General features: G+C 60.3%; 1 protein-coding gene across 1 annotated transcript; it reads right to left on the reverse strand.

Moving 5' to 3' along the window:
* Positions 1 to 540: 540 nt before the first annotated feature.
* ZFPM1 (zinc finger protein, FOG family member 1) lies at positions 541 to 48,341 on the reverse strand. The gene is made up of 10 exons (XM_063110091.1): positions 48,138 to 48,341; positions 47,143 to 47,323; positions 44,305 to 44,433; positions 21,180 to 21,313; positions 9,722 to 9,824; positions 7,177 to 7,386; positions 3,183 to 3,416; positions 2,690 to 2,785; positions 2,463 to 2,609; positions 541 to 2,261 (listed from the first exon to the last, which is right to left on the reverse strand). Exons 1-10 carry the CDS (start codon positions 48,339 to 48,341, stop codon positions 541 to 543), a joined length of 3,159 nt encoding a protein of 1,052 aa, XP_062966161.1.
* Between the last annotated feature and the right edge of the window lie 21,066 nt (positions 48,342 to 69,407).

The following is a 69,407-nucleotide window of genomic DNA, read 5'->3' on the forward strand; positions in this document are numbered from 1 at the left end:
CAGCCCGCACAGGGCCCGAGCGCAGGGAAGGGTAGGGCGGGACGCCCCCGCCCCTCGCACCCACTCAGCCAGCACAGGTGCCCGGCCCAGACTCCGGGCGGGGACGCCTCGGGCCTTATCTCCCTCCTCCCCCTACTGGCCTCGCAACCACAAGGCTTCAACTTCTCCGGGACGCGCCCGGCCAGGCTCCCTGATGGTCTGTGACCGAACGGGGTGGGAGGGCTGCGGCCGGCGAGGACGGAGCCTTTCCCTTCGGCATCCCGTGGCCGTGGCCGAGCCAGAGCTGCGGGCCGGATCTCGGAGGGAGGCGCCGTGGGGCGCCCGCCCCCTAAGTGGCACACACGGCCGGGCAGGGTCACCAGCGCCTGCGTGGCGTCAGGCTGGCCAGCGCTCACGCCCGCGGGCCGCGGCGGGAGTGGGGACAGGGCTGGCGGTGCTCGCTGGCCCGGGGCCCTTCCACTCAGAGAACCAGGCCGGCCCACCGGTGTACGCATCAAACCGCGCTCTTTATTAAGTGCCACGGTCCCGGGCGGGCGTGCCTCACTTCACGTGCTCGGCCGCGTGCGAAGAGCAGTAGTACTTCTTGTGCGCGATGAAGGTGGACAGGCTGCTGAAGCGGATGTTGCACAGTCGGCAGAACCGCGGGTTGCTGCTGGGCGCGGGCGCGGGCGCCGGCGCACCCTTGTCCGGGAGGGGCGCGACGGCCGGCGACGCGGGCGGGCCGGGCCGGGGGCTGGTGCGGTTCGGGCCGGGCGGCGGCTCCCGCGGCTCGGCGCCGTCCAGGCCGTCCCGGGGCGCGGGCGGGGGCGAGGCGGCGGGCGTCCGGGCCTCGGCGGCACGCAGGCCGTGCGCCCGGCGCAGGTGCTCGATGAGGTCGCCGCGGACCGGGCCGTTGGGCGGGCAATAGGGGCAGGCGGCGGCAGACAGGCGCAGGGCGGCGGGCGGCGGCGCGGCGGGGCACGAGAACTTCTTGTGCGCCAGGTAGGCCTCGAGGCTGTGGAAGCTCACGCGGCAGGCCGTGCACTCGTGGTAATCGGCCAGCGCGGGCGCGGCCGGCGTGGCGGGCACCAGTCGCCGCGGTTTCTTGCTCAGGTCGATGGGGCCGTCAGCTGCGGGGCCGGGCGAGCACGCGGGCGCGGGGCCGGGGCCGCCGCCGCCGCCGCTCCCGGGTGGCGGCGACGCGGGGGACTCCGACGCGGGGGCGGGCGGCGCGGGGGGCGGGGCGCCGGCTGCGTGCAGCTCGTAGAGCTTGCGGCGTCTGCGCGTGCGCGCGTGCGGTGCGGCGGGTCCTTGGGGTCCCGTGGGCGCCGCGGCGGCAGTGACTGGCGCAGGGGGCGCGGGAGGCCTGCGCGGCGGCGGGTCGTGGCGCGAGGCGCAGTAGTAGCGCTTGTGCACCGTGTAGGTCTCGTGGCGGCTGAAGCGGATGTTGCAGGCCTCGCACAGCGTGCGGCTGGGGTCGTCCTCCGCGTCGTCCACCGAGCTGCCCGGGCTCTGGCTGCCCTCGCTGCCCCGGCCACCCACCTCCGCCTCGGGAGTGGCCGCGCCGCCCACCTCGTCCTCGCGCGCCACGGGGCCCGGCGGGGAGCGCGGCGCGTCGGGCTCGGCAGAAGAGCTGGGGGGCGCCTTGGGCCGGCGCGCGGCGGGCGCGTCCTCGGGCGCGCGGCGGCCCGAGCAGTAAAGTCGTTTGTGCACGTAGTAGTTGTTGACGTTGTTGAAGGTGATCTCGCACTCGAAGCACGTGGCACCCTTGGGGGCCCCGGCGAAGAGGCCGGCCGGCGCGCCCCCCGCGCCCTGCTGCAGCCGGCTGTGCACCAGCTCGGACATCTTGGCCAGGATCTCCGAGGCGGGGGGCGCCGCATCCGGCGCGAACACGTACTGCGGCAGGAAGAGGGCCCCGGCCAGGCCCAGCTCTCCAGGCCCCGGGCTGGAACCCGGTGTGGGGCTGGACAGCTCGGCCTTCACCCTGGCCGGAGCCGGGCTGGGCGGCGACGGTGTCCGCGAAGGGGCCTGGGGCCCTGGCTCTCTGGGGCCCGGTGCGCGGGCCGCCTCGGGCTCCTCCGCCACCTCCACCTTGATGCTTCTGGGGGCCGCCGGGGACTCGCTGCTGCCTCCATTCTGGGGAGCCACTCTGGCCTCTCCGTTGGTGGCCTCGGCCTGGGCCTTCCTGTCTCGTCCTGGAGATGGGGTGGGCGCCAGGCTCAGATCTGCTGAGGCCAGAGGGCTGTGCAGGGCCGTGTGCTGCTGGAAGGTGGCCAGATTCTCTGCAAGGAGACCGCAGGGCCCTCGCTTCAGGCCTGGGGCGGGACCTGGCTGGGCCACAGCTGGAGTGCTGGGCTGGGCAGAGGTGGTTCAGGGCTAAGGCTGAAGTTGACCAGCCACCTGCTTTGTTGATAAGCCCCCCTCCCACCTCCCATTCCTCAGTGGGCCCCATGGGCAGTGGTAGCCTTGCTCAGGCTGCTCACCTGGGGGGAGCTTGGCAGCTGGGTGTCCAGCCCCTGGCGAGTAGATCTCACCCTTGGACCCTGGCTGGCAGACCATGTGGTTGGTTACCAGGTGGCTGTAGAGGATGTCCCTTGTGGTGGAGATGAAGCCGCAACTGTGACAGACACCTGCGGGCCATGCTGTGGTGGTCAGGGCCCTGAGGCCTCGGCCCTGACCCCACAGACCCCAGCCCCGCCTGCCTACGTACCGCTCAGCGTATCCGTGTGCACCTTGAGGTGCCGCTCGCAGTTGGCCTTGGTGGTGAAGGCCGACAGGCAGATCAGGCACACAAAGGGACGCTCTCCTGGAACACAGGGCAGTTGAGGGCCAGCCCCCGGAGCCCAGCCTGGCCTTGGATTCCAGTGACCAGGATGGTGGGCACTGGGCCCAGGGCTCGGTCTGTGACACGGTCTGAGGGAGAAGGGTTCTTTAAACTCCTTCTTGGACCCTTGTCTCCCAGGACTCCAGCAAGGGCCCATCCCTAAGCTGACCATCCAGACAGCTGCAGGTGGGCCCCCTGCTCTGGGAGCCCTGTGGGGGGCCTTGAGGTGTGATAAGAAGAGGACACAGGCCACCACGCTGGTTTTCCTGGTACTGTGCTGTTCTGAGAGCTCGTCTGGTCTGTGGTATGGCGCTGAGGGCGCGCTGCGCTGATGAGAGGAAGCGAGGGGCATTTTAAGAAGGGGGGAGGGGGCGCTCACCGCTGTGGCTGCGCATGTGGATCTCCAGGGAGCTGGCGCTGGGGCAGCTTTTGCGGCACTGGGGGAAGGGGCAGATGCGTTCGTTGGGGTAAGTCTCCTTGGGCTTCTCGTCTGCAGCAGCCGTGGTAGGGGAGCTGGCGCTCTGGCGGCTGGCGCAGTAGTAGAGGAGGTGGGCTTGCAGGTTGCGCTCGCTGCGGTACCAGATGCCGCAGTCCTTGCAGGGGAAGACGTCTTCTGTGAGGGTGAGGGGAGGACACAGGCTGAGGGTGGGCATGCGGAGGCAGGGGGCATGAGGGCCTTGCTCCACTGACCCCAATGTCCTTGTAGCCTAGAGGAAATGAGGTTCCAACCCCTCCAGGTAACATCCCTCCTTGACTGTCCTTTGATAACTCCGGCCCTTTCCTATAGATTTCCAGGATGCTTTGGGACCCATGAGGAATTGCCCTGTGCCTGCCTCCTCAGAGCCCCCCTTCCAGTGGTGAGCCCCATATGGAGACATTGGGGCCTCATGGGGGAGCCCAAGGAAGCAGTGTGGACACACACTAATGGGCACCACGGAGGGAGGCTGGTCGCGTATGATGTGGCTGGGGTGAGCACAGGTGTGTGGGTGGCTGCACAGGGAACCCACATGCACGGTCCCCTAGCACTCAGGCGCTAGGATGGCAGTCAAGTGTGGCTCTGGGCGGCTTTGGGGAGTGAGGCAGGAGCTGCAGAAGCTGAGAGCCCTCCTTGTCTGTCGCTTCCCCTCACCTGGATGGCTCCATGGCAGTTACTGATGGAATGCTCAGATTTGCTGAGTTCACCAACTACCCCAAATGAACTGTGTGTAATTTTTCAGAGTTTGTGGGGGTTTGGACTGCCCAGTGCGGCTTCACCAGCTGGTGAGGATTCCTCTAACAGGTACTCAGCCAGTTCTCTGTTCCCAGTTTGTCTTTTTAGCAGGACTTTAAGGAATATTCTGTTTGTTTCTGTCCCAGATCCCTGTTCCATCTGCGCGCGGCCCCTTGGCTGAAGACAGGGAAGGGGGAGGCTTGTTCTGCTTGGCCATGACCTTGATGTGAAACTGAGGGGCCCTGGGTTCCTTAGCTGGCTCTTAAGCCCGTTCCATTTAGAGGCTGATGTGATACCTACTTTCTGCTTCTGCAAGTTAGTACTTGTTTCTCACCTGGCTTCTCCAATATTTATCCTGAGCCCACAGTCATCACAGAGGGGGTGGTCCCCCCCTCCCCAGGAGGCTGCCAGGTTTCCACTTTTGCCTCTTCTAAGGAATTTATGCGCCCATGTGTTTGGGTAAGGTGGCCTCTTTCTCCCATCTACCTGTAGTTTTTCTGGTAACTTCTGGCTCAAATCTCCTTCCTATTATGTTATTTCTGTTTTTCAAGTCCCCTTTTATTTGGGAGCCTCAGCTCTGTTCTCTCTCAGCTGAGGCCTTGAGCTGGGATCCGAGAGGCACCAGGTCGTTTGTTTCTGCATCTGCAAGGTCATTGCTGGGAACTGTGCTACTGGCTGGGGTGTGGGGACAGGGGCCATGGCCCAGAAACTTAGCTAGGATGGTCACAGACCACTGGCCACAGGCCAGGCTCGTGTGACCTGCACCAAAGCCATGAGGCTGATACTGCCCTTATCCCCAGGATGGTGGAGTTTCAAGATTGAACCCAGATCTGACTGACTCTTCCAGACTACTAGCTTAGCGGAAGCCCATGCCCCATCACCTGCGGAAAAGCAGGATTTGGAAATGTAGCAAGATGTCCAGCCAGCCCATTGTGGTGTCTCTCAAGTGAAACGTTCCCATGAGGATGGACCCCAGGGCCTCAAATCTGAGAGGAGGAAACCGAGGCCCAGCGGGGCTGAGCTGGGGCTCCCTGCACCCGCCCATCAGTGCAGCCAGACAAGGGGAGGAGGCAGGGAGGCGGCCTCTGCAGGCTGTGGGGAAGGAGACTGCCAGAAGGCTTGGGACCCTCTCTTACCCTGTGAGGCCTGCCGCTGGCCCACTTCCCCTGCCCTAGCGAGGTGGCCGCCCTGGCCCGAGCGGCCGTTACAGCCTCCCATCTCCCTCAAACCTTGGCACCCCCCACCCCGGTAGGAGACAAAGCCAGCGGACCCTGTTTGCCCACTGCTTCCTCTTAACCCTCCGTGTTCTCGCCCCCCCATCCACCTGGGGCCTTGCCTGACCAGCCCCCCACTCTGGCACGGACCCCATATCTGCCATGCATCCTCTCTGACGTCACCAGTTTCTCTTTCTCCCCTGGTCAGTTCCATGGGCACATGAGCTTGTGCTGGAATTGCCCTGGTACCAGCCACGTAGGCCCAGAACCCTGACCAGCTCATCTCTGTCCCCACCACATGCCTCCCCTCTGCTGACTTGCTCAGTTGGAGTAGCTTTGGCCAGGGTCACAGTGACCTCTGTGCTGCCAGGTCCAGTCCTCACTTCCTTGCTCTCAGTCTTGCCACAGGCTGAACACAGCAGACCCTCCCCCCCGTCACTCTCATGGCAGCTCACTCTGTCCCCTGGCAGATGCCCCTCTCCCCTGACTTTGGTGTTCGGAGTGCTGTGGCTCTCTCTTTGCGGCTCTGTCTGGTTTTGACCTTGGCCCTGAGCCCCAGCTGTGACTATCAGCAGGCTCCGAGGTTCCCTTTTAGTGTCCGGCAGGCGTCTTGAGGTCAGGATGCTCAGAGCGGGGGTCTTCTCTGTCAGACTGGGTGTACTGACTGATGTCCACCCGCACGGCTGCACCAGAGCCCCGCGGCCTCACGCCTGGCTTGCGTCCTTCCCCCACCTGTGGGCCCTGCTGGCCTCAGCGCCGGAGCTACCTGCTGCCTGCACCTACTTCAAGCCGTCTTTGTGTTTGACTTGCTCAAAAAGGTCACACTTGTGGCAGTTTTGTAGCCCTGGAGTCTCCACCTAGCAGCCAGGGTGACTGAAACTAAACCCGGTCTTCACTTCCTTGAGTAAAAGCGCTCTGGTGCACTCCTTGCTCCGAGAAGAAATCCAGGCCCCTTGCTGGAGCGTCCCGTGGAGGAGCCCCCTGCACACTTCTGCCACCCCCATAGGGCTGCCCATGTGGCCGCTGTGTCCCATGCGGCTGCTGTGTCCCAGCCTGACATGGTGACATTGAGTCTCAGCTTAACCAATATCTCTTGAGAGTGGTGTTCTGAGGACCCCATAAGGGCAGCCCCCAGCCGGTCTTACCACGTCATCCCACCGCTCATGGGATGTGTGACGTCTGAGGTCGTCTTCCTTCTCAATAAAGCCACTGTTTGCCTCTCTCGAGTGGTGGCTCCCCCAGGGCAGACCAGTGCCGCCACCTCAGTGACCCCAATGCCTTGAACACTGCTTGGCTCACAGTGGATGTAAAGTGATTATCTGTGAGACGAGGGAATCCTGATTCTCACAGCCACTCTCCAAGGTTCAGAGAGCCACTGGCAAGAAGTCACAGTCTTTCTCCTCCAGGGGTGGCTTTGTCCCCTAGGAACATCTGGCCACATCTAGAGATATTTGCATTGTGGCAACTGGGAGGTGGGTGGTTGTAGCATCTAGGGGGCTGAGGCCAGGGATGCTGCTTAATAGCCCACAGGGCACAGGACCGTGGAACTGTCCCCACCATGGAACTGTCTGGTCCCTGATGTTAGATGCTGAGGCTGAGGAACCTGCCCTGTTTCAAGGCCAGTGCTGCTGCTGCTATCAAAACTGGCCTTGCTGCCCACCTTCTGGGGGGTGGCACAAGCCTGGTTTGGCATGGAGGGAAGGGTCAGAGCCAGGTTTGTGCCTCAAGCCTGCCTGCCTGCTGAGACTCTTCCCACTATGTGACCCTGACCTTGGGGACCCACATCCCTGTGTCAAAGCTTGGCTCACACTGCTGCCCCATCTCCATGATACCGACACCTGCAGCCTGGGTGGGGCTTCCCCCTCAGGAGGCTTAGGGTGACCACATTGACCTCCCTTCCTGTCTCTGTTCTGCCTGCAGCCAGGAGCCCCGTGCCCAGGCACACTCACTGTTGATGACTGCCGTGGCGAGAATGGATGCCATCCCGGCCTGCTGGGGTAGCAGATGGATGTCACTGTGCATGGGGGCTGGGCTCGTGGGCTCCACTGGCTCCTTCTTCATGGGGTGGCTGGGGATGCTGCAGTGCTCGGCCACCAGGAGCATGCTCAGGAGTCCACCTGCTGGCACCGGCCTGGTGACCCTGCACCAGAGGGCTTCATCTGGAGGGATACAGGCATCTGTGATGCTAGGGGCTGCAGCCCTGGGCACCCGCCGCTACCTGCCCCTTGATCCTCCTGTGCCTCTCTGCACTGCCTCATCTTCACTTGGGCTTTCAAGTCTGGGGTGGGGGGTGGGGTTGGTGCCTGGCCAGGTGGCTGTGGCTGCTGGTTTCGATGCATGCCATCCTGCCTCTAGGGGCGAGGCGAAGTGTGGGAGGTGGCACAAGCCTGGTTTGGCATGGAGGGAAGGGTCAGAGCCAGGTTTGTGCCTCATGCCTGCCAGCTCCTTCGGCCTCCCTGTCCTGTGCCTATCCTAGTGGGAGGGCCCTGAGAGCCAGCACATTGCCCTGTTCTCCAGGAAGGGGATGATGTGTAGGACAGGTGGTGGAACAACAGGGGGGGGAGGACCCTGAGTGGCAACTCAGGCCCCCCAACCCCCCGGGAAAGTGGCTGGAGGTGTGGGTCCTGGAATGGCCCCCCTACCCTCTGTTGGAATCAGCCAGGTGTGGCTGTTCCTGCAGCAGCCTGTAGGGGGCAGCCTCGGCCAATAAAACCCAGACAGAGGGGCGGCCCGTCCGCCTACAGCGGGTGGCCCCAGACTGCGCTTCCGTGTGAGGAGTGGGCTGGAGAGGGGCTGCCGCCCACCAGTACATGTGCTGCCGCGGTGGGTCCCGTCTGAGCCTGGACAGCTTTAGGGATCATGGTGTCCTAGACTGCCCCCAGGAAACAACCAGAGGTGCAGGCCTCCCCCCTGCCCATGAGGTCACCCTCATCCGCATGGAAACTGCAAGGACCCTTGTCCCGCCCCGTGACCACACTGGGCTGGAGCCCTGCTGAACAGGCTGGGCAGTGCTAACCGGCCCTTGTCTGGGCTGGGTGCGCAAACACGTGGCTGGCTGCTCGCAGCCAACGCCAGCCCCACTGTGTCGAGTACGTTTCTTCCTGTCTGACTGCTCTCTCTGGGTCTGTAGAGCACCCTTTGGCAGGAACGAGGGCAGGGGTCCTCTGCCTTACAAATGGAGAAACTGAGCAAACAGGGGTGAAGTGCTGGCCCGGGCCCCCCTCTGCACAGGCCATCATCCCCTGGCGTGGGAAACTCTTTAGAGGGACGGCCCCGCCCGCATGGCCTCAGGATGGAGCTGCACCTCCACTGAGGACGTGCAGCTGAGTGTGCCATGTGCTCAAGGAGGTGGCTCCATGGGTGGCAGCCCCAGAACATTCTACAAACGAACCCTCATAGGAGAATGAGGTGGATTTCTGGTGTCAGTGGGTGCACAGCCATCACTGGCCTGTAGAAGTCACAAGCATGTGTCCCCACATCCTCCCCTTGGACCTTAGCCTCCCTCCACGTCTTTAACCAGGGGGCCTCCCATGGCCCTGACCCCTGAGAGCCTCACATGCTGGGAAGACTGTGCCTTGATTTCCGCAGGAATGACCCCCCCCCAGGGCAGGACGGGGGGCTGTCACTACAGCCCAGTCTCTGAAGAACAAAGTGTGGGTGGGTGATTCCCGAGAGCTGTGCCCCCCCCACCACCCAGCCATGTGTCCATGTCCTGGACTTTCTTCCTGTACTGAGAGGACTGGCTGTGAGGGGACTCCTTCCTGCTCTACCTCCTTCCTCCCAGGCCTCCCCCCATCCTACCTCTGCCACTTCTTCTAGAAGGTACGGGAGATAAGAGGGAGGCCGCGAGGCCAGGCAAGTACAGGGAGCGAGCCCCAGGGGTCTGAGTAAACTTTTCCCTCAGCCCCCTACCCATCTTCCAGATAGAGAAACAGGCCACAGAAGATGAAGGGACTTCCCAAGGTCTCACAGCTAGTAAGGGGCACAGCTGGGTTTGAGCACAGTCCTGACTGCCCTGGAGCCAGTGAGACTGTATGGGGCCCTGGTCTAATGGGCACCTGCAGCCTGGTCCACTGCTTAGCCAGCCTGGGCTTCGGGGTCCCTGTCGCTGCCCCTCAGTGGTCTCCCAGAGGCCCCAACAGCAGTCATCGTCCGAGCCGGGGAGAAGCAGAGAAACCCCACCCCCAGCGGCGGACATCTTACTGGGTCCAAACTGCCTGGGTGGCTTCTTCCTAAATGATTTGACTGGGTCCTGGTTTATCTGAGTTGAGCATCTGCCTCAGACTGCAATTCCAGGGGCCAGGACGGGATGGGGCCCTGGTCACTCAGCGTGGGGTGCAGGGGTGGCCTGGCCGTACCAGGGAGCAGCTCGCCTCCCCTCACCCTTGGCCCAAACAGGCTGGTTTCCCTTTAAGGGCCCAGCCCAGGGAGAGCCAAGTGACCCCACCTTCCAGAAGGCCACAGGCCGGGAGGGCAGTGCTGCAGGATACCAACCCTTCCTGTAGATCTCTGCGTTGGCTTCAGCCTCAGTCATAGCTCTGGGCAGCATTCTCAGCCAGCAGGCCTTGTCCACCAGCAGCAGGCTCAGGGCCGGGCTCTGGGGAGAGCGAAGTGGAAGGCAGTCAACAGATGAAGGTTGCAGCAGGGTGGCTGCTGCGGGGCACATGGGGGATGCCTGTGAGACTGGGTCTCTGTTGCCGCCCGGTGGGAACTGCCAGGCTGGGCTGTGGACACTCGCGGTGTGCATGGTCATGGGCCCAGCAGCTGACAGGGAGTGTGGCATGTGCTGTCCTGTGCCACAGCACCGGCCAGCGGGACTGAGAGGGTGGCCAGTTCCCTGTCACACACTGTGCCGGAACACAGAGGTCTGTGGCTGGGCACTGGGCTCTCTTGGCAACTAAGCCCCAGAAAGGTCAAGCAACATGCCCAAGGTCACACAGCCAGCAAGTGGCAGAGACTGAGCTGCACCCAGTTCTATATTCTCCCCGGTGCCCTGCCCCAGCCTTGGTGGGGCTGCTGGTTGGGATGGCACATTCCACGTGGACACCTCCAAAATGAGCTCTGTGGGCTGAGGCCGAGATCACCCAGAGTAGATGGCATCTCCCTAGAGGTGGACTTCTGTGTCCTCTCGGGCCTTGGTGTTCTCTCCTGACAGTGGGGTTCCCCTCCCTGCTGCAGGGCATGGCAAGGCCCCCTTGACCCCTGTCAACTTCCTGGACCAGCACATGCAGACCTGGGCCCAGCAGCACTCTGTCCCCACTCTGAGGCTGGCTAGGCACCAGCCCCCTCCCCGAGGGCCCCAGAGACAGATGGTGTTGTGTTGGGTCAGCCCCTGGCCCCTCCAGCCCCACTGTCCCCCCATCTCACAGATGAGGAAACTGAGGCACGGGAAGGTGAGTGAAAGAGCTTGTGCCAGCACCGCCTTGGCCATACCATGCTCTCCCTTTGCAGCTCGGCCTGAGAGCCGGGCCCTCGCAGTGCCTGGAAGGAAGGAGCACTCAGCCCAGCCCTTAAGGCTGCTGCCTCATTTCCTGCGCCCCTGCACCCTGGCCCCCAGCCCGGCAGCAGAGGAAACGCATGTGGCCCCTGTCTCAGGGCAGCCTGGTGCTGGGAGAGGGCTGGGGTGGGACAGCCTGAGAGGTGTGGCCCACAGTGGTGGGGCAGAAGCCTGCCTTACTCTGTGTCGGGAGGTTGGGGTGATGGCTGCTGCCCCCATGGGCCTCAGCCCCCTCCCACAATGCTGAGTCCGCCCCAGCCCCTGCCCAGTTCTGTGCTCGCTCCTCCGCGTGGTGGTCCCAAGCTCAGCCAACCGGGTACCCTATGGACAAGCACAGGGCAGGTTCGTGCTTGAATGATTTCCTGTAAACATACTTGTTTTATGTTTTACACAAATAAGTGACTTTTAACCAGAAACTGTGCATCAAGATCTTTAACTGAAAACCCAGCGTCACCTGGAGGTGCTGCTGCCTGCATAGGACGGTTTTGTGTATTTGTGGTGAGTATGGCCGTCAGGCTGGCACTCCCCTGGTAGGAAGGCCGTGTGTTTGGCTGGGGTGGTAGGAGAAACTAGGTTGGCAAAAGTGTGTAGAGGTGTCCCTGGTGGGGTTCTGGGGCACCTCCCTGCACCAAGGCCATGTACTTTCCTGGGTTTTGCCTGTCATGCCTGGGGACTGCCTTAGCTTCCGAGCGAGGCCTCCCCTCCATAACCTCAGGCTGGGCACCACCTGGACCCCTTCTGCATCCTGGCCCCATTCACGTGGCACGTGCAGGGATCCAGCGAGTTAAGGCCTGCTGGCTGGGAACTCACGGTGACAACTCATGGCAAGGGCAGGGCAGCCTGGCCAGGGGAGCCAGTGACTTCTGCATCACTTGCCTGCAGCCACGTGGCTCAGTCACGGAACAGGTGAGTGGAGATAAGCCCTGGCCCCGGGAAGGGAGGTGTGCAGTCCCTGCCCCCAGCTTGGTTTCTCACCTGCAAACAGGTGATGCCCCCCCATCCCCCACAGACCTGTTGCCAGGTGGCGGGGAGGCCTGAGCCTCTGCCCGCTCTGGCCCGTCCTTGTCCTGCCACCAGCTTTCTGGGGAACCTCAGGAGAGTCACTTCCATCTCTCTATGAATGAGCTTCCTGCCAGGGCGCTGGGAAGTAGTGATCCGTGGGAAGCTCTTTGAAAGTGCCTGCCTGGCGCGCACCCTGCACACGACACAGATGGGCTCCAGCACCCTGCTTTTGCTTTCCCTTCGGCTGCAGGAGAAGCCGGGCAGGGTGGGTCCACAGGGGCTAAGGCCAGCCTTAGCCAAATGTCAATTCTGGGTCAGTTTCTCCTCCAAAGAGCCTGCACCAGGCAGGCTGGTGGCAGGTGGGCACCCCACTTATGATAGATGCCCTGGAGGTTCCCAGGGCTGCAGTGCAGGGGACAGGAGCTGCCCGCCCGCTGTGGGTCCCTGTTGGTTGGGACAGAGGCTTCCACTGAGGCCACAGCTAGGGCAGGTTGGGAGCAAACTCTGGGAGCAAGGCAGAGGGCAGGCCTGGCACAAAGGGGGATGGTGGCGGCTCCCGCATCCTAGCTTCGCCCGGCCTGGTCCTGGCCCTCCCTGCAAGGCCTTCCTGAGTCTCTAATGAATATTAATGAGCGGAGGAGGGTGAAAAAAATTAATCCGCCTGGTCCTCCGACGGGCGCTGCAGTAACGATATGAAATCTAATTATTCGTCCCAATATTTCTAAACCCTCAAACTGAGACTGACAGCCTCCTGGTCGGTTTAGTGCTTATCGCTCTCGGAAGCAGCGTGCTCCCAGCATGATAAAAACACACGCGTGCGCCCGCAACTTTGCTGACGCTGCACAGCCCCTAATTTCTCTGTGGAGGTTCTGGGTGGAGAGAGAGGACCACCGCCATGTCCCCAGCCCTGGTGCCAAGCGTGGCCTGTGCCTCCCCTGACGTCACCCATCACAGTCACCCCACAGTGCTGGAGCACCCACTTGGTGCCACCTGGGTGGGGTTGGGTGCACAGTCCTATCCGTGCAGGGCAAGATGAGGAAGAAGAGGGGTTGGGGCCAGGAGGTCCAGGCTGTAAGACAGGCTGACTTGGAAGGGGCCTGACACCCCCACTTAGGTGAGGAAAGGCTGGAGAGGGGTGGGGGTCTGCCCTTGGGGTGCAGGGCCCCCACCGTGCCAGCTCCCAGGGCAGAGAGAGCACAGCCCCTCGCCCCGTGTGACCCACCCGCCCCCAACCCTGGGAGCTGCTGCTGGCGCTGGGGCCAGTGGACGTTGAGTCAGGAAGCGAATTTCAGCTCCTGCTTCCCCTGGGGGGTGACACAGCCTGGGGCTGCTCGTTTATTCTCTTTCCTCTGTAGTTGTCTTTTTTCCCCCATTTCCGAACAGCCCTGGAACAGAAGCCTTTTACTCCGGGGCTGAAGGTGCCCCTCTGACCCTGCCCTGCCTATTGGCAGCAGGGGCAAGTTGGGGAGGGGCCCATTTTTAACTTCCCAGCCTGGGCCCTCTGCCAAGACTGTCAGAGATGAGCATGGAGACCGCCTTCCCTCTCTGGGCGACCCAAGCCCCACCTAGGACCTGGCTTGGCCTGGACAGGCGTGTCCAGGTCCACAGAGAGCCGCGGCCCATGCCCTGCTCATTGCCCCTCGCGGTCGCGGCCCCTGCCCTGCTCATTGCCCCTCGCGGTCGCCCGACCCTCCCTCCTGGCTCCCTGGCGGCCCCACCCAGCCCTGGGATAGCAGGCGGCCACTTTAAATTCTCTGGGCGGATCTGAGAACGCTCCTTGTTTCCCCCAACAAAGAGGTCAGTGTCTGGACTCTGAGTGGCGATAACCATCAGAAACCCTATCTGCACCGCATCCGCTGCCACAGCTTCATCTGAGGCTGCTCGCAGACCTCGCTGCGCATCTCACCAGGCTGCGAGAGGGACGCAGGCCCATCTTGGGGTGTGGGGGCCCACTCTGGGAGGGATACAGCCCTTCAGAAGCCCAGCAGGGCCATCTGGGCCTCCCCCGGGTCACTGTTGGCTTGAAGTACCAGCAGCAGGTTCACGGTGGGGTCAGGGCTGTGTCTGTGGCAGCTGGTGGCTCTGATGTCCCTCCCTTCGTCCTTCAGCCCCTCCCGAGCCACCCCCACTGCGTTCTGCTCCCCTTCACAAAAGGCCACATCAGCCGTGTGAAGGCCACTCAGCTCCTGTGGTCTCCACAGGCCCCACGAGGGGCCCATTTCACAGAGAAGGCTAGACACGCAGGACTGGAACCAGGGCTGTGAGATGGTCACTGCGTCCCCGCAGCCATTCCGCCGCTCACTCACTCATTCACTCGCCCACTCAGGCACCTATCCGACAGTCCCTGAGGGCCAGCTGTGTGCTGGGGCTGGGGTGCAGTAAACAGAATGTGCAGTCCCTGACCTCCCAGGGTGGACACTGCAGTGAGCGGCCAGCGGATACCACCAGCAGAGGCTGGAGGGGGACACAACAGAGAAATGGGGACCGGCTGAGGAGGGCTGGAGGCCTGGTGGGAGCAGCGGTTGGCAGCTGAAGCCAGGGCAGGCAGCCAGGCCTGGGTTGAGGAAGGAAACTGTGTGGATATCAGGGACAGAGGACAGCAGGGGACAGGGGATGGCAAGGGCAAAGGTCAGGTAGTGTGACTTGAGAGAATAGCCAGGTGTCATCCTGAGCCCCCCAAAGACAGTGAATTGCAGGAGCCGGCCCCGTGAGGGTGGTGAGCGCCTAGAGGGAAGGTCAAAAGTTGAAGATGGTGTGTGTGTATCACGACCCCCTCGCCAGCCATCCTTTATGCTGGCTAGTCTCAGCTGCCACCTTCATGGCCCCAGCCCTTCATCTTGGAGTGGCTCCTGGGCCCAGGGAGGGAACCCACCACAGGGTGGGCCTGTGCCCATGGCAGCCTTGGCTCATGGGGTGGGGTGGGCCAGGGCCTAAGATGGAGAGGCTGCTCCCAGCCCTTAGCTTTGGTCTTTTGAGGTGTCTGGAGGGGACCCAGAGCCCCCTTGAGCCCTAGGTGCCTCCCAGGCCCTGGGGTACTATTTAAGCTCCTCCCACTGCAGGCAGGGAAACTGAGGCATGGAGAAACACAGTTCCCAGGGACCCAGCAAGGCCAGGGGCAGGCCTGGACTGACGGGTCTCCTGTCTCCCCGCCTCCCCATAGCCGCAGGGCACCTCATGCCATCCTCCCCCTCAGCCCAGTGCCCAGTCAAGGCTAGACCTGACAGTTGCCTCCAGGGCCCAACCTGGGCTGAGCCCCAGCTGGGTGCTCACTAGCCCTGTGCAGTGGGCTAAGTGGTGGCCTCCAAAGATGTCCACCGCAGCCTGTTAATTTGACTTTATTTGCAGATCTGATTAAGGTAAAGATCAGGGATGAGATCATTCTGGACTGGGTTGAGCCCTAAATCTAATGACCCATGTCCCTAAAAGAGAACAGAGAGAACCCACGTGAAGACAGAGGCAGAGGCTGCAGCAACACGTCTAGAAGCCACTGAACACAGGATGGCTGGAGATGCCAGAAGCTAAGCGGCCTGGAGCAAAGTCTCCCTCAGAGACCCCAGAGGGGGCCAGCCCTTCTCACACAGAACTGTGGGAGAATAAAATTGTGCGAGACACCCAGGTTGTGGTGCTCAGGAGACCTTAGTGGTCAGGAGCCTCCCACTGCCAGGGCATGTTCATAGTGTGACTTGTGTCTCAGGTGGGAATGCTGAGGCTAGACAGCCAAGGGCCCTGCATAAAGCACGGGTCACATGGCTGGCGCCAGGCCAAGTTTCCCCAACTCCAAGCTTGATGCCCTCAGGCTGGGGCTCAAGGCCGAGGAGGGACAGGCGGGAAGCAAGATGCTGAGGCTGTCCCCTGCTGTCCCCTCTCAGCACTGGATGGCCCCAGCTGGCACTAAGGTGGGCTAGGTCTGCAGTGGTGCTCCCCAGACCCCCGCACAGTGGGGAAGAGGACAGGGATGACGCAGATCACTCAGAAAGGTTTCAGAAGTTGGTCAAAGCAATACAGAGTGGCATGCAGTTTGTCCCATCTGCCAAGAAGTAGTGTGCACAGCTGGGCTGGGGTGTGCTGGAAGTCACCAGAAAGTGGGCACAGGGACTGCTTGGGGGCTGGGTGGGGAGAGGCTTTCCCTGGGTATCCCCTGTCCCTTTTGAATTTATTACCTATTACAGATGTCAGTGAAAACCAAAGTGGGGAGGAACCTGGCTCAGCTCCCCCAGCCTTGCCAAGAGGCCCCTGATGCCTGCCTTCGGCCCTGTGCAGCTGTGGTGCCTCCAGAAGTGATGGCCCCATCCTCAGATGAGGGAGCCTCAGGACATCATGGGTCATAGACTGGGGAGGCTGACCCAAAGTCCCCTCCCCACCGATCCCCGGGAGAAGACTCAACCAAAGCCACATGGCAGGTTGGGGCCTGGGTGGTTCCACTTCAGCCTCTAGGGTGGGGGCTTTTCCTACTGGACCTACTGTCCTGCTTGGCAACCATGGGCTGATCTCACTGATGCCTTTGTGGCCTCATGGCTGAAGTGGGTGACAACTGGACAGGCAGATGGACAGAGTCAGCATGGGCCAGGCTGGGGTGAAAGAGTTGGTCATTTTCTCATCCATCCATCTTTCTATCCACCCACCCACCCATCCACTCACCCATCCATCCATCCACCCATCCATCCATCTATCCATCCATCCACCATCCACCAACCCACCCATCCACTCACCCATCCATCCATCCACCCACCCACATACCCACCCATCCATCCATCCATCCATCTATCCACCCATCCACACACGCATCCATCCATCCATCCATACACCCACCCACCGACCCATCCATCCATCTATTGATCCACCCACCCACCCATCCACCCACCCACCCATCCACCCACCACCCCATCCATCCATCCATCCATCTATCCATCCATCCGCCTATCCATCCATTTATTCACCCATCCATCATCCATCTATTCATCCACCCATCCACCTATCCAGTCATCTGTCCACTCACCCACCCACCACCCATCCATCATCAGCATTTCTTCTGTATCTGACTGTAAATTTTGACTTTTTTTTTTTTCTTGGGCAGCTGGCTGGTATGGGATCTGAGCCAGTGACCTTGGGGTTATAAGGCTGCACTCTAACCCACTGAGCTAACCAGTCAGCCCATGACTGTAAATTTTGGAGCTGGCTGGGCCCTGAGGAACCTCTCCTCCAACCCTTGGTTTGGCAGCAGTGGAAGCTGCAGCTGGATCAGGGAAGGGACCTGCCCTAGGTCACACAGCAAGTCAGTGCCAGAACCAAGACTCTCAATGCCTGGCTAGGGCTCTGTGTGCTCAGTTTCCCTTCTGGGTGCTCACTTGCAATGTGTGGTGCACAGGAGACTGTGGGGTAGCCACCCTGTCCCCCACTCTCCCCTGCCTGTGAGCAGCCCCCAGCCCTGAGGAGGACAGCGGGAAAGGGTGACCGCATCTGATCCGCACCCCCTCCCTCCTCCCTCTGCAAAGAGAGAAGACAGACTGCCTGGTGGCTGACAGGACAATCTGGGGCAGGAGGCGATGTCTTCCTCAGGAAAGCACGGGGGAGAGAGCTGGGACCCATCAACCGAGCTCGATAAGGGGCCCGCTGAAATGTTAGCAAAAATATTTAGACAATAAATGAAGTATCAGAAAGGCGTGCGTATCTTTAAGAAATCAATCATCTTGTACGGTGTCTGGACACTTGGCGCCGAGGCGGAGATAGCGCCTAGCTGGGGAGATAAGGGTTAATCACGGATTTAATTCTGCAGGAGATAAAGCCTGGGCCAGGGAAGAGCAGGGGAGGCTCTTCCTCCCGGGCTGCTCTGCAACAGCCTCAAAGTCTCCTCTGGCCCTCGCTCCCCCACTCCCCTTGGACATTATCTGGCCGCGTGGGGAGGGTTCCTACTCTGGTGCCAGTCTCCTCAGGCTGACCTGAGCCACTGGACAGGACAAAACCCCTGGAGAGGAGGGAGGTGGAAAGGGAGGGGATATTGGTGGCTGGGCGAGGCTGGGGCAAGGAGTGGCAGGTGGGGCCAAGGCCAGGCTTCCAGTGGCACCCCCCTCAACGCTGTTGTTGAAGAGCCTGTGGGGGTCTCTGGTGGATGGGCAGAGGTGGCTTCCAATTCTTACTCTGCTATTTGATCCTGGTGATTTGGGCAAGTCACTTAACCTCTCAGAGCCTCAGTTTTTTCATCTGTAAAATGGGACAGTGGTACTGCCTCATAGGGTTGGGGGGAGGAAATGAAGGGCCCTGTGTAAGGAGGGTGTGCGGAGCATGTCTGCAATGTACATGTGGCTATCCTGGATGGGGCTGACCGACCCCAGCAGGGAGCAGAGACAGGTGCAGAACACACCAAGACCCCCAGTCCTGGCTCTCAGACACTCTTGCTTGTGTTCCTGGTCACTACGTATGGGTTTTCTTGGCGCTTTCAGAGTTCAGAGATGACAGCCTTGGAGCTCCCAGCCCACCCATTCATTTCTCCTTCCAACCATTAAATGCCTCCCAGTGCCCCTACATCCCAGAAGAGTCAACTGCCCTTTGCACGCTTCCAGCGACGGGGAGCTCACTCTCTGTAGTACCCACTCTAAACACCACTGCTTCCTTCCCACAGTGGAGCTGAAATCTGGCTCCTTGCATGGAGCCCAAACCTGCCACCCTGGAGCTTCCACTGTTAACCATGGCGCAAGACTGTTGTCCCTCCTATGCCACGCCCTGTGTCAAGCACCACTGGCAGATTATCATGAAATTGCCCAGCTGCACTGGCAGGCTGGTGTGCCGTCTGCTTCCCCCTTCACAGACAAGCTTGCAGCTCTGCCCACCCTCTCCTTTGCAGGGAGGTTGGCAGGTCTGCAGGCTCAGGTCTAAAGGAAGCTTCAGCTCCCACCCCGTGTCCTGCCAAGGTCCCCAGAGCTGAGGAAATAGTAGCTCAGAGTGGGCGGGGGCCTGCCTAGGGATACACAGTGAGGAAATGGCCTGATGGCAGGAGACCCCAGGATCTGGACCCTGTACAATGGGGATGGCCTGGCCATTGGCCTGGACCAGTCTCCTGCTGACTTGCTGGGCAGCCTGGGACAAGCGTCTGCCCCTCTCAGCTGACCCCTCATCTGTGAAAGACCATGTGGGGGGCCCGGCAGGGGTACAACCCCAAGAGGCTTTTCCAACATCCAGAGGCCTGGCCCCAACACAGAGATTCTGACCCAACACAACCATACAGCCCAGATTTTATTGCATATGCAGGATGGAGCGGGGCTGTGAGCGCTGGGTCCCAGGGTCTGCAGCTGAGGTTCTGCCTGCTGTGTGCCACCAGTCCCATGCATGCTGCTGTGGGTTAAGCTCCTGCTGCTGTGTGTTCAAGGTTGAGAAATGGGGGCTCTAACTGCCAGGTGTGCTGGCCTGTAGCCCTGTCCTCGCCTGTTTAGGCTGTGGATATGGAGACCCAGCATTGTGTGGTACCAGCCAGCCAGTGCATACCCTGGATCAAACCACGCCTGAATGCCATGTCAGGAAACAAAAGGCCCAGGCCATGGCTACGCCTGCACACTGGGGGCACCTGAGCCTGGGCTTGAGGGGACTGACCTGGGTGCTGCTTAGCCTCCTAGGTATGTGCCACCAGGGCTGGGGGGCACCTGCAGGACGCTTGTGTGCATGAACCCCTCCCGCTCCCGTCATGCCGTGTGCTGCCCCGCTGCTGCCTGAGGCTGCTCATTAGTTTTCTGTACCTCCACGCCCTTTCGTAACTAAAATGTATTGAAAAAAAAGCCTGTGTATCTGCTGCGAGAGGAAACCAGACCGACTTGCCATAAATAGAAGGTAGCCTCAGAAAGAAATCCAAGACAAACACCAGAGCGGGGTCGGTGTCCGCAGAAGGGTCTGCCCTCGGAAGGCTGTGCCCAGGCAGGGACTGAACTGCTCTGTGACAAAGGAGATCAACAAGTGTGGGGAGCTGTGAAGACCGTGGCACCAATGATGCTCTGTTCTGTCATCAGAAGGACCCACAGAGATAGAAATGGGATGACTCTTTCACCCTCTGCTGCAGCCATATTGAGCACTTGAAAAACCTGTCTCCCTAGCCACAGGCCTCCCCAGCAATGGGTCTCCCCAGCCATGGGCCAACCCAGCCATTGGCCAACCCAGTCACGGGCCAATCCAGTCACGGGCCAACTTAGCCATTGGCCTCCCCAGCCATGGGCCAACCCAGCCATTGGCCAACCCAGCCACGGGCCAACCCAGTCACGGGCCAACTTAGCCATTGGCCTCCCCAGCCATGGGCCAACCCAGCCATTGGCCTCCCCAGCCATGGGCCAACCTAGCCATTGGCCTCCCCAGTTATGGGCCAACCCAGCCACTGGCCTCGCCAGCCATGGGCCAACCCAGCCATTGGCCTCCCCAGTTATGGGCCAACCCAGCCACTGGCCTCGCCAGCCATGGGCCAACCCAGGTATAGTGGACTGAATTATGTCTCCCTAAAACTCACTGAAGCTTGAATTGTGTCCCCCAAGTTTATGTATTAGAATCTCAGCCCCCACTGTGACTGTTAAGAGGGTGGGAAATCCTATTATGGTAATTGAAAGGTAGAGCCTTAAATAGGTGATTGGATTGTAGGACCATGCCATAGTGAATGGATTAAAAACGGTGGTCAAGTGTATGGTCCTTAGGGCTTTAAAAGAAGAAGAGAGTCTGTCTTTCTCGCTCTCCCTGCTTCCACCATCTTGCAATGTGAGATCCCTGGGTTACTGTCACCATCACCAGATGGACTTTGGACTTCCTAGCCTCACAAACTATAAGCAATAAATTTCATTTTCTTTATAAATCACTCAATTCCAAGTATTTTGTTATAAGCAACCCAAAATGGCCTAACACACCAGCCATTGTCCTTCCCAGTCATGGGCCAACCCAGCTGTTGGCCTCCCCAGTCACAGGCCAATCCAGCCACAGTCCAATCTAGCCATTAGCCTCCCCAGCCGTGGGCCAACCCAGCCATGGGCCAACCCAGCTAAAGTCCAACACAGCCACGGTCCAACCTGGCCGTTGGCCTCCCCAGTCACAGGCCAACCCAGCCATTGGCCTCCCCACTGTCCCCAACACCACAAGGGCCAGCCCCTCACTCTGCTCTATGTTGCTTCCACCCTGTGAACACCTTCCCTTTTCTGCCCCAACTCTGACTCATCCGTTAAGGTCCGACTTAAAGAACCCCTTCTCCAGGAAGCCCTCCCTGAGGTGCCAAAGGCCCCACATCACCTCCTCCAGGAAGCTGTCCTGGGGCCTCAGTTAATTACTCCCTATCCTCTGGGTCCCAACATCTCAGCCTGTGTCTCCTAACAGGTTCCATGCAAAATGGCCAGAGCATCTGGGCTGACCCAGGTCTAGCTCAGGGGGCTGAAGTGGCCTGTGTCCTGGACTGGATGCTACCCTGTGTCTGGTGGGCGGGTTGAGGTTGGGGCTCCTTACCAGCTCTGCCTGCCCGGGGGATGCGGCTCTGGTCTGGATATTCCCGTGGAATGGGCCCCAGGACAGGCCCTCGGCGAGGCTGAGCCGGGCCCGTACGCGCCTCTGCCCATCCTGCAGCACCAGCTCCAGCTCGTCTGCAGAGAGAGACATTGTAGGTGGGGGGCATGCCCGGCCGGGCACCGCCCAGCCCACCTCCTGAGGGGTCAAGTCCACCTCCAGCAGCACCCCCGTCCCCTAGTGGGGCAGAGGAGGGAGGGCGGCCCTGTGAGATGATGACCGGCTCTTGGGCTCTGGGGGCCAAGTCAGCCCCTATAGCAAGAGCTTCTCTGGGGCTTGGTGGGCCTCAGAGAGACAATGCCAACAGCGCCTGTGGCCAGGCCTGAGCGGTGGCTGTGAGCCCCTGTGAATCCTTCTCACCGGGCTGGGCTGCAGGGCTGGATGGGGTTGGAACCCGGCCACACTGCACGTGACCTGTGTGATCCCGTGCAGTGGGCCAAATGGTGGCTCCAAAAGAAATGTCCAACTGCAATCTGTAAATGTGCCTTATTTGGAAAAAGGGTCTTTTGCAAATGAAATTAAGGATCTTGAGATGATACCTGGATTATCAGGCGGTCCCTAGATCCAAGTGTCTTAATAACAGTAAAGAGAAATAACAGTAAAGAGAGATTCACAGGAGAAGCTACATGAAGTTGGAGGCAAAGACTGGAGTGATGCAGCCACTGGGAGCTGAAGACGCAGGAGGGAGCCTTCCAGAGCCTTTCGGGGGAGCATGGCCCTTGCAGCCTGGGCCTTACCTGCCCTGCTTGATTGAGCCTCAGCCTCTTCCATGAGGGCAGCGGCCCCTCCCCCAAGGGTGGGCCCCCCTGGCCACACACCCTCTGCCTGGGAAGGCTGGGCCACCTGTGCCTTGCCTGCTGCCAAGGCTGCCAGACCACCAGGGCCTCACGTGGCCTGGCCTGGTCCCCTGGCTGGAGCCCTATGGCGGCCCCACTTCCTGGAGCCCGATGGGCCAGGCTGTGGCCTTAATGGGCCTGATTATCAGATAACTGAGTGCCTAATGGTAGCGATAGCACGTAAATACGCCAGGAAACCCTGCTAAAACGTTTTCACTGGGTCTTTGTCTTCCCCGGGGCAGATAAGATGGCAATGAACCAGGACTGAGAGGCCGAGGAGGCCCTGGCCCTTATCAGCCCCAAGGAGGGGAAGAGCCAGGGCTGGGGGCACCACAGAAAGAGGCCCCGTCACTCCATGGCTGCCCACGAGGGCCACATCCTCTGCCAGCACACCCAGATGCAGGGTCCTGCTCCTTCCCTGCCCCTGCAGGGCTTGGCACTGAGCAGGTGACCAGCAAGCTGGGTCCCATCATCAAGGACAGGGATGGGGCAGGCCAGCACCACATGGCCCTAGGGGGACATGCAGTCACCTGTTCCTAAGAAGTTTATCCCTTGTGAACATGAGGAAACAGGGACCCCGAGAGGCCACATAGCAGGCAGCGGGTGCCAGGATCTAACCTGGGTGCTGCTCCAGAGCCCCTCCCCCATCACTATCATGGTGACCAGGGTCCTGGTCCCTCGCGTCCTGGGTGTGTCTGCGTCTCTGGTCACCCGGCTGGCCCTCAGGGGTGGGTGTGGTTGAAGAGGCTTCCCAAAGGGAGCTTGCTGCGTGCTCCCTGGTCTATCTGTTTGTCCGGCCATCTGATGGTCCTAGCTCCCTATGGACTGAGCCTGAGAACTGCGCACCTCCCCCATCCCCACCACCCAGGCAGTCAGGCCAAGGGGAAGCATCCAGAATATCACCTGGACTGTCAGAGATGCTCTGAGCTACTTGGGATGGGGGCCTGCACTTGGGCCTCTGTCCTCCTGCCGGGGCTGTGGCGGGGGGGGCAGAGGACCCCTCCTTGAGCAGCCCCTGTGGGCATACCTGGACCCACAGGTGGAAAAGACAGGTCACGTTAAGTGGCCATGACCCCTGCTTTCCTGTCCGTGTCCAGCACGTGCACTCTTGGGCCCACTCCCAGGCCCTGTGGCACAAGCCCTCATCAGGAGCCCCTGCTGTAACCGAGAAGATGCCTTTCTCCTGAGGCTGGTACCCACCCTTCCACAGGGAGGAGGGACTCAGGCTCTGAGTTTCCCCACCTGTGGACTGAATGCCCCCCAGACTTGGGGACACAGTGGGAAGGAGGTTGCTGGCCCGGGTCACCCCGCATGCTAGAAGAGGAGTCATGGGCAGTCCCAGGTTGCCCCACACACAGACCTGTGGCATCCACACTTGTCCTGCCTGCCATACCTGTGCGGTGCTGAGGCCCCTCTCCCAGCAGCCCGAGCTCTAGCTTGTCTCAACCCTCCCGGGGAAGGGAAGGGGGCTGTGCTTGCACCCCACCTGGCCCACTCATGCACTACAGGCAAGCGGCCCTGCTCCCTAATCGGAGCTGGTGTGCTGTGGGCCGAACCTCCCAGATAAGAGCGTGGCTGCCGCTTCCCACGGCAGCTGCTCCATCTTCTGGGTATCACGCGTCACCAGAGAGGGCTGGCTCCTGATAAAGGCAGCTGGGGGCAGAACCCACCACTCAGGGCTTGCCAGGGGCTGGTGGAGGCCTGGGAAAGGTGAGAGGACAGGGGTCTCCTGGGAGCCCAGGGAGTGGAAGAGCATGGGGCTGGGGACAAGGCAGTGGTCACCACGACAATCCATCTCCCTGGTCCAGGGTCCAGGTCAGCCATCTCTGAGGCCTGTGCATTAGAAAGGGCGCCTCCTGGGAGTGGATGAGGGCTATGGCAGGTGCTTGGATTGGAAAAAGGAGCATGTCTAAACCAGCCCAGCTCACCCCAGGGCCCTTGTGCAGGGCACAACCTTTGCAACTGTCTGCAGCAGCCCAGGTGATGTTCAGCCTCCACAATAGGTTCAAACAATCTATTTCCAGCTCACGATTCTGCCCCCAGCCCCTCGCCAGGCAAAAACAGGGTGAAACAGGTGTTATAGTCCAGTTAGCAGCTAACAGAGACCCTCTCCCAACCAGAAGTGAAATTGCACTGGAAAAGTGGGTGTGGGTGAGGCCACCAACTCCTGATACACTGGGTGCCTCATGAGGGCTCAGTTCAAAGCTGACAATGAATGAAAGTATCAATGAGCGAGGGCAACGGGCCCCAGAGGATAGAGTGACACCGAGCTGGCATGGGAGCCAGTAGAGAGAGCACTGGGCAGGAAGACACAGTTATTTTTCCAAACAGCCTCTAAGATAGCTGGAGAACGCAGACAGTGGTGGCTGTGGACACAGTCAGCCCCCAACCCCACTGACAGGAGATCTGGGGCCTAGTGAGGCTAAGGAGTGCCCACACCACTCTGGGAACTCGGGCTGGAGGATGGACTGGGACCCAGACCTCTGGACTCAGTGCTTGCACCCGGGCCAGGGACGATGGAGGCACAGCCTGTGCCCTGGGTGTTCCGGGAAACTCAGGAGGAGGTGGCCAGGCACCCATGGGCACAGACAGTTCCAATGGTGGGCCAGGCAGGGTGGGCTTCCAGGTGGAGGTATCCTCCTTCCCTAGCAGTCTCCTGTGACCGGTCTCTGCTTCCTCCTCCCCAGCTCCAGAGCAGAGCAGAGCTGGAATAGCCCAGCAGAGACACGTCACCTCCAGCCAGGTCCTGGCCAAATGTCCCCTCAGCTGGAAAATGGGGATAATGCCTCATCTCCAAGAACTCCAGTTCACTGAGCCTTAGCTAAGCCTGGCACAATTTGCAGGGATTCCTCCTAATGTACACAGGGAGAGAGGAGATTGAGGCTCAGAGAGGTTCAGCAACCAGCCCAGGGGTACACAGCGGGTAGGTGGGATTTGAACCAGAGCCCCTAGCCATGCTCACAGCCTGAGCCTTGGCGCCCTTTTCTAGGCTGAGGTGGGAGGGAGTGGCTGGCCTGTTTGGTGGCTGACTCTTCCTGCTGTCACCTCAGTTTCCCATCTGCAGCCTGGTCCTCTCTGAAGGAGGGGGCAGGCCCCATGCTGCCTAAATGGGCCCCCCACCGGGATCGGGGCTATCACTACAAGCTCAGCACTGGGACAAGGACTAATTTATTCAGGCAAATAACACTGCAAACGTTATTTCCAGAACAAATACGCAGTGCCAGGATTCAATTTCTCCCCCCAAGCATTTGCGAGAAACCAAATGAGAAATTTCAGGTTTTGCATATTTATATGATTTAAATGTCTACTTAGGTCTCAAAACCCTCCAACAATATCCTGTGGGGACTGGTGGGGTGGGGGGAGGCAGAAAAAGGAGGCAGAGCTGAGTGTTGCCAGCCCCAGGCCAGGCTCAGGACCCAACTGAGGGGTGGCTGGTGGATTGGGCTGGAGTCCAGGGCCCTCTGGGGTGCCTTGGGCAGGATACCCGGGAATGGAATCAACAGGCCTGAGGCCAAGTCCTGCCTCTGCCTTGCTTGCCAGTGGTTGTGTGCATGCCCTCTCTGAGCCTCAGTTTACCCATCTCTCAAAGGGGATGCTAGCATGACATGCCCCGTGATGGGCTCATGGCTGTGAGGTTAAAGTGGGGGGTGTCCACCTGTGTGGCCAGCACTGTTCTCTCTCCCCTTGCTAGCCGGGTGGGCCAAGGAGCTGCACCTGGTGGGCGTCCGAGGACTGGGGCCCCATCCAGGGCTGCCCTGAGCTGCTGGGTCCTCACACTTGGCTTCAATCTCGTGGGCTCCAGGTCCACTCCCAAGGCCCTGGAGGCCTCCCTCAACACGTGGACGAAAGTCCCCAGCCCTGGCAACAAGCCTGTGAGGCAGGGTCTACTCTCACCAGCTCATGCTGTAGGCCAAGAAAGCTCAAGCAACTTGCTTGAGGTCACACAGGAGGGAGGACAGCCACTCGGCCAAGACCAGACCTGAGCTCCTTTCTGACTGAGGATCCAGGGCTCTAACCTGGGCTGTCAGGCTCCTGAGTCCACTATGCTCAGCCACCCGGCCTCCGCAGGCCTCAGTTTCCCTGCCTGAGCAATGGCCCCAGCAGGCTGGCTGGCAGCTCAGTCTTGGGGAGGCAGGTGAAGGGGGCATCCTGAGGGTGGCTCCTCCACAAACGGGTCAGACTCCATTTGTGTTAATGACCGGTGGCCTCCTTGGCACAAAGCGGGGTCAGCACCAGCGCCCACTTATCTCATTAGCCCTATCCCTCCACTGGCCCCGCCCTGGGGCTCCCTCACAGCTGGGCCTGGCCCTATCTAAGGGATCACGCTGTTCGCCTTTGATAAAAGTCACAAAAAGGGGGGGGGGGAAGAGCAAAGGGGAGGAAAGGAAAACCCCAGGCTGCCCAGGTTCTAGAAGTCTCTGTGGGCATTGGCACAGAACAGGGCAGGCTGGGAGGCTGGTACGCAGACTGTGCAGGCCCTGAGAATGGCTGATTCCAACACATCCTGTACAAACATGGAAACTAAGGCCCAGAGAGGCCAGTGACTCCCACAACGTCACACAGCAGATCAGGGTGGCTGTGGTCAGTGGGGCAGGCTGGGGCTGGGGCAGGGTGAGCCAGCCCCTCTGTCCTCTTTGGCCCAGTGTGGGGCATAATACAGGCTCTCCTGTGACGATGTGTCACTGCGTGTGGACAAGTTTACTCACGACACTTGCTGGGCTCCACTACACTCACCCCACGGGACCACTCACAGCCTGAAATGTCGGGGGGGCTGTGCCCATTCTACGGAGGGTGGAGTGACTTGCCCAAGGTCACTGGCTCTCCAGTCCAGCCCTTTCCTCCCCCTCCTTGACCATCCTGACTGAAAAGCCAGTGATCTGGGTGGCAGTTGAGGTCCTAGGGCAGAGAGAGACAACAGGAAAGGGCCAGGGAGGCTGAGTGGCTCCTCCTCCTGCCCGGTACGGCCACCACCAACCAGGGTCCAGCTGTCCTCCCTACAGCTTCAGCAGCTAACCCCGGCCCTGCCCTGCCAGGCCTGAGCTGCCCTGGACTGTGAGTAGAGTCTGACTCCTATTAGTCCAACTGCTGGGAATGACATGTGAACCTCCACCAGCCCCATGAGCTCTAGAACTGGCTTTGTTTCCTGCCACTGCCATGTCCCAGCTGGACAGGTCACTTCCCTCCCAGCCCCTGGTTTTCTCTTGTGTGAAACAGGGCATCACAGCCCCTCCCTCACAGGTGGCTGTGGGGTGAGACCACACAGTGGACAAGGTGCGTAGGGGACAAGGCCCGGCACACAGAGGGCACTCAGGGAGCACTCAGGTAACGTGGGAGAGCCGGGTGCGGGGCGCCGCAGCAGCAGTGGGGCCAGCTGAGCTGCAGTCCTGCATGACCTCAGCCTGGTTTTTGCCCCCGGGGCCTTGGGCTCCACATCCACAAAACAGGATGGTGTCAGTCCCCTCCTGTGATGGGGCTCCCTGAACAGCTCAGAACAGTGCCATGTGACCAATAGCCCTTGACTCTGTGTCCACAGTGGGTTCCATGGTGGCGGGACATGGCCGCGGCACCACAGGGATGGTGGGAAGCCCCACCGCCCACCTGGGCACCCTTGGCCCTGAGCTGCCTGTGGGAGGTGGAGCCCTGGTGATGTGGATATACCCAGCAGGGACTGTGGACAGGATCGAAGGACCCTCCTGGATTGTGACTATGAGTCCAGTACTGACCAGGTGGATAGGCTGGCCGAGCTGAGGCAAGGGAGCCCATCTGAACGCCCAAACCCATGGCTGGGCCTGTGGCCACAAGAGCTTGGTTGGGAGGGAGGGTCTGTCCTGTGTGGACATTGTGGCCTCCCTCATGTGGGACCCTCCTGAGTTCTGGCTGGGACAAATGCAAGCCTGGTGAGAAAGGGAGGGGGGGACTCATGGCCAGGGGGTCCCAGCAGCTTCTTGGAACATCCCTGACCCACTGGGTTCCTCCCTGCCAGCCCCTTTCCTAGTTTCCTGCTCACGGATGGGGCAGCCAAGACGCAGAGGGAGAGACTCTCTCAAGGTCTCAGATGGGACCTGGGATGGGCTGAGGGGGAGATCCCGTCCTGGGGCACTGGGAGGGCTGTGGCTGGGCCTTGGAGGCTCGTTCCCCCATCTACAAGGGGCCTGACGATGCCTTCTTGCCTGGGCGAGCTGGTGAGGTCAAAGTGCACCGCAGGAAACCCGCACTCCGCAGGAGGGCTCTCCTGCTGCCGTGGGGGCTCATAGGGCTGCCACCCATCCAGGCCCTTGTGCCTGCTGGAGCTGGGAGCCCTCTCCACTGGAACTGGGGGAAGTGGTGGGACTCCCAGCTGGTCTACTGGAGGAGGGTTGGTGTGGTCCTTCAGGCTGTCCTCCCAACCAGCCACCCTCTCAGGGCATGCAGAAGGCCAACATGCTCAGGCAGCCTGGGTCCTCAGGACCAGGAGACCCAGAGCCACAGAGCACCCTGGATCAAGCTACACCTGAATGTCAAACCAGGAAATAAAAATGGGCCAGGGCTTGATTCCAGCCCTGGCTCTGTCACTGGTGGCCACAGCCCCTTTGCACAGACCCTGCTCCTCTTATGCCTTGGGCTTCCCATCTGGGACAAAGCACCAAAGTGACATGGTGAAAATGAGCTTTGGGGAAAGACGGGAGGCCCTTTCTACTGCTCTCCACCAGGGGAAAGCAGTGCTCGGAGAGGCTGAGGAACTTGTCCAGGGTTCCCTAGCCAGCAAGTGGCATGGGAGTCGAGTGCAGGTCCCTCTGACCCCAACCCAGGCCGTGCCTCCTCACATATCAGGTGGCTGGGTGCCCTGGGCATTCAGAGAAGTCCTTTCCCCATTCACAGATGCAGCCACTGAGTTGAGAGGGGCAGAAAACAATCCTGAAAGTCCAGCAGGACCCCAGCTCTCCCTTGCAGGGACCAGGCAGCCGAGGCCTCAGCTCATGGTAGTTGGTGTGGCCAAGATGGAAGGAATAATCTGATGTGTGTCACCGTGAAAGCGGGCGGTGGCACCCACCAGATAAGATGTGGAGCCACGGGAGCCGCTGACATATACTTGAGCACCTGCTCGGGGAGCGAAGCCATGCGAGGGCTCGCGGTAGCCCAGCTCTTGACGGGGTGAGAGTTTCCACCCTGCCTCCCTCTGGGGCGCCTCCACAGGGCCTCGGAAGGTCCAGATCCCTGCAGGAGGGATGGGGTCTGGAGTGGTGATGGAGGGGCCCGGGAGTCGCAAGCCAAAGATGCATGTAAAAATGGGACTAAGTTGTTGTTGTTGGACAATCAGATTTTCCACGCAATCCGGAGTCTCTGGCCAAGCTGGGGAAACTGGGCTCTGGTTCCTGCAGAGCCATGGCTGGCTTGAGCCCAGTGACTGCCGCTGCTCCTGGGATGGCAACAGTGCACACCCCACCCCCTCCACCATTCTGGGGCAGCCACTTGGCCGTGCCCCACCCAGTCGTTTGTGTGACTTTTTATCATTGAGTGCCTGGCATTGTGGATGTAACTGTGAACAGGCCCAAGCCCATCCTGCTGGGGAAACAGAGAGGGGGACTTGCGCAGGCGCCTAATTCCTGGGAACTGCCCGTTCCATGACACAGGGTTCCTGGGTGCCCCCCGCCCTGGAAGACCCAGTTCCCATCTCTTACGGAGGTCTCCAGCTTGTCGCACTGCTCCCCAATCGCGTGCCCTCTGCTTTGCACACACAGCCCCATCTCCGGGCCCACTGCCCGCTGCCCAGTGTGGCCTCCACCTGCTGGACTGGATGCACAGAGCCCACGCCTTCCCTGGAGGAGGGTTTCCTTCTCACCCTAGGTCTGAGGTCTTCAGAGGGCTTAAAGCCTGATGTACCTGCCACCGTTCTCTCTCCACCTGATGTGTGCTGCTGCCCTGAGTGCCTGCTCCCTGCCAAGTTCTGCTCAGTCCCACATCATCTGGGGCCAGGCACTATGCCCAGGCTGAGCCGGCAGGCTGGTGATATTCTGGGAGCTGACGGTAGAGGGGGCTGGCAGGGCGGGAGCTCCAGCATGGTCCATGCCAGGACCAGCAGGTGCCAGGCATGGTGACGGCCACAGCATGCGGGGACCCCGGGGAAGCCTCTGTACACGCTCCTGGCCCCAAGTGCCTGAGAGGCCTCCACCTTGCAGTGGGACCCCTGCTTCCTCCTTGCTCCCCAAGCTCTCAGCACCTCCTGGGCCCTGTGATGACGTTTTCATTCAACTGTCAGTTTCCCCGCTAGACCGTCAGCCCCTCAGGCCGGGCCGCTGATAGCTGTCACAGACAGCGCCTGGGATGCCCTGCATGCACGTGCCTGTGTTTGGAGGTGGATGGCACTACCACCTGGGAGACAGGGCAGTTGGTCCTGCCAGCATGGGAGGGCCCTGTGGCCCTGTTTCGCCTCCTCTCTGCTCCTGTTTTCCTAAGCAGTGTCCTTCCTCATCCCTGGATGCCATGCAAAGGCCACAGCCCCCCTACATGGCTTTAGCAGCCCCCTCAGGCCTGGCTGCCACCCCTGGTGACCCCAAGCAGGGGCACAGCTACTCTGAGCCTTGACCGTCTCACAGAGGGCCTGGCAGTCTCCCAAGCTGCCCATCTACAGAGGCAGCATGGGCGACGGACGAGGAGGGGACAGCTTGGCCTAGAGTCTAGGTCACTTCGAACCCCGACCTAGGCCTGAAGTCACTTTGGGCCAACTGCCGACAGACAGGAGGGAGTGGTGGGGAGGCCCCCAGGTGTGGGAGCCCCTGCCCCGCCCCGCCTGCCAGCTGCTGCCTGTGGACTTCTCTCCCTATCGCTCGGAACATCGCTGGGGATTATTGATTTTTTGACACAGAACAACAGCCCATCTTTATCAGGCTGAACCCTGACCCTAGCTAATGGCAGAGCTGGAACTGCCCGGGAATAGCCAGCAATGCAGGGCGGGGCCTGGCCCACCCCCCAGGGCCTGCGGGGGGGCCCCTCACTACCTGAAGGTCCAGTGGCCTGTCCCAGGGAGCATGTGGCTCTGAGGGAAGGAGGGTTGGTTGGGCTGGGGTGGGATAATATCTTATCGCACATCCTGCTCCCAGTCTGCCCGCAAGACGAGGCAGCAGACTGGGGTCCAGCTGGGTGGTGAGGGCCATGCTCTGACCCAGGACTACCCTTTCTGAGTCTCGGAGCCAGGTCTTGGAGGTCGTGGTGGGAAGCTGCCTCGAGCTCCAATCACAGTCTGACCCCCTGAGATGGGGCTCCTTGGGTGAGACGTAGTCTCAGACACCAACTCTGCCCTCTCCAGGCACAGCCAAGCAACTTGACCAGCAGGAGGAGCCCCAGGGAGACCAGTGGGGCCACAGTCCTTCCATGTACCCCTTAGGGGTCTGTGTGCCAGGCCAAGGGAGGGGGCCCTTTCCTGCTCCCCACCATGGACGATGTCTCTCCACGGCCAAGGAGCCTGAGAACCACAGCTTTCAAGTCACCTTGCAGCTAAACCATGACCCATGGTGTCTCCAGGCTTCTGGAAAGCTAAATGCCCTAAGCCTCTGTCTTCCTACCTGTGAAGTGGGGAGGAGCCCCGCTAGTTCCTAGACACTGGGACTTTGGTTTTGGGGGACCCTGAGGCCTGAGGACTGGGGTGGGGGTCCCTGGCTCTCCCAACCCTGCCTTGTCCTGTGGGCAGGCTGGAAGCAGGATGTGCGATAAGCTATTTGCACAGGACGTATTTTCCTTACCTTATCTGCCTCCTATCGGCTTGAGCGCCCTGGCCCCTGCCCTGTTTTTCCAGGGCCCTGACGCCACCGAGGGCTCTTCCTTAAGATGGCCTCCAGCTCCCCACCTCTCAGCCCCCTGGCCTGGCCAGCACCCTTGCTCCCTGCATGGGGCCTGGACCCCTGGGACCTGCTTACTCTGTTCACTTGCCTTTGGGGGCCCTGTCTTGTGCGTAAATGGGCAGGAGGGGTGGGTGTGAGGGCTGGTGAGGGTGTGGGCAGAGGCCCAGGGTGCTGCCCCAGCCTCAGGTGAGACCTGTCCTACCCAGGCTGGCAGGCGCCCACCCCAACAGAGGGCAACAGCAAGCACTGAAGCAGGCACTGGGGAGGACAAGAAAACAAGGACACAGCCACCACCTAAGGCACTGTGAGCCCTTTAGGGACTGAAAAGGTCCTTCCAGAAAGGACACTTCACACAGTCTCAGGGGCTCCACCTACAAAGGAGGCTTCTACAAGTGGGGAGACTGAGGCCTTGAGAGGGCCTCACAGCTCTAGCTGGGGCACCAGGCCTCTGCCCTGGGGTGAGTCTTTGAGAAGCAGGGGGTGCTCCGGTGAGTCGTAAAAGCTGCAGACACTTGCTTTCATGGCACTGATCAACTCAATCACAGACGAGGAGACTGAGGGTCAGAGAGAACCTGGCCACACAGTGAGTTCAAACCTAGGCCCCCATCTCCTGTCCAGTGCCCTGTCCTTCCTCGTTCTCCTTGAGGGGAAACAGGAGGATGATGGGGCCAGCAGAGGCTGAGGAGGGTGGGGAAGGCGAGGAGGCCTGGGGGGGGGGGGGGCACAGCAGGCTGGCCACATGCCAGACACCACTCCTTCCCGCTGTACCTCTGCTCAGGAACACTTGGGGCTCCCCACTGGACCCTGAATGGAGTACTGTGTCCAGCCATCCAGCTGGAGGTCAGGCCGTGCTACACAGTACTTGGTCGCCCTCCACGCCTCGCCCCCAGGAGCCCTCCCACCTCTCACCTGCCAAAGAGATGGCGTGCGCCTCCTCCAGGGGCAGCTCTGGGGGTGGGGGGACACTGGCAGAACCTGCTGAAGGCTTGGTGCCTGGGGAATGGCGGTGTTGGTGGGGCCACTCTAGTGGTGGCCCCAGGTCTGCAGGAAGGTGCACCCATGGGCATCTGTGTGGAGTTTGCTTCTTTTAGGATAATTTCCCCTCTTTTCGTAGATATTTTGCAGGACAGCACATATAGATAAATGAGTAAATGGCTCCCTATCTTCAGCATGGTGTGACAAGTCTCCTTGCCGCCCCAGGCCTGTCCTGAGTTATTTTTCTGGGCTGCTTTCCTAGAAGACAACTGTGGAGTCGATGTGAAGCCATGCTGCGTGACACTCAGGCAGCCCAGGCTGGGGTGGGACAGGGCCACGGGGTCACATTGCACCTGGCAGCACTGGACAGATAGGCTGAGGGGTGAGGGGCAAGCTGAAGGCCCCATGGCGACTCATCGTGGACCCTGGATGGGCCCAGGTCGGTGTGTGGGGCCAGAGCTGCTGTCCAGGGCCCCACGTGGCCTGCAAGACCCTGGGCATTGTGTTGGGGTAGGGGAGGTGGAGGGCGGACACAGAGGCGTCTGGTTTGGGGGGCAAAGCGGGGCCTTGAGCAGGGCGGGAGAGCCCCCCCACGTGACACAATAAGCCCCCAAGATAGCATCTCGCCTCATCTCAGGCCGTGTTCGGCCCTTTCAGGCAGGATATGACCAGCCCTCAAGCCAATGGCAGCCCCTTTGTCCCATCTCCGGGGACCGATCTTATCGGCTGCGTCCAGAGCCACTGTAATGGAAAAACGCAGTGAGGAAATCAAAAGATACGCACAGAGATAGAGGAATAATAAATAAATAAATTAGCGCGCAGCCGTCGGGGGGTGTGAGGCCTCTCAGGAAGGCCATGTGAAGTCATGGGGATGCGGGGAGGGACCACGGTTGGGGGTCGCTGGCCTCGTGCCCATCCTGGGTTTGAGTGAGTCTCACCCCAGGACAGTCGCATCACCTCACTGGCCTCGATTTCCTCATTGATCCAGGAACCCACTCCCTGGGGCTGGCGGTGGCCCATGACGCATGGCGCTGACATGAGGCTGCCCACTGCTATGTTCTCAACTACACTGGTTCCTTGGTTTCTCTCCTGGGGCAGGAGGTGGAGAAGCCAGGCCAGGGTGGGGAAGGGACGGCCTGACAGAGACCCTAACGTGTCTCCAACAGAGGCAGCCCCAGAACAGGCAGGGTCTGTTGTGCGTGTTGGCCAGCAGAGGGGACCGAGGTGCCCCGGGATCTGAGCTGAGCCCAAGACATGTTGAGAACAAGTAAGTGTGTGGCACCGGCCTCCTGCTGCCCTGCCCTGCCTGAGCTCCAGATGGCCTGGACTGTCCTGTCCCTGTCCCACAGGTGAGGAACCTGAGCCCAGAATGGGGTGCGACTGGCCCAAGGTCTCCAGTGAGAGAGGTGACAGCTGGGAGCCGGGCCTGCCCTTGTGCCAGCAGTGACGCCCTGCCAGTTGGGTGTGACAGTGATGGCAACAGTACTGGTGCCAGGAACAGCAATAGCACTACTGGCAGTAACAGTACTGCCACCGTGGACTAGTAACTATAACTAACAGCAGTAGCACTATCTGCAGTAATAGTGGCAATGCTTTGACAGTGACAGCTCTACTGACAATAATAGTACTAATACTAGCAGCAGTGGCGGTGATAACAGTAGCAGCAAGTGACAGTACCGTAAGAGTAACAGCACTTGTGCCAGAACAGTGGCAGTACAGTGACAGTACCATTAACAGGACCAGCACTGGTGTCAGCAAAAGCAATGGTGCCAATACTGGAAACAATGCCCACCACAGTGACAGTAACAAGGGCAGTCAGGGCAGCAGCTGCCCAACCACTTGCTCCCCATCACAGGTGCCGGTCCCCATTGTCCCCGGGTCCTCCCAGGTGTTCATCTGTGGCCATTCTACTGAGGAGGCAGCAGCCTCAGCGAGGTGAGGGGACCAACCCTGGCCACAGCCAGGCCAGGAGGGGACAGGCAGAGACACTTGTGGGAGGTGCTGGCGGGGCTGTGGGGGTGGGCTGGCCGGGGCAGGAAGCCGGGGAGGGCGGAGGAGGAAGCAGACTCGATTAGTGCCCATGGCCGAGATAGGCTGCCCTGGCCACAGACAGCCACTCCCGGAAGGCGGGTGAGGTCGGCGGGCAGTGTGGCAGGCAGCCAGGCCTGGGCCCCCACCCGCCACCGAGACGGCCAGAGGACCTGGGCTTCAGCCACACTCCTCGTGGGATGTCCGCTGTCTGTTTTCCAGTGCGATGTCCACACCCACTGAGGAGGGGGTTGGGGAGCCTGTGAGGACCCCCTGGGGCAGGGCCCAGAGAAGATGGATGGGCAGGTGTGAAGCCTCCCTGGGAGGCAGGCAGAGCTGGGGGCGGGGGCTGCCCCACCTCTCCCCGCCTCAGTCTGCATCTGCAGGTGTCTGCCCAGATGGTGCTCTGTCTCTCGTGTCAGACTCGGCCTTCTCCCAGGTCTCCCTAGGTCTGCCCCGAGACCCCTGTAGTCCACCCCCACACGGCAGCTGGTGGGGTCCGGTTAAAACCTGGGTCAGATCCTGCCCCGCTGTGCACAAACCTGCACCAGTTCCCGCCTGCATAAGACACGTGGCTCTGCCCTGTCCTCCTCTTCCTGTCTTGCCCTGCCCACCCCTTAACCCCCACACTGATCCCAAAGTCAGCCAGACACGGCCCCACCCCAGGGCCTTTGCACCAGCTGCATTCTGTGGGGCAGTTTCCCCAGGGTGTTTGCAGGGTGTGCTTCTGGCCCGCTGAGCTCTTGGTGCAAATCCCCAGAGGCACTGGCTGCTCTCCTTGCTTGGGGTCTGGCCTGGCGCTGACTCTCCACTGGGACTGCAGTTCCGGGGGCAGCATGTGGGTCTACTTTTCTTATGCTGTGTCCTCAGGATCTATAATGGGGGCTGGCACAGGAGGCACTCAATAAACAGAAGTGCAAGTGCATGAGTGGGAATGAGCTCCCAGGATGGCCGTTGAGCCTTGATAAAGAGCTGCCTGCCGGCCTTCTCTCCTCCCATGGTTTCTGGATATTGAGGCCCAGGCGCTTTTGTTGCGGGCAGAGGTCAAAGTCAGAACCAGGCCATGAAGGTGGCTTCCATCAGGCCAGGGCTGCTGTGGCTGCAGGGGGTCAGCACCTCCCGGGGGAAGAGCCGCTGACCAGGGTTCAGCTGTCTGGCCACTGGGAAGCCTTGGCCTGGCTCCAGGCACGTGTGGTGCCCGTGGGTTTCCCAGCTCTAGGAATGAGGGGAGAGCCGGCCTTAGGGCTGCAGATGGTTTGACCCCCACCCAGGCCTTGGGACCAAGCTCTTGGGAAAGAGCTCCGGGCTGGGGGCAACAGGCAGCCAAGGCATCCATCTGTCTGCCACCACAGGCCCTCCATGACGAGCCTCTCACTCTGGGCTTGCTGCCTCTCCTCACCCCCATGCTCGCATCAGACCCAGCGGGGCCCTCTCTGGCCTCAGGCCCAGGCCTCTGCTGTGCCTCTGCCTGATGCATGGCGCCGAGACGCAGGGCTTGGCCTTCAGCACGCGGGGGCTGCTCTGACCACCCGAGTCACAGCCGCTCCCTTCCTCCTTCTACTCAGAGCCTCCCCCACCACGTGTCATCTTTTTACTTCTTTATTGGTTAGCTCAGTCTTCCTCCTTCTCCTGCCCGCTCCTGGGCTGCAGACCCACATCCCCCACGACACACCTCAGAGAGGGCAGGACAGGAGGTCAGTGACAACTGGGAAGGGAGGGTGCCCTCCTGGGGACACCCAGCCCTCCTTGGGCTCCAGCTCCACCTCACTGAGTCTCAGGCTCAGCTGCAGAGCGGGGAGGTCAGGACAGGCATAGGGCCGGTGGGGGGATCCCCAGAGCAACTGTCCCTCCAGGGGAGGCTTGGAGTAGTCCAGGCACAGTGTGGATCCCCTCCCTGGGACACCCAGAAGAAGTGGCTCCTGACCCAGCTGCTGGGCCTGGTGTCTGGAGCTGACCCCAGGCTGACCCCTGCCATCCGCCAGCGCCCCCTCCCCCGTCCACTAATCTAAGACAAATAGGCCCATGGACTGCAGCGCCAGGCCGTGATAATGCAGAAGGGCTGAAATGATTTCCCACCCACACATGCCGGCTGTGGGGATGGGAGTGTGGCCGGCTATCAGCCCATCTCCCCGCTGTCCATCAGGACGGGCCGTCCTGCCTTGGCTGCCCGCCCGCGCCCCGATAACAAACCTTGAGGTTTGCACAGAAATTCCGGCCAGCAAGATTAGTCAGACGAGCACAGCCCAGATAACCGGCCCGACCCTCGCGCACACGCTGGGTGGGGATTCCAAGTCTCCAGCAGGCCCCGCATCACACTGGGGTGGGGGGATTGGCTTGGCCCCCCAGCAGGGAACAGCAGCAGACGCCTCCTCTTGTGTGCCTGGGGGTGTGCTCACCCCGACCCATACTGTGCACAGAAGCCGATCAAACGTCTCCCTTAAAACCCATCAGCATCTCCATCTCGCAGCCAAGAAAATGGAGGTATCTCCTCATGGTCCATGGCACCGAGTTCACACCCTGATCCATCCATGCCCCGTCCCCACCTGGGCCCCTAATGCTCCATCCACACCCATGACACTTGAACCCTTTCCACGAGCTAACTCCTTGTCTGAACGCCCTCACCCCCCATCTGTCCTTCAGGCTTCAGCTTGGGAACGGGGGTGTCAGGGGCCCTGCTATGTTGCTGCTGCCCCTCCTGTCTCCCTGGGGTCATGACCAGCCTTCCCATCTCTGCCTCCAGGGCCTGGGATGGGGCTGGGGACAGAAGAGGCATCATCACCTGTGGTTTGGCCATTTGGATTTCCCTTTGTCGACTGTGGCATCAGGAAAGAGTTCCAGGCCCTGAGACACACACGGGTGAAGGAGACCCCATTTCCAGGGCCCTGAACCTCAAATAGCCAGGCCACGACCAAGTGCTAGTGGTTCCCAGGGCAGGGCTGGGGAGTCCCCAAATGAAGCCCAGAGACCACCTCCACCCCCCACAGACACTGCTCTGCTCAAACCCCAACTGCACTGTCCACCAAGGGCCAGGAGACCCTGGCCATGCCACTGTGCCCTCCTTAACTGTAAAATGGGGCTCAGCTAGTGCATCCCTTGCGGACTGTCGGCAGGATGATGGGAGACACGTGTGAAGAGATGGGCATGGTTCAGCACAGTCAATGTGCAACAGAACATGACTTTCATCAAGCCCTGAGCATGGTCCCCTCCACGCCCAGCCAGGGCAGCTGGGAACTTCTGTGCCTCAGCCTGAATCTCACCTCCCCAGACAAGGGTTTTGGGGTCTGCCCCTCTTCCAATCTCAGCTCTAGGGAGCCCCAGGCCTCCTCCACCACAGGCCCAGACTTCCAGGGGGCAGGCCTCACTTTGCTCCTAGAGTCAGTGGGGCAGGGGCCACAGGTCCTCAGCCTTCATGGAGACTGTCTGTTCCAGGAGGGATTTGATCACCCACCTGGGAATGGGTACAAGTTGGTGCTGTGCCCGCTGCTGCAGGAGAGGGGTTGGCCCTAGCCACGTGCTCTCCATCCTTCCCCACTCTAGTGCTGCCTCTTTCCAAGGCCGGGCTCCAGTCTGGAGTCCCACCGTGTGCCCTCAGGATAAAGCCAGGTCCTGGCCCAGCAGCCAGGGCCCTCACAGGAGGCCTGCTCACAGTACATAGCCCCCCATGTAGCTGCTCCCCATCATGCCCTCGGCAGCTCCCTCCCTCTAGCCCTCCCGCCTGCTCACTAAAACTGCTTCCTGATGGCCAGGCAGGGACATCTGCTGAGCCCGTCAGGAAGTCCACACTAACTCCCGAGGGCAGCGGACCCTCTGCTGGGTGCCCAGGCAGCTCTTCAGATGCCTCCTCCCTTGACTCCAGAGAATTCCAGAACTGAGAACCCTGTCCTGTCCTGGGATAGTTGAGCAGATGGGCCTGGGTCAGGGGGCACTTCCACAGGGAGAAAATCTTTAAGGTGTGCACTGAGGGGTGCCAGTGCCATGGGCATGTGGTGTGCATGTGCACGCATCTGAGAGTGTACGCTTGGTGCGGCCCCTGCTGCACTCTGGACCAAGCATAGGCCGAGGTGAACCACCCCCCAGCCCTGTGGTCCTCTCACCCTTTCCCAGCTGGTCCTGCCCTCCTCCCACTCAAGGCTCTGCCCAGTCAGATTTTGTTTTGTAAAAAGTGGTTACCAGGAAAGAGCTCCAGGCCCTGAGACACTTACGGGTGAAGGGGACCCATGCCTAGGGCCCTGATTGTTAACCGCCCTCACTACCACACATGCCCCTGGCCAGCCACAGAGTCCAGGCTGCCCTCATACCATTCCACAGCTGAGGAGCTGTTGGGCAACCCGCATGGGCCTTCTCGGGTCACCTCCCTGTTCCCCAGCTTAGAACGACACCCATGGCCAACAGTCGTGCACGAGCAGCTGGTCTCAGACTGCCCGCCCCACCCTGGGTGTTAGCACCATGCTGTCTCCCCCGAGGCTGGCCCTGGAGGGCTCCCAGGGAGAGACCCCACACCCAAGTCCTGGCTGCAGAAGAGGCCCCTAGACCCCTGCATGCTTCAGCCCTCCCTTCGTCTGTTTTCTTATGCCCCAGACAGGCAGACCAAGGGAACACAAGCTACCCTTGACAGATAACCAAATAGGAGACATGAGGCGTGATGGCCTGGGACCCTCACAGAGTCAGATAGGACCCCAGGGCTCCAACCCTCCACATCCTGAAGGGGGCTGGTGTGTCTACCTGACTGCCTCCTTTTTCTGGACTTTATGTAGGGAGGTGGGAAGGGAGAGGAGTGGGACATGGAGGGTACTGGGACACTGGAGCCTGTGACGTGTAGACAGTGAGGTGGCCGAGCTGAGCACAGGCAGCACAGAAGCGTGGGGGATCAGAGATCATAGCTCTTATTCATTTGCATATCAGAATTTTAAACGGCCAGCCCCTCCAGTGGACAAGGTCGTTTCAAAGGTAAAAATGTGGAGCTCTCCCCCTTCCGGCAAATTTGAATTTGGGCTGGTGGCTCAAGGAAAGATGAGGGCCAGGCCGGGCAAGTGCAGCCCCCAGAGCCCTGGGTCTGGCTGAGGGGACTGTGGCTCACACAGGTCTGGAGGTGAGTCCCCTGCTCAGCCCTCCCTGTGGGTCCACGTCAGGTCATGGCCCCCTCCGGCCAAGCCAAAGTCCATGGGACCCACTACACCAGACCCCCCCAACCCACCTCCCACTGCGCCCGTCCACTCTGCTCGGAGCCTTCGCACAGGCTGTGTCCTCCACCAGGCGCCCACCTCCCCACACCCACGTGGTCCTTCTGACTGCTGGCCCCTTCTTGCCCTGGAAGCCCCCCTGGGGTCACCCTTCTCTCTGAACCATCACTTTCTCCTGTATGTTGTAGTTCACCTGCTGGTTTTGTTTTGGGCTCTGAGGGTGGGTTCGGCCTGTTCTATGAGCCATCGCTGGCACACGAGGCTCCCAGGCACACGCCACAACCAGCTGGCGGCCTCCAGCTCTCCCTCTGTGTGGCTCTGCCTGACCCTCCGTGGCTTCTCTGCCCCAGCCCTCACCTCACCTTGAAGCGGGGCTGCTGCCATCCCCGAGGCCACCTGCCATGTCACTGCCCAGCTGGGTCCCTGGGTTCTTACTCGGAGCCTATTTGCTCTGTGTGGGTGATGGGCTCTGTGGGGTCCTGCCTGTGAAGTTGAGATGACTGCCACCCACAGGGGAGCAAAAGGTGCTTCTCCCTGCTCCATGGCTAAGTTGCTTGGCCCAAGGCGTGGATGCGGGTCCTCTCAGCCGCTAGAGGGGAGTTCCCGCGCCTCAGACAGCAGCTTCTCCCTGTGAACTGCTCACACCCTCACCCCAGTCCCAGAGGAACCAGCTGCCCTGGGGCGCCAGGCTCTGCTCTCCGTGACCTTCATACAACCCTCATCTCCATTTTACTGATGAAGAAACTGAAGCCAAGAGAGGTTGGGCGGCCTGCCTGCGGTGGTTCAGCAAAGCGGGGGCTCCAGGGTCTGTGCTCCTGCCTCTTAGAACAGCTCAGGTGCTCCCGTTTGAAGCAGCAACACTCGAACACAAAGTCACCAGCACCTCACAAGGTGCAGAGCTTTTGAAAAGTTCCAAACACCCACAGAGCACCTCCTCAGTCTCTTTTTGGAGCTCTGGGCACCAGGATCAGGTAGGGACAGGAGGGAGCTGGGGTGGGGGCTGTAACAGGGCAAGAGAGAATGGCAGACGTTGGCAAGACCACTTGCACGCCCCGGGAGCAGCACTCTAGCATTTACAGAATGCTTGCACATCCAGACCCCATCTGCATTTGCAGCGTGTGTCGGGGCTCCTAGATGCCCCTGGGGAGCAGGAAGGGGCTGGGAGGCCTCCCTTCTGCCTGGTGCCAGGTGAGTGCCTCCTGGGGGTTTCACAGCCACCTGCCTGGGGCCTTGAGCACAGGAGGCAGGGCAGTCTCATTGTGCCTACTGTGAGGTGTAGGGAGAGGCACTAGGCCTGGCCGCTCCACTGGGCTGATGCTGCCAACCTTCTGGGCACCCAGTGAGGTCTCAACTGCCCTCCCTGGGAGATGGGTCTGACTGGGGTTGGGATGGTGGTGCCAAGACACCACGAGACCCGGTCCAGCCAGCAGATGGCGGCCAGAAAGGTGAGGAGGAGGTAGTCCCATGCTCATGCAGGACAGATGGGAAACCGAGGCTCAGGGCCCAGTCATATCCCCTAACCAGATGGTGCAGGTGCACTGGGGATGGGGATGGGGGTGCAAAGTAGCTGCTGGCCAAAGATGAAGAAACAGACTCAGAGAGGGAGGGAGAGATAGGAGGGGGAGAGGGAGGGGGAGAGTGAGAGGGAGAGGGAGGGAGGTGCTCACACCAGACCCAGCGGCACAGACAGTGTCCACGGGACAGAGGATGGAGAGCCCTAGAAAGCCACAAGAGCTCATGGGACCTGCAGGGCAAAGGTGGCTGAGCCCCTGCTGCTGCCCTCAGGCACTAGGCTGGACAATGCGCCGGGGGCCACTGATGCTGCTGGCCCTGGTGAAGCACTGACACCCCGTCACCCGCATGGGCAGCCCCTAAGAGATAAGAGCCCATGGAGCCTCCCCGGCTTCCCCAGCCAGGCGATAAGTGCGGCCTGCGCGGGGCCTGATAGGCGGTGGCCGCGGTGGCGGTTGGCCAGCAGCCACTTATCGGCCCATCGCTACCCACTGCACAGAAAGTCATATCTGTGGGAGGTGAGGGGTGCCTCCCAGGCCCGGGATGCAAATAGCACAGGAAGCCCTGGGGCTGCACCCCAGCTCCAAAGCATGGTGCCTCTGGGGCTCAGCCCTCATGGGGGTCAGGCTTCCCTCCCTGGGGGGTCGCTTTCTCCATACAAAAAGTGGGGATGGGGATGCAAACACGGCAGGGTGGATGGGGACCAACTGGAATGAGGCTCAAAGCCAACGTTCGCAAATGTGGGCACAGCTCTGAGGCCAGTGCGGGCCAGACCCCACTCTGCCAGTTCCCAGCGGGTAGCCCTGGGTGTGTCCCTTCAGCATCCTGTGCCGGGGTATCTTCTTCCACAGAGTGGGAGTCACCATTGCACTGGCCTTGCAGGGCTGGTGTGGGTACTGCCTGGCGGTCCCCAATTGGGGTCCCACAGGCACAGGTGGTCCCCGCCATCCCCAGCAGGCTGTTTCCACTGACAAAATGTGGAATCAGGAACAGAGCACACAGGGGCTCTGCAGTGCCGAGCCGGTCCTGTGGGCACTCTGGCTGTTACCCCATCCTACAGCTGGGGAACCAGAGGGAGTCCAGGCAGGGCTGCGATTAGCCATGGGCTCCTGCTGGGCCCCACGGCCCTGTCCTGTGTGTGGAAAGGCCCTGTGAAACCCGGCGCTCAGAAGTTGCGAGGCCGGCGTCAGTTGCCCCGACTTGCCGTGGGGCCTTGAACACATAGCTTCCTGACTGAGACCCCATCATGCAGCCCCACAGCTGTCCCATGCAGTGCTCCATGGTGGCAGATGGTGCACAGCTGGCGCATTTCTGCTTGGTCAGCCAGACCCCTCCCCTGCCTGTCATGGGGTCCCTGAGGAGGGTGGGCAGCATCTGCTGTGCTGGGCGCCATTTCTCTTCCTGTGGGTGACAGAGGAGAGCCCCCAGGGGCCGGTGGCCACGAGGTCCCAGTGCTGTCTTACTGAGGACACTCCACTCACAGGAGCCCCTCACCCCCTCCAGGTGGGAGAGGCTGTGAGTGGACTCAGTTTCCCCAGGGTGCTAGGTCCCCAACCCGGCTGTGGCCACCCAAGCCTGCCCCTTCCTCTCTGACCATAAACCCCCCCACCTATTGTGGGAATGGCTGTGTTAAATGATTGGGGACCGCATGGTACACGTGCCATCATGTCTACTCCGGCACCCATGCAGACATCTCTAATCCATCACCACGCTCCTCTCCCAAGCCTTAGGATCCCTCCAAACAGTCCACATGGCCAGTCAGGAGACCATCTCTGTCACTCTATCCATTTAGGCCCCAAGGGACCCCAGAGGAGGAACGAGGGTCTCTCTGCCTTCCCTGACGCTTCACAAGTTGAAGCCCTTGCCACGTGCCCTCTCTCTGTTTGCTTCTCCAAAGACACGATCCTGGCTTATGATTACGCCAGCAGGTGTGCTCTGTGGGGCTGCAGGTATGGTGTCCACAGAGGCTCTCAGCGAACGCTTGGTGTCCACACATGTGCCTGGCCTGACTGCCCCACCTCCCCTCCCTTCCTCTCTCCACTGAGGACCATGCCATCTCTCCCTGGCCTGCCTCCCTCACCCATGTGTCCCTGGTGGGAACCCTCCATGCAGCCACCCAGAATGCCACCCCAGTCCTCGGGCCACACTATTTAATGAGGAAAGGCAGAAACAACCTGACTGTCCAGCCTTTCCTATGTTCATAAATGCATGGACTGTGACGTAGTCCCCGAAGGGGCAGCTGCAAGAGAATTCCTCATGGGACTTCTGAGGTCCCGCTGCAGTTGCAGATCACAGAGCAGGGATGACGGCTGGGTGCACAAAACTGCCCCGAAGACATCCCTGCGGCCCAGGCCTGGTGGACATTTGGAGCCAACTTCTGTCTGGGATGTGGCTGCAGCCACCCCGGGGGTTGGGGGGTGGTGCTCTCTGGCCCTGCACAGGCCTGGGCACCTACCTAGGATGCCCTGGGGCAGTTCGGACACGGACTCTCGTACCCACCTCTCTGCCTTTGCTATGGCTGTTCCCACCTCCTGGGATGCCTTCCCCACCCAGGTCAGACCTTGCCTCTGGGGAATCCTTTAAATGCACAGGCCTGCTGGGCTTTGGAAAAGGCACAGGCCTGGGCCTAGTGGGTCTCCTCAACCCGAGTGCCTAGAATGGCCCAGCTCCAGGGCTGCCCTGCATGGGTGATGCTGTGGACCCCGATTCGCTGTGTGGTTACCTGGCCCGTTCCAGGGGCTGCCCATCTCCTCCTCCTCCTCCTTGGGCCTTGTCTCTGGCTCCTGCCCCTCCATTTCCTCGGGGCCTCCTGGGGATGTGGGGGGTGGTGGCGGTGGGGGCAGATTAAGGTCTGCAGAGAGGAGAACACCATCATACACTGCCAGCCTCTGGGAGCCAAGCCGCCCCTCCCTGTAGCTGGGAGGGAGACTGAGGCCCACGGTGGGCATACACAGGCCCAGAGGTACTCCACCATCCTGGCTCTCTCTCATTGGAGGAGCGGGGAGACACCCCAATTTGCCTGTTGGCCTTTTAAAACCCCTCATCCCCCTCATTAATTGTAGCAATAATAATTATTATTCCAGCTGCTGTTAATAATTAGAGCACAGGATGGCCTATAGGCACGCCCAGGCCAGTGGGCACATGCACGGCCTCCGGCTCCCTGGTCCCTCCACCGGCAGCTGAGGGCCCCTCCACCAGGCCCCGCACCCAATTCCAGCCCAAAGGGCATATTTGCCTTCCCAGCCAGGCCTGATAACCACCTCGGCCCCCAATCGATGAGCTCCCATAAAGCCCCCCCTTGGTGACGTCATGCGCCCAGCAGATTATTAATACCCGCGATAAGGGCTGTGATTAACATCAAATAAATCAATCACACAGTATAAAAGTCCTATTATTTTTGGCTATAAATCAAAGTGGCTGGCACTTGAGCTCCAGCCACCATGAGGGAGCTGCGCTGGACCCGCCTGAGCAGCAGATACTGCTCCCGCGCCACCTTATCGCGCCCATCGCCACGTTATCACCACAGCCTGTGCCAGGTGCAACCCTGACTGTTTTTTCCAGCTCCTTCCCTGGCCCCACCCCCGCCCCTGTGCAGCCCCAGCTCCCAAATCAGATAAGGGGCCTGGCTCCCCGGGAGAGCTGGCCAGGGTCAAAGTCCACCAGCACTGAGCTGCTTGCCCTTTGGCGTGGCCCCTGCATTAGCGCTCACTCTGGCGGGCAGGCTGCCTAACATTACCCTAATGGTAATAAGATGGTGATGGCGATAGCAGCTGTGCTCCACACTGCTCACATGCCCCTCCTCACAGCCACCCCGAGGAGCTCACACCCAGTTTACAGATGCAGAAACTGAGGCTTAGGGAGTGTTAAGAGCATGGCCTCGGGGACAGGCTGGTGTGCTGTCCAGTGGCTGTCCCTGTGGCTGTACCACTAAGCAACCGCGATGATGATGACGGCAAAGATAATAATCACAATGAGCCAGAGGTGGGCCCAGGGTCCCTTCACCTGGCCCTGCTTCCCTGGACCCCAAGAGCCTGTATTGGGGAAGGCGCCTAGGAGCCAGCAGGCATGTGTGCCCGGGTCTGGAGGTGAGGCCTGTTGGGCTCTGGGCCTGTGGCCATCCCAGCTGGGTCCCTGATACCCAGAGTGAGAAATGCTTAGGGTGAGGGGTCCACAGTGAGAAGGACCCCCTGCCCCTCTGCTAGAGACAAAGGTCTGTCTGGGATCTCCTCCCCAGCCCCTGCTTGGCATCCAGCTGCTCCCACAACCTCTCCATGGTTCACCCTCCATCCTACCCCAGGGCCTTTGCACTTGCTGTTGCTACTGTCTGGCATGCCCATCCTTGGCATGCACAGCACAGGTGGCTCCACACGTCCCTGGGGTCTCTGCTCAATGTAACCTCCCCCCAGAGTTCTTCCCTGGCCACTCCATCTCTCCTTCACCCACTTACCAACCTCCCAAATGGCCCAGGTTGTGGTTACATCTCCACCCTCAGACTATGCTGTGGGGTAATGCGGACTCTGTGTGCAAAGAGTTTCGGGTACAGGGTGGGTGTGAAATCACTGCTGCAGCTGCAGGGGAGGCAGGGGCAGGTGAGCCAGGCTCACAGCCAGGCAGAGCCCAGCCCATGAACCTGCTGCTGTCCCTCCCAGACCCAGTTTCCTCCTCTGGAAAACAGGGGTGAGAGAGCTGACCTCTCTGGTGCCTCCATCTCAGTGAGGCCTCTCTTCCAGGGGTGTCTAGGGTGTCTGGGGGTACAGCTGGCCTGAGAGGCTGCCTTAGCCCTGCATGCACCTGGCCAGAGCTGGCCTCCTGATGTCAGGTGAATTCTTTCCCAGGAGGGTGTGAGGTCTGCTTCCAAGGCCTGTCCTCACCTTGAGAAATGCCCTGATTCCCCTCCAGACTGCCACCAGGAGGGTCCACGGAGTGTTTGGAGATGCCTGAGGTGGGGGCAAGCAGCAGGCAGGGGGATGTATGCGTCAAGCTGAACCCAGACCAGGGTCAGTTCCCCAAGTGGGTGCCTGCGGGCTGTGTGACCCTGGGCAAGTCACTTAACCTCTCTTGGCCTCATTCCCTCATCTGCAAAATGGGGTGTGGTGCCTTCGCAGGATATGCCCATTGTGTGCTGAGCTGAGCACAGCTCTCAGTGGCCCCTGCTGGGTGGGCCCCACACCCCCGGAAGAGGGAGGACCCACCATCCCTGTTCATATAAGTCAAACTGAGGCCAGGAGGAGTGTGGCTTTCCCAAGGTCACTCAATGGCTTATACGATTCCCTGTCTCACCCTGTGCTAGACCTTCCCCATTTGGGCCTCAGTCTCCCCATGTGTACCACAAAGTGCTGAACTTCCTGGATTCACGTGGTCTCCTCTCTCTTGCTACCACAGCACCCCTCAGGCCCTCAGGGGGACAGGCTTTGGCTGGAAGACACCTGGGCCTCTTCTAACTCCGCTGGGCATGGTTGGCACAGGCATTGCCAAGCTCAATGCCCATTGTACAGGTGTGTTAACTGAGGCCACGGCAGGGGATGTGGGCAGTGTGAGCAGAGGGCTCAGCCCGACTTACCTGCGCTGGAAGGGCTGGGGGGCTTGGGCTCCCCTGCGGCCTCAGGCTCTGGTGCCACGGGCTCCTGCTCTGAGAGGCTGGTGTCCACGGCCTGGGCCTCCTCTCCGGCCTCCATGTCTCCAAGGGAACCTGCGGACACAGCCCGAGGGGAATGTGTGAGGTGCCCAGGTGGAGTCGGCAGCTGGGCAGGAGCGGGGACTCAGGCACTGGGGCCAGGAGTCTTTCCTCACCCCAGCCCCCCCCCGCCTGCCCCCGACCCCCAGCCCCATGGACTTGCTCTTGTCAGGATGAGGGTCCCAGCCCCTCCTTGTACTCCCTCCCATCCACCCGCTGTCCCCAGCACCAGGGGATAGGCCCCCACCCCCACTCAAAGCCACGGGAGCAGTGTGGGGACGTCTTGTGGGCTGGGGTCCCCTTGGGGATGGATGAGTGCTCAGCCCTCCCCCACCCACAGGTGCACATGTCCGGGTTCACAGAGCCCCAGTGCCCATCCCGGCCCCCAAAAGCTGCCACCTCCTGCGCCCACGCCCCTCCTCCAGGAAGCCTCCCCTGGGTCCCCGACCCCTGTGTGTGTCCCCCACATTCAGCTCCCTGAGCGTGCATTCAGGGTCCAGCACAGGCCTGGCACAAAGGAGGTACCAGAAGCTCAGCTGGATGAAGTGATGGTTGATGGGGCATAGTTGTCTGTGGTGGCGTTGGGGCCCCTGGCAGCCCGCCCTCCCTCAGAGATGCTCATGGGCACAGGTGACAAGGCAGACTGAGACGGGTCCATGCAGCTCAAGGGAGGGGTGGTCCTCCTGACCCCTCGGTGACCCCCAGAGTGCCCCTGAGAGGGGTCAGGATGGTAGCCTCACTGGGAGGTCAGACAGGTGGTGTTGACTATGTGAGCAGAGGGACAGCAGCCAACAGCTGTCCCTCCCACCCTGCCCCTGGCCACTCCAGGTCTGGGCCCGGAGGCAGGGGCTGGGCCTGGGGCAGCTTCCTACCCTGACTACCTTCTCAAGTTCATCCTCTGCAGCCACTGACCTGGCCCTCAGCCGCAGCTCACAGGGAAATGACCTCCCACTGTCTGGTGTGAAGCATGGGGGAGGGGCAGAGCCTCGGGCATCCGCCAGGACCCCACAGCGGCCAAGCCCCTCATGGGGAGCACACTGAACAACAAGAGTCTGAAAACCATGGCAACGCCTACTAGCCCCCATGCTGGAGGTGTCTGATGGGACGAGTGGGCTTGCTGGAGGCCAGAAAGCACCAGAGAAAAGGCTGAGCATTGCAGGGCGAGGTGGCAGCATCCCAAAGGTGGGCAGCAGGTGAGCATTGTCTGGGACCCTTGCCTCTATGAATCTGATGAGTCTAGTGCTTCCCTCAGAAAAACACACAGAGGGACCAAAACTGACCCAGTTTCGAGGGCTTCTCACCAAATCCTCCTTCTGGCCCCTCCGTCTCCTCCTTTGCTGGGTTTTACTAGGGAAAGGCAGAGGTCAGGTGCGTGGTGGATGAGGGAGGGGGCAGTTGAGGGCGGGCCTGCTGATGCCACAACACCTGCCCAGCCAGCAACAAACATGCACCCAGCCAGCTCCCAGCGCTGGCCCACAAGCCAGCTTGGGCCAGCGGGACAGAGACCCACCAGGACCGTGACAGGCTGACATCCACACTCTAGCAGTGTCTATGGAGCAGGGAGGTGGGAACACTGGTTTTCTGTTGGTTTGGATCTCAGTGCACCTCTCTGATCCTAAGGCTGGCTCGTGTAATCACAACTACATTTTTTCCGGTGGGGCAGACACCTTTCCTGCCTTCTGCTGACATCTGAGGGCCAGACACAGGACACAGTAGTGCACAGGGTACAGGGGTGTGGGACTGCCCGGCCAGGGGGAGAGACAGTCAACAGACTGAAAACAATAGCAAATGAGAAAGTGCATTGAGAGAGAAGGAGAGAGACAAGGGGGAGCTGTGGGGGCAGCTAGTGCAAAGGCCGGAAGGTGGGGGAGATGGTGGAGGAAGGGAGGGCTGCGTGTGTTGGGAGTGGGGGCCAAGGAGGGTGGGGGTCTGGCCACGCCAGCCTCAGAGGCCATGGGGAGGACTGGATCCTAAATCTGGGGGCACTGGGGAGCCATGGAATGTCCCAGGCAGGGTGTGGCAGGATCACTTTCCCAGCTGTAGCTTCTGCCTTCTAGCTCTGGACCCATGAGTTTCAGTCTCCCCAGGACACCCTGGAGCGGTAATTACAGAAGGGTGGCTGGGCTCAGACCACACAGGAAGCAGCCCCGGGCTAAGACTCGCAGTCTCTCATCAGTGTGCCCACGAGGGCAGGCTCTGGGGCCGGTCGGCACACCCCAGACCGGTCTGACTTGTGCCCCTGGGATAGGCGGGAGGCCTGACCCCATGACCTCCCTTGGCATACACCAGGGCAGGAATGCAGCAGCTGTGGTGAGGCCAGCCTCAGCTCCCCGCCTGTGGGGTCAGCCCTGAGCAGGCACTGCCCTTCAGTGAGGCCAGGAGGCTCTTGGTGCTACCAGCCTCAGCACGCAGCACACAGGGCCAGTGGGTCAGCCATTTTTCAGCCCCTTCAGAGAAGGCTTTGTGCCTTCTGTGGCTCATCTGGAGCTGGAAAGGGATGCCCTGGAGCTATGGTCCCTCCTGCTAAGCACCTGCAGGGCCTCAGGGCCTCAGGTGCCTGTTCTGGCAGATGGTACAAGGCCACCTGCTTTCAGGGACTTCAGGGATCAGAGCATAGGGGCCAGGCTGATGCTGGGAGCACCCAGCAGATCATCCCTGTGACACCCGTTGAGGCCCCCCGGCAGGAGCCCCAACCCTCTATGCCCCTCCCTGGTGGGCCTCAGACACCCAGGGAGGCCCCGAGCTTGTGCGGGGTCCTCCCATCTACGGGAGAACAAAGGCGCCCGCTCCGTGCAAAGCCGAGACGAATTGCGTGGAGAAAGGCTGCCAGGCTGATTTCAGTTCCAGCACAATTAAAACAGTGCCGATAATGCAGAAGACAATCACCAGCCAGCAAATCACTCTAAGCCCACAAATGGGATGTGGTGAGGAGAATCCTACCCCGGGCTGCCCTGGTGTCTTGAAAGTGCGTGGCCTTGACCCTGCTGAAGCCCCTGAGTGGCGGGTGCACACCTGGGTCCGCAACGCACCTGGGACCCCACTGGCCGGGACATCTGTGAGCCACGGCTAGACGCTGCTGCTTCCTGAGATGTCCTGTGTCAGGATTACCACCCCCCCCCCAGCCCCTTTGGAGAACCTTCTCTCTCCTTGGAGACCCCAACAGCTGGGCCAGGCCAAACCACAGCCAGGCAGGCTGATACATGTGGTATCTTTGCTGTGTAGCTTCAGCCAAGTCACTCCACCTCTCTGTGCTCGATCTCCTTGTCTACACGTGGTAGCACAGCAGCTCCCACCTCACAGGATGAAGGGCATTGCTCACCCACACCTTCAGAGCTGAGCTCAGGGCCCAGCACAGACCAACCAACCTAACTGCCATTACCACTGGTTGTTACCACCCACTGCCTGGCAGGGCATGTGAAATGGGGAGAGGGGCATGTGCTATTATTAAGCACTGACTGTGTACGGGCCAGCCTTTTACAGGCGTCCTCTCTTAACCTCCCCCACCCAGGTAGCTGAGCAAGAGTGCCTTCCAATCCCCATTTCGGATGGAGAGACTGAGGTGGAGACGGGTGGCGCTGGCTCAGATCTCAGCGTGTAGGCGGCAGAGGAGCAGGTGTGTGTGGGGAGAGGGGTGCAATCCTGGGCAGCCAGTTAGGGTGCATGGAAGCGTGGTGGGAAAGGGCAGTGGGGGATGTGGTGATTGCCACCTGGTGTGGGGGTGGGGCGGGGCGGAGGGGGAGGCAGGACCCTGAGGCCAGTCATGATATGAATCCAACCCACCGACGAACGTCTCAACACCCCCAGAGGTAAGCCCCAATCATGCCCACTTTACGGATGAGTAAACTGAGGCCCAGCAAGGTGGAGTGATTTGCCCATGGCCCTTAGGGAGCAGGGGTGGTGGTGGGCAGGAACACGGGGCACGACCCCAGGCCTGCCCCACCTACCACCCTTCCCAATGGGGCTCCAGCCACGCCCTCCTCTGCACCAGGTGCGGCCCCCACAGCTCCCCTCACCCGAGAGCCACCTGCAGAGAGGGCACCACTGGCTCCATTGCCTGGACGGGGCCAGAAAGACTGTACTCACGTCCTCACCTGCTTGGGGCATCCACAGGCTATGACGGTGGTCACTGGTGGCCGGGGCAGTGCTGGGCACAGCCCCCACAGTGCCCGGAGCCCCTCGGTTATCACAGCAAGCAGACGGCCGTGCGCCCATCCGTCTCCTGCTCATTAAGCCGGATGCCGAAATGGAAATGCAAACATAATAGCTATTTGATTGGGGGTGAGATACTTTGCATATCGGCTTGGCGCTGATAGCGGGATTTCATCAACTCCCTTTTTTCATGCTTTAAAACTGAATTACGGAGACAGGCTCTGTGCAGTGGATGATCCCAACTCCCTTCCCAGTCCCCACACGGGCGACGATTAGCACAAGCCCCTCCTGACTTTGATGGCGAGGTAGTGGGAGGGGGTGGTGGCTCCTTTGGAATGACTGCCTCGTGCAAAGCTGGAGCTGGTTGCCAAGGAGGGAACTAAAGCCCCCAGATGGTGGCCTCCGGGGTGGACCTGCCAGGCGGGGTGTAGAAGGCGCACGGGACAGGGAGCCTGAGGCTCATGGTGAAGCCCCCACTGTCCCTCCTGGCTGCATGGCCTTGGGTAAGCCCCCTGTAAGCAGCCCCTGTGTGGCATGGGGGTGACTGTAATCTCCCCACCTGGCTCAGGCCCAACCTCACCCATGACTCCCTACTGAATGCCTGTCCGTTATACTGGGTGCCTTCTATCGGCTTTTCTTTCTGGAGCCTTGGGTATGCCAAACCCTGCACTAGGCGCTGGAGACCCAGTGGTAGCCAACACCAACCCTCCCACGAGAAAAACAAAAAGAAACATGCACGTGTGGCCGTGGCTGGGGGGAGAGGTGGAGGGGCAATAGGGGAGGCTTCCTGGAAGAAGTGGCAAGTGGGTGAAGATCTGGATGGACAGAGGAGGAAATTGACAGCAGCTGGGGCCAGGCAACAGCACTATAGGCAGGGGGACAGCAGGACACTGAGGCTGGGCCAGGACCAGCCACACCTACCTGAGCCTGTTTTCCTCATGGAGAACAGGGATGACAACAGTCTCTGGTCAGGGGCTGGGGTGGAATTCAGCCAGACGGTGCTGGTGGGTGCTGGGCACAGACCTGCGTTTTTTTCTGCAACCGCTGTCACTGTTTCAGCCCTCCAGGGAGGGGTCCCACCTTCCCCTTAGGGGTGGGGGTGCGAGTGGATGAAGGATAGACTGCGGGGAGGGGATGGAGGGCTGGGGGAAGACGTGGGGGGTGCGGGGCACTGGGAGGTAGTGGTGGGAAGGGTGGTGGAGGCAGAAGTGAAAGACCCCAAGGCTGGCAGATAGCTCACCTCGCTGGCCTGGGAAGTAGGTGGGTGGGGGGCACCATGCTGCCAAGAGAGAGACCCTGGCCTCTGGATGGCACACAGAAGCCAGATAAGGCCCTGATGACAGACAGAAAATAGCAACAGATTCAGACTTTCCCACTGGCTGGGCAGTAGCTTGGGCCATGGCAGGGACAGAGTAGAGATGGGGACGGCTCTGTTCTCCCTGAGGGGGATGAGCTGTGGCAGCTCAGGGTGACCAGGACCCAGTCCAGGACTGGGGGCTGTGACGAGCCATCCCCAGGGCCTGGGGCCTCCAATCAGACCTCTGGGCTGTCGGGTAGCATGACCTGTGGCAGGTGGCCTCTGCCCTGGGCCCTCGTGAGCAGACTGGGTGCTCTCCAAGGCTCTTGCTGTTGCCCAGCAAGGAAACCGAGGCACAGAGGGCAGCTGGCCCAGATCCTGCAGTCAAAATCAGGCTGCCTGCTGCTCTGTGCAGCAGCCTCTACCCAGGCCCCTCAGAACCAAGTGATCCTGCCTGATGCCTAGGCCTACCAAGCCACTAAGCTGAATCTGGGACCATGGCCAACTGAGGGGGGACTGAAGAGCCCTGGGAGAGCCCCTGGGTCCCAGCCCCTTCCAACAGGGTCTGCTCATACCCAATTTACCACCAGGAAACAGGCTCTCAGCATGATGCCCCTGCAAGGCCACCTCACATCCAGCCCATCACCCCTGAGAGAGGCCTGAAGACCCCACTGCCAGCACAGCCCAAGACCCTTCAAAGAGTGGCCCCCCCATTTTCCACATGGCAACATCTGTCACCTGGCTTAAATCGGTGGTCTCCGGGTGACCACCAAACTCCTTCCCGCTGCCGCCCTTGTCACTGGGCCTCAGCACATGCCGTTGCCTCTGCCAGGAACTCACGCCCCCTCTCTGCTTGGTTAAGCCTCCTCATCCCTCAGGTCAGCACTCAGAGGATCCCCCCCAGTCCAGGTGGGTCCCCATCGTCCAGATCTCCAGAGCCTCGAACTCGGCTGGAGGAGGTGTGTCTGTGAAAGCTTCCCAGCCACCTTCCTGGGCCCATCACAGAGTAAGCCCCAGGAGGGATAACGCGCCCGCCTGGCCCCCCACCGCAGTGGCCCTTGCAGGGGAACGCCACTTGTGGAGCGCTAAAGTAAGAAGGCAGCGGCAGCTGTCAGGATGAGGACACTGCTGCAGACACAGAGGGCACGGTGGGGCCGGTGGGGTTTCTGGGGCTCTGGAGAGGCTCAGCCAGGAGGGGGCCCACCACGGCTCCCATCAGCCCAGGATCAGCAGCCACTGACAGCTAGGGTAACCACAAAAAAGGATGTTGGCCAGATAATCGTGGCTTCTTCGAGCGGGCATCCTGCTCCAGCAAGAGACAGTGTCGGGACCTCTGGGTCCTAGAGGGTGGAGGGTATGCTGAGGACAGTGGCCTGGGCCCATCACCCCTGTGCCGCATGACCTGTGTCCATGTCCCCTTGCTGGTGCTGCCCCTCAACTGCACAAGGGGGCCTGGGGCAGAGAACACATGGGAGCTGAGCAGCATGACCCTCTCTACTTCTCCCCAAGGTCAGCCAGACAGTGCCCATGCGCACCTGCAATGGGAGCTCACTGCTCCTGTCCTGAGTCCTAGACCTTTCCGCCTCTCAGGCTGATTCTCCCCGCCATGGGGGGCCGGAGCCTCACCTCATGGTGCCCGCCACAGCTGCGTGTAACTGACTGTTGGCTTGTCTGCCTCTGCAGCCCTGCTGTGAGCTCCAGGAGGGCCAGGCCCTGACGTGTGTGGCCTCAGAGCCTGGCGTGCCCTCGACACCAAGCCTGGACTGTCCCCAGTAAGCCAGGCTCAAGGAGGGAGGCTGCTGCCCTCATAATAGCCCTGGGTGTCTGAGGGGTAGCTCGAGGTGCCAAGCCAGGCCCCAGCTCTCTGAGGACAAGGACCCACATTCCAATGTGTGAGTTCCGCTAGGACTGACTTCAGCTTTCAAAGCACTAAAAATATCTTGCGACATAATTCATGTGCAGTAAAACTCACCCTTTTAAGTGTTGATTGGCTTTTACAGGCACAAAAGTTTACTGAAAAGGGTGTGGCAGTCATATGCAACCCAAATAAAACTTAGGACCCATGTGGCCCAGTCTTGCACAAAGAAACATGCTCCAGCAACCCAAACCCTGCTCGTTTCTCTTGAACATCTTGAAGCGTGGCATCAATCACCTCTCCCTGCCAGTTCTCCTGCCCGCGGAACTGAGCACCCGGCTGCAGCCCCTCTCCCTGCTCGTGGGGAGCTGTTCTGGCTTCTGCTCCCTTTGTCTCAGGCCCACTTTCTCCCGCCTGCTTTCTGACCCCTCACAGAAGCCCCAATGCCGGGCTGCCAACCAGCAGACTCACTTCCACGAATGCAGACGGAAGGTCCACAGATGACGGTGGGGCAGGTGCATGAGCTCACACAGGTCACCTGGTGTGCTTAGAGTATGTACTGCACCTGGGGGGCCAATGTCTGGTGACCAAGAGTGGCCCCAGGCCCAGGAGTGGGAGCCCTGCTATCCACCTGCTGAGCCTCCAAGACAGAAGGACTATCTCTCAGGCCTTCCAACGCCCCTGCCGTTCCTCACCTCTGGACCTCCCAGTCCTCCTCCAGGGCTCACCTCAGGCGTCATGTCCTCAGGGAGGCCCTCACTGCCCCCAGCCAGTCACATTCTCCAGGGCTTGTTCCTGTGGTGCCCTGTTCTTCCCTTTGGAGCCGTTAGTGCAGATTCTATGACAGCTCGCTGTGTGAGCGACATCCACACCTGTCTCCCCCGCTGCAGGGGACCTTGCCAGTCATGGTCACTGAGGAGCCCCCACCCCCCACCTCAATCCACGTTCCTCTGCTCAGATGTTTTCCATGGCTCCCATGTCTCTCAGAGCAAAAGCCGAACCCTTCCCAGTGCCCCATCTTGCTCCACGCTGCACACTGGCTGTTCCCTTGACCTGAAGCCCCCCATCAGCTACCCACTGGTTCCCTGAGACCTCTCCCCAGGGATCACCCCATCTAACTCCCCACCCCACTCCCGCTGCCCGCTCCTCATCATGGTGTTCATGAGAGCCGGCTGCTGTCCACAGCATCTAGGACAGTGCCTGCACACGGTGGACACGTGAAGGGGCGAGGGGGCTGGAGACAGGCTGGTCATGGAGTGCCAGCTCCCTGCCTGGACAGTGTTAGGAACAAAGCGCAGGTGGGCGTGGGGGCTTCTCAGAGGAGGTGACACTTAAGCTGCCACTGAGAGGAGCCCAGGGAGGACCACCCCAGGCAGAGGGACTGCCAGGCAAAGACCCTGAAGTGGGAGAGTTCGGTGTGTTCCAGAAACTGGAGAAGGCAAGTGGGGGTGGGAAGGCTGGGGTGAGGGATGGGGGTTTTACTCTGGGCACTGCACAGAGGAATGCCAGGGTCTGCTCGATGAGGGTGAGGATACTGGCTGCAGGGGCACCCCAGCTGTGTGGCTGCTGTGGTCCTGTCCCTGCCTCCAGGCAGCCTGCAGCTCCTAGCCACCTGTTTAGGCTCCTTTAGGATCCTCCTCCTGCCCCAGGCCTGCCCCCTCGCTCAGGCCAGGGCCAGCAGGCTAGTCCCCCACCCCCATCCCTAGGGGCAGGGATCTGGGTGGGGCAAGGCAGAGAGAAAGGGAGGCGGAGGAGGAGGGAAGAAAGGGCCGGGGCCTGAGAAAGCCCTGCCGGCTGATAGGGAGAGATTGGTTTCAGCCGGAGCTGCGGCCTGCCAAGTCCACATCCTATCGGTGCGTCCCGTGCTTACTCAACATCCATCACCGCTGAACTCGGAGACTTTATCAACGCTAAAGGTTGGCGCCATCTCTGGGCCTGGCCACTCCCAGCCCTCTGATGGGCCTGATAGCCGCTGATAGATTACACGAGATTGTTTCACTCTGGGGAACCAATTACTAATACTCCTTGGGGGAGAGGCGGGGGGACAGGGATCAGACGCAGGGCAGGGGTGGTCAAGGCCACTGTGGCTGTGGGGGGTAGTCTAGGACACACTTGGGGCAGTGTGGCAAAGACCACAGCACGTGATGGGGACCCTAGCATGGGGTGAGGGTGGGATGGAGGCCACATGCATGGTGGGGCGGCCGAGTCCACCATGCAGAGTGGTGAGCTCACAGGGAGGAGGACAGGAGGAAACAGGGCTAGCCTGCCCGCCCGAGAAATGGGGCACCGGAGGCTCTGAGAGATTCTCTCTTCAGATGGACGATAAGGGTGATAGATGGGGCATGGGGGCCAAGGCTAATGGAGCCATCGCGGTGCAGCCACATATCAGAGGGATGGAGGCAGTGGCTTCCCAGAGAGGGACAGGGCTCTCATGTGACAGGCCTGCCATCTGGTAGGTGAGGGTGGGGGCTGAGCCCTGAGCCCTGGTCAGTAGCCATGGTGGGTGAGCCCAAGGCGGGGGTGGCGAGTCCCGAGGGCCCACAGAGCTGGATGGTCCCAGGGCTTCCTTCATGTCATCGTGCCACAGCCAGAGGTGGGCGGGTGAGGCCGTCCCGGGAATGTACCATGGGTCTGGAGTGAAGTTCGCACAGGGGCCTGGAGGACCCTTGTGTCCAGACCCATGGCCACTACTCTCGGACGCCATTCAGGGAGAAAGGAAGAAGCATGCCTTCTGGGTTGGTCTTTTTCCTCATTCTGTGTGGCCGGAGTTTTAAGCAGCAAATCCACTCTGCCCCACTGCACAGATGGGGACACTGAGAGGGAGCAGGGGGCTTCCCAGTCCCATGGGGAACCAGTGACTCTGCAGGGCCTGATCCCAGACCTCCTGGCCCAGGACGACCCTCTGAACCCATGGGGCTCAGAGCTGCGGTGTCCAGGGGATACGGGAGGTCAAATCCTGGGCCACTCACCCACTCTGAGCCTGCTTCCACAGCTGAACTGGGAGTTAAAGTGTCATCTCAAATGCACAGAGAAGGGGAGCAGGAGCAGGTGCAGGGCTGGGACGGGCTGGGCTAGTGCTCAGAGGCTGCTGAGTTGAAGACGAAACTTTCTGGAGAGGGCGGAGGTGGGGTGAGTGCACTTCATGCTGCTGAGTTGTGCACTTGAAAATAGTTAAAGTGGCTTGTGTGGTACATATTTTACCACAGTTAAAAAAAATAAAATTAAAGCAAACAAAAAAGCACAAAAGATGCCAGCCTCTCAGTACCATGGAGCACACAGCAGGTGCTCCATAAATGCTCGTTCTCTTCCCCTTGGGGAATTCAGAGCCATGGCACTGAGGACCCTGACACCTCCCTGCTCGTGTGCACCACCCTCTGCGTGACTGTTCCCCTCCCCCACCCTGTCCCAGCTCTGGTAGACCTGGAGTCCCCTCAGGAACAGCCCTGCAAAGTGCTGCCCACACAGCCCCTGAAGTATCCCCACCACCTGCTAAGGGGCCCATCCCCATTTTACAGAAGACGAGACTGAGTCTTGGGGGTTTAAGTGACAAGCCTGGGCGCCCAGCGAGTGAGTGGCGGGCAGGGATTTGTGTCCAGCCCATGTGGTTCCAGACTGGCGGCCTTGACCCCTCTAGCATGAAAAGAGCCCCAGTCATGATAGTCACAGCCTGAAGGAGGGTGCAGGTGGCATGTAGGACGCAGGTTGAACCCTGGCGGGTTGGTTTGGTGGAGGGTCAGGGAGCCCTACTCTCGTCTGGATTCCCAGCGCCCATCCCAGCCAGGGCAGAGTAATTGGAGGGGAGAGTCTGGCACATGCAAGTGCAGAGCAGCATGAAGTTCCTCACATCCTGGGGGACATGCAGCCGCTGTTGAACACCCTGGCCTGTCCCCACCCCCCACTTCTCTAGGAGGTGACCCCTGGGCACAGGAGGAAGGGAAGGCTGTTCCGGTACTGGATGTGCCAGGCTAGGCCAGGCTCTGGGTCTGAACTGGACACTGTGTTGGTCACAGCTGTGGTTCGTGCCCCCACATGACCATCCTATGCCCTGCCCAGAACTCCAGTCCCTGCTGTTCTCTTTGCCAGGATGCTCGTCCCCACGCCACCACCTGCTTGGCACCACCTCACCTCTCTCTGCTTTAGTGGCACCACCTGGTCCTCTGCACCACCAGCCCCACAGCGACAGGGTCCCCTTTGTGGCTTGACATCGGTGCACTTAGGACCCCCCAGAATTGGAGATTTAGGTCTTTGTTGTGCATTCTGTTTCCCCACCAGGCTGGGCTCCAAGAGGTCTCCAGTGGCGCTGGTCCAGGCCTGGCACCTAGTGCCAGTTCGAGTTGGGTAATGAAGGGAACACACAGGGACACACAGAGGTGGCGACTCACTAAGCAAGTGGGTGGACTGGGCAGCAAGGCCCTGAAGGGGCACCTCCCAGCCCTGCCCCTAGGAAGGGGGTCCTCCCTCTCGACCAAGGACGACCCCCCCCAGCTCTCCTGTACTTTACAGTTCTTTAATGCTTATATGGGAGGCTCTTCTTCTCCCAGGAAGGGGGAGGGATGGGGAGATCTAGAAATCAACTGGGGGAGTATTTATTGAGCCCGGCACTGTCCTGGGGGAGACAGAGCTGCCCAGTGAATGGAGGCCCCTCTGGAGAGGCTGGGAGGCCAGTATGGAGACCCTCCCGGCTGGTCCCAGGAGGCCCTCATAGGGCTGGGCATGTTCCTTTCACTCTCCTGTGCCACGTGACTCTGACTCTCACACCACCCAGGAGGCACCATCACCCCACTTTACAGGGGTGGGGGACCCAGGCCCAGAGAGGTGAGGGGACACGGCCAAGGTCACATCTGTTTCTGGTCCAATGGCCTCCTCCCCACTTCCTCCCCTTAGATCTCAGGCTAAACGCTTTCCCTCCTTGCCGCTCCGCTATTTTTCACTTATGCATTTTTGAAAAATGCCCACGCGTGTGGCTGATTTTCAGGTCAGGAGCCCTGCAGGTGCTGTGGGCACTGACAGGACCTCGAGCCAGGACTCTAGGCTGGCTGGGCCTGCCTCTGCCTCATTTTGCCAACAAGACACAGTCAAGTACAAAGTAGACTCAGAGCATCATGCAAATTCCCCTACAGTCTTTTGAGTACCTCCTGTGGACACAGTATCCTGTCGTGTAAATTTTTGAGTGGGAAATCTGGAAGACACCAGGTTTCTAGAATATGCCACAGCCACAGACAGAGTGGAAGCTCCAGAGAACTTGCTGCCTCAGCCCTCCTTGTGTAGATGGGGAAAATGAGGCCAAGGGACGGAAAGGGGCTTGTTAAAGGGCACAGAAACCATCCCAGGAGGCAGACAGACTAGATCCCCTTCCATTTTACAGATGGAGAAACTAAGGTTTGGCAAATGGTTGGGACGTTAAGAGAGTGCCATGTCCCCTGCCCCAGAAGCCTGGTGAGCAAGGTGCTGGATGAATGTCATTATGGGAGTAGGGCAGAGAAGTGGGGGGAACCTCACCCACAAGGGTCTGGAGGGGACCCAGACATGGGGGTGGGTGGCAGGGACCTGGCGGCCTTGGGCCGTCCCTGTCCCCATTTTTTTTTTTCTTTTTTGTGACCGGTAAGGGGATTGCAACCCTTGGCTTGGTGTCGCCCGCACCGCGCTCAGCCAGTGAGCGCACCGGCCATCCCTATATAGGATCCGAACCCGCGGCGCACCGCTGCGCTCCCAGAGCCACACTCTCCCGAGTGAGCCACGGGGCTGGCCCCCTGCCCCCATTTTGAACTCAGTGTTCCCATCTGGGAGTCTGAGTTGGCTGTGCTGATCTCAGGAATGCTCAAGTCCTTGGACCCCAATTCAGTCCGTGGGAGTCTGGGCTCTGAGGATCAGCAGAAGGTCATACAAAGGCCAACCTGTCCATCCTCCTGTGCCCAGGCAAATGGGTGGCCCTGGCAGCAAGGGCCCCCAAAGCCTGGCCCTTCCAGAGCCTGGGGGATTTCCACAAGGACAAGGTCCTGGATGGGGACAGTGTCCCCCACTTTCAGGGTGCCCTGGGAGAAGGCCCCACCCCCTCTGTGGAGGCCCGCCCTCTACATGGCAGCTCAGCCAATCTCTGGGCTGAGCTCCTGCTCATTTGCATGTCCCATTTCCATTGGCTGCCAGCAGAAGGGCTGGGGAGGGGCTGGAGGAAGTTGTGGGGACACTGGGCCCTGGGGGGCTGGGCTGGGGGCTGGGCAGGAGGAGCGCTGGGCTCTGGGACTCTGGGCTGGGGGGCTGCTCCCCAGGGGGCTGGGTTCTGGGAGTGTGGAATACTGGGTGACCTGTCCCTGCCCCAGAGCTGCATGGAGAGGACTTTGGTTATAGTGCAGGCTCTTCCCTTTCCTCTAAGGCTCCATGAAATCCACTTACAAATGACTCAGAGGGGAAGAGACTGACCTGAGGTCACACAGACAAGATGAGGGGGCACAGCTGGGACCTTGTCTCAAGTCCCGGCCTCTCACTCCAAGGAGGGGCTTCTTCCCTCCCAGGGAGGGCCTGTTGGGGGCGACTCTTATCTTTAGCTGCCTTGTCACAGGAAGGGTTATTTGGGGGCTTCCTCTGCAAAATAATGGTGATGGTGGCAAGGATGCTTTTTAAGAGAACCCCAACTGCTCAGCTTTTCCTGCAGATCTGGCAGCACCACTTTCTCGCGGCTCTGTGAATCGCAGGCAGTGGGCTCGGGGTGCGGGGAGGGCATGAGCATGCACGCGCTTCTGTTCCTGGCATTTTGGTGGGTGAGATAATGGGAACAGAACCGCTCGGAGTGAGCAGGCAGATGGATAACAGCGATAGCAGCTCCGTCGCCACACAGCGCGCATCACCCTCTTTATCAGTCCCCTTTCTTTCTTTCTTTTTTCTTTGTTGCGGGGGAGTGGAGCAGAGTGGAGCACACCCCACCTCCACGTCCCAGAGCTGTGGGACTACCTGCCTCTCTCAGTCCCCAGATGGGAAGGCCACCGGTCAGCTCGGCTCCCTCTTGCTGTGTCCAACACACCCAGTAACCCAGGCCAAGAGCCCACTGGAAGAGGGACAGGGATCTGAGGGGCAGCCAGGGCAGGGGGGTCCTGAGGTCACAGGGCCAGCAATGGCAGCAGCACCCCTGCCTCACAGGGCAGTTCCCATGCCCCATCTCCACAGCTCCTCACAAGGGCCCCCGTTGTATGCGGGAGGGCAGCGGGGCTCAGAGAAGAGAAGTTGCTGCCCGAGGTCACACAGCAAGGGTTAGGGTGGGTATGAACTTGGGCTCTCTGGCCTCAAGTCTTGTTGCCTGGACAGCAAGTGCCGAGCTCCTTCCTTCAGAAGCCCTGGGAGGGCACAGCTGGGTGGGACGAGGAGAGAGTGCGGGACTGATGGGGGTGGGGAGACCTCAGGAGAGCCGGCTAGAGCCGGCCAGGGACTCTCAGCCAGGGCCTGCAAGACAGGTCTTACTGTTGTCAGGCCTGTTCTACAGATGTGGACAATGAGGCTCAGAACAGAGACATGCCCGAGAACCAGAGTGATGGGGGTGAGCTGGACCCCCACTCGCCTGGCTTGTGCTCCCTGCTATTTTCTGTGGCCCTGGGTCTGGTTAACCCTGGTGACAAGGTGTGTGTTGGGGGGGTGTTGTCCAAGGATCGGGCTCCTGGGACTGCAAGGACAGATGTTCTGGAGCCACCCACGTCACTATGTGACCTCTGTAGACCTCAAAGAGGCCATCTACAAACTGGAGCTGTTTGCCAGAAACGGTCCAGGAAGAAAGCTGGCAGGATTCATGGACGGTGGGCTTCAGAGAAGCAGGGCCAGCCCCAGGGGCCCTTGCTACTGCACATGTCCCTGTTTCTGGGTTCAATGAGACGCCAGTGCATGTGGGACCCGAGTACTATACCCATTTCTCTCCCATCTAATTCCTTGAAGGCCAAGGAGGTGGGGACTGCAATTATGCCCACTGTACAGGTGGGAAACTGAGGCCCAAGGGTATTGAGTCACTGGCCCAGGCCACCTATCCAGGGGCAGTATTTGAACTCTAGTCCTCCACCCTACACGATGCCCCTCCCTTGTAAACGCACCCCACTTTATTGGAAATAGCTGACTTCCTTTAGAATATCGAAACAAAACAAAACCCAAAACACAAGAAGAAACCAACTTTGTCACCAAAGGAGCCTATTTTCTGGGGGCAGATGAAACAACACCAAGAAATAAGCAAGAGTGAGGCAGGTCAGCCTCAGCGCCATCCTCCACCCCTCCTCGGACAGGGCTGTGTGGCCTGAGCAGTCGCTTGCCCTCTCTGTGCCTGGGCCTTTCTCCCTGGACTGGAGGGGGCAGATTTCTTGGGAGAAGTGGGGGCCCACGGCTGCAAATACCCCAGAACCTCCAGCCAGGATGGAGACCTAGACCTCGAACAGACCTTTAAGCCACATGCTGTGTAACTCAGGTGAGTTACTCGGCCTCTCTGAGCCTGGAGTCCTCTGAGGAGAAATGAAGTTGAATGTGTCCATCGCTGGGCTGTCAAGCAGGTCAAATCCAGGCCTTGCATTCAGCAAGGCTCAGTAAAGTGAGCTGTTACCCAACAATGGCCATCATTAGAATTAATACAGTAGGGGAGTCCCAGAGCCACCCAGAAACACCACTGCCCACCCCAACCCTCCAGGTTTCCTGTCTCTGAGATCCCAGAGAATCTAATTTCTCAAGTGTTGCTTCAAAAATTAATCCAGAAAGGGGGAAAAATGGTCAGCTGCCCTGTGCCCCCAGGCAGCTCTTCTGGCTGGCCTTCTACCAGCCAGGGTGGGGCGGGCTCAGCCTGGCCTCTGTCCCGAGGAGGTGTTGTGGCTGCCTGGGCCTCAGTTTCCCCTCCTGCACAGAGGGCGCCTTGGCCCCTCCCCACCCCGATGGCTGCCTCACCTGTCCCTCAGCGGGAGGATTAGCCACACACTGGGCCCTAATCGCTGCTAATCACACCATCAGTGCTGGATCTCGGATCAGCTGAAGGAGGCAGCTTTATCCAGACAGACGTAGAGATGGCACCTGAGTCCCATCTGGGTGCGACTGTCACATGCAGCAGCCGGCAGACCTGCTGAATGCAGGACAGTTGGGCTGATGTATGCAAGCCACCCCCTTCCCCAACTGGCAAATGAGGCTCTGCTCCGTCCCTGGACATTTACTGAGCACCGACTGTATAACCAGGTGCTGTTCTAGGCACTAGAGAGACAGCAGGGACCCAAACAGGCAGAATTTTCACCCTGGGGCACTGCATGTTCTTGACAAGCCTGTGAAGAGGACACCATGACCATGTCCATCTGACAGATAAGGAAACCGAGGCACAGAGACATGCCCCAAGGGTCTGAGCTCAGGCAGCTGGGTACAGACTCCTGGCTCTTACCCAGCCCTTGCCCACCACCAGGCCACTGGGAGGTGCACAGGACCAGACAGAGGGCTTACCCTGAAGGCCCATGGACCTTCATTACGAGTTTTCAACATCACTCCAAGTTTCTGCTGTTTCTTCTCTGAGCGGAGGGCTGCGCCCTGTGCCGCCCCAGCCCGGCCCCTGCCATGACCTAACTCTGGGCCCCCGATACCGTCTCTGCACAGAGGCCTTGGCAGTGCAGGCTGGACACCGTGGTTCACACTCAGCCCAGCGGCCGGGGGAGGCGGCCAAGAGCTCCCCTCCTGGGCCCCCGCCCTCCCCCACCTTCTTTTTCAAAAACATAATTTATCTGTGTATTATCAAGAAATCCAGACACTTTAATCAGTGAGCTATGAAGTCAGAATTTCCATTCTTATCTGCGGGAGGAGTGGGAATGGAGGAGATAGGAGCGGCCGCTGGTGGGGAATGTTAATGGTGGAGAGGCTGGGCCGCGGCCACCGAGACGCTGGTATCTCCTCCATTATCAAGGCCGTATCTCACCAACCATCTCGGCGCAGTAATGGGGCCAGTTCAACTTTCTGAGTTATCACAGGAGCTGAAACCTGCGCCTGCCAGAGGCCCGGACTGGGAGACAGTGCGGGGCAGCCCAGGCTTCAGCCTGCACAGTGGGGGGACAGGGGCAAGGCTGGCCCAGCCAGGGCCCTGGGGCATCTGGGAACCCGGTGACCAGCAAGGCTGCTGCAGTGAGTGGAGGGGGTTCCCTCTGCTCTTTAGGAAAGTGTTCGGTTTTGGTGGAGCTGGGTGTGGGCCTATTGCTCAGGAGGGGAAACTGAGGCAGGAGGCTAACTCGGAGTCCCCAATGAGTCTTCCTGACCTGTGCCAGGCCCATAAAATGGAAAGAGGGTAGGGGGACAGCAGGTGGGACAGGGCTGTAAATACCCCGCTCTCTTGCCTTGGGACCTGCAGGGTTCCCATCCCCCACTGGGAAGCTTGTCCAGACCCCAAGGATCAGGAAGTATCCTGGTGGGCTCTGCCTGTGCAGGCCCTCACCTGAGACACCGTTCACGTGCGTAGCCCCTTGCAGCCCTCAAATGTTGAAGGGTTGCTCACCTCTCCTTAGGGATGTTAGGTGGGATGGGGCCTGTGGACAGAACACCTGTCCACTGGATAAAAGGAGGCCCCACATTCACTTGTTCTTACGCCCTGGGGATTAAGCAGAGGGACTGCTGAGGTATAGAACAAGGGTCTCACTGAGGACCCCCAAGCGGCTGGAGCCCCTTCCCACTGCTCTGTGAGCTCCGGGAACTGCCCTGGGCAGGGCTGGCCCGGCCTGTGCTAGGTTTGGCTGCGGTTCTGGTCTCTCTTCTACAGCTGTATGGCCCAGTAGCGGTCCCCTTGGCCCAGAGGAAGAAAGGGACTCGCCCAAGGCCATGCAACCAGGGAGAACAGTGTTGAGACCAGAGCTGGACACTACCTGGAACCACAGGAACACTTTGGTTCCTGGACTTGAAGATGGGCATCTCTGGGCCCCGCAGGGAGTGGGGAAAGCTGTCTTCATAAAAACCGCCACTGTAGCCATCCTCTCTCTCCCTTCCCAAAATATTTGCAGGGTGGATCCCCCCTGCAAATTGGAAGCTCAAGCTCTAGTGCTGGGTCTGACCTTTAAACTCTCTAAGCCTCAGTTTCCCCATCTGTGCACTGGGCTTGGTGTGGAGTACAAGGCAGGGCCTTAGTAAACGCCCTGTAAATACTCGCTGTGATGTTGATGACTGGCAAGGCTGGGGCTGAGCATGGAGAAAGCTCAGGCCCCAAAGAGCTTGAGTGCTGGGGGCCAGACTGGGGAGGCCACAGGAGACCCTATGCCTGCTATGGCTCTGAGCCTTGGCTTCCCTTCCCTTGAGGGTCTGAGCACTTGATGCCAGAAGAGCCCAAAGAGCAGCTAAGGGAGCAGACGCAGGCCACCCGACCCCTCAGTGGAGGCTGAGAATACAGCAGTGCCCAGGCTAGACGCACCATCGACCACGTGGCCCTGTCCTATCTCTAGTGGAGGACCTTTGGGCAGCTCTCCCCTCACACGCCACTGCAGGAAGGAACCAAGACCACCTGGTCCCGGAGCCCCTTCCCCTCCTGCTCCTGGTCTGACTTGTGGGGTAGGGGCTTGATGGAGAAAAGGGAAATCGACGCAGGAGACTGTGACAGATGCAAGCACTTGCAGCAGATCAGGAAAGCTGGAGGGCTTGAAGTCCGGTGCCAGGAGAAACTAGTAAGGAGCAGGTGCAAGGGAGACTGGTTGGTCACAAAAACATCTGGGGCCCTTGGCAGTGTGGGAGGGGGAAGTGGCCCCTCTGCTCTCTTTATTTGGATTTTGTTGAATGACACAGATCACACACCAATTCTGGCCCAGGCTGCATCTCCTATGTCAGGTCTCATCAATCCTCACTATCCTGCAAGGTCAGCATCACTGTTCCATTTTGTAGGGGGGACCTTGAGGCCCAGGGAAGCTCAATGACTTGCATGAGGTCAGCACAGTCAGTACCCAGCCCAGTATCCCCACGATACCCCATTTTGTAGAGATGGAGACTGGGGCGCAGAGAAGTAAGATAACCTCTCTATAGCCATACACAGTTGAAGAGCCTCAACTCCAGGATTCCAGCCTGTCCTCAGCTGTGGCTACCCACTGGGATCCTGGAGGCATCCATGTTTAGAAACCCCACAGTGGCTATCCCCTCCTTCTCAGGAAGCAGCACACCTGCCAGTTCCAGGGGTCTCAGGACACAGGCACCCAGCCTGGGAGCTGGGGCAGGGTTTATGCAGACTACCTTACCTCTCTATTTCCATTTCCATAGCAAGGCCATCACTCATATGCTGTGTGACTCTGGTACAGCTACCCATCCTCTCTGATCCTCCATTTCCTTATGTGCAAAATGGGGTGAGAACCCCCAACCTAAGCAGGCATCCAGAGAATCACAGGAGGGGATATCTGCAAAGCGCTCAGCAGAGAGCTCAGCATGCTGGGCTGATGCTGGCTGGCAGGTCCCTGTCCACACCCCAGGGCTGGAGTGGGGTCCTGGGGGAACCAGGAGGGCCAGGGCCAGGCTGAGCTCTGACCACACCCGGACTCACAGAAGCCGCACAGAAGCCCCCGGTACCCACTTTACAGGTGGGGAAGCTGAGGCTGCAGCTGGCCCGGGAAGCAGAATGGAGGGAGGCAGGCGGAAAGGAGGGGCCTGCTTATCTGTCTAACCCAGCTCTGCCCAAGGTCAGCGCTACATTCCTGCCCCAGAGGCCGCTGGCTTCTCCCAAACATGGGGCTGCTGAGGAGGGAGAAGGAGGGGCTGGAGAGGCCTGTGGATGACGCAGGACAGGGGGCTGGTGGCCTGGGGGACTGAGTGGGTACTGTCCAGATAAATCGCAGACCATAGAATTCCCTTGTGCTGTGGCCTCAAGCAGGTCACCACCTCCCAGGGCCTCAGGGTTCTCGCCTGTAAAGCTGTAGTGATGACGAGCAGGTAAGACCCCTGGGCAGGAACAGGGCTGATGGGCCTTGGGCACAGAGCCAGCCTGGCCCAGGGTGTGGTGCGGTCAGAGAGAGTCCCTCCTCCTTTCAAAAACTGACACCTGAAGGGTAGGAAGGTCAAGATGGACTGTGTGAAATGTCCCGCCCTCAGGACTTCTGGCAAAATATCCATAACGCAACCACTGGCTCCTGGGGCAGTGCTCACCAAGGACACGGCTGGGACGGTGCTTCACAGCTTGCAGCGGTGATCTCATGCACCTGCACAAAGGCCCCAGGAGGGAAGGGGTCTATAGTGAGCTCCTGCTTCAAAAGCACAGACAGAGGCACAGGGTTGCAGTGAGGCCAGGCCAGGTCTCCCACTCCAGAGACGAGGCCATCCTGAAGCCCAGAGCCTGCAGAGGGTGCAGCCCAGGCTTGGGGGAGCAAAGCCCCCTCAGTGGGGGTGGGAATCCCCAGCATCCCTTGGCAAGCCCCCTTTTCCTCGCCAGGTCCCCAGCAGGCACCCATCCTGGCCCAGGACCTTGTCTGCTCCACACAGTGCAGCTCACAAACACCCCTCTGTACCAGTCCTGTCAGGGTGCTCAACACAGCCACAGGGGGGCTGTGTCGTCCCCGCTCCCACCCACAGATGGGAAAACTAAGCCTGGGAAGAAAGAAGACATGGCAGAGGCCACTCAGCAGAAAAGCTGAGGGGCTGGGAGCTGGACCTGCCGTCCTTGCTCTGGGGCTGTCAGTCCTTGCTCACGTGCTGACGATGGAAAGCTGGGGTGGGGCAGAGGGTGAGACCCAGCCTCTCTCAGAGCCAGACATCCCCATTTCCTCCTTGCCTGGGGTAGGACCCAAGTCCTGGCCTCTTGGGGCCTTCTGTCTTCATTTGAAAAATGGGAATTGGACTGAGGTGTGCCCATTGAATGGATGGGCACACTGATGTCGCCCTGGCCCAAGGAAAGATGGCAGCTCCTTCCAGGAACCTCCCAGTCTGCCATCCTGTGGAGACCCCCACTCCTCTTCCCCCACTTCTCCGGCTGAGATGGGCCCACTGCTCTCCTGGCCCTGGCAACTGTGGGTTGGGGATCCTTGCCAAGTCCCCTCTTTCTTGCTAGGCCTTCAACTCCTCCTCTGAGGAACGGGCACAGGGACCCAGGAGATCCTGGGGGTCTTCTCACATGGATGCCAGACCCCAGGGCCCCTCAACTCTGGGCTGGCTTGGTCAGGTAGGGAGGTGGAGGGGAGCACAAAGGAACATTATCAACAAGGCCCTGGTGCATCCCCCTCCTCTTCTCCTCCCCTTTAACATGGAGGAAACCCCAGCCCAGAGAGGGCAAGCAACGTGCCAAGGCTGCACAGCCTGAGTCCTGCTTGGCAAGTCGTAGTGGAATGAACAGGAGGGAAGGGCCAGGCAGAGGGGTAGTATCAGGGGCGGTCCATGACCAGGGCTGGCAAACTGAGCTCTCTGGGCCACAGGGACAGGAGTCCCCACTCCCAGGGTAGGGCCCTATGTGTGTGTTTTACATGCCTGGCTGTCCTGGGAGAGGGTTTGGGAAAAGAGATTTCTCCGTCTCAGGTAAGATGGAAACCAAGGATCTGACCAGACCAACTGACCATGAAGAAAATGAAGAAGGAGCAGGAGGATGAGGAGGAGCAGGAGCAGGAGGAGGAGGAGGAGGAGGAGGAGCAGGAGGAGGAAGAGGAGTAAGAGGAACAGGATTAAGAGGAGGAGGAGGAGCAGGAGGAGGAGGAGGAGGAGGAGCAGGAGGAGAAGAAGGAGGAACAGGAGGAGAAGAAGGAGGAGCAGGAGGAGCAAGAGGAGGAGCAGGAGGAGGAGCAGGAGGAGGAGCAGGAGGAGGAGCAGGAGGAGCAGGAGGAATAAGAGGAGCAGCAGGAGGAGCAAGAAGAGTGGGAGGAGAGAGGAGAGGAGGGCATTAGTGGCAGCTGTCTTGGATAACAAATATTTCCCTGTGATTCTCACAGT

The sequence above is a fragment of the Cynocephalus volans genome, chromosome 10 (assembly GCF_027409185.1).
Source record: "Cynocephalus volans isolate mCynVol1 chromosome 10, mCynVol1.pri, whole genome shotgun sequence".
Classification (NCBI taxonomy): Eukaryota; Metazoa; Chordata; class Mammalia; order Dermoptera; family Cynocephalidae; genus Cynocephalus; species Cynocephalus volans.

Excerpts from the sequence above, each read along its gene's own strand:
- ZFPM1 (XM_063110091.1), bottom strand. The coding sequence starts at position 48,341 with ATGGGGGCTAGTAGGCGTTGCCATGGTTTTCAGACTCTTGTTGTTCAG. Across the intron at positions 21,314-44,304 it reads CAGCCCCTGGAACGGGCCAG|ACGAGCTGGAGCTGGTGCTG; the intron begins GTAACCACACAG and ends CTCTCTCTGCAG. Across the intron at positions 2,786-3,182 it reads CCACATGCGCAGCCACAGCG|GAGAGCGTCCCTTTGTGTGC; the intron begins GTGAGCGCCCCC and ends CCTGTGTTCCAG.